The sequence below is a fragment of the Triticum aestivum genome, chromosome 2A (genome assembly GCF_018294505.1).
Source record: "Triticum aestivum cultivar Chinese Spring chromosome 2A, IWGSC CS RefSeq v2.1, whole genome shotgun sequence".
Classification (NCBI taxonomy): Eukaryota; Viridiplantae; Streptophyta; class Magnoliopsida; order Poales; family Poaceae; genus Triticum; species Triticum aestivum.
This window is the reverse complement of record NC_057797.1, coordinates 579414289-579486377: the sequence shown is the minus strand read 5'-3', so window position 1 is coordinate 579486377 and position 72089 is coordinate 579414289.

Genomic DNA, 72089 nt, shown 5'->3' with positions numbered 1-72089 from the left:
GACGTGGTTTGGGTTTGAGTGAAATCCATGACAGATGTGAGATTGTTAATTAATGGTTCAACTTAAGGTGGCAACTTAAATTAACATTTGGGTGGATTGAGGCAGCTGGAGTACCCAGTGTTGTCTATATTTTTGGAAATCCTGGAGTACCCGTGTGATCTTCCTATGGACCGCCACCCACGATCAAAGGGAACTGAGATGATTCATGCTAGAAACTTCCGTGTGCAGCCACAGGCTATTATGGGCTCTAGCATAGTTGAGTAAGTTATGTGAAGCTCTTGAAGAGGCTGATCAGCGGGTAGTGGAATGTAGGTTTGGTATGGTCTGTCCGGAGTAGAGAGTTAATGTTTCTGAAAGAATGTGTATCGGTCATCCGTTTCTCAAACACCTTGTAGTGCGAGAAATCCAACGGAGGTGATCGAGTCTTGTGGGGAAAAGTGCACAAACCTCTGCAGAGTGTATAATCTAATCATGGTTAGCCGTGTCCCCGGTTATGGACAATTCTTGAGTATCTAGTATTTGGGTTATCACATGTATCTCATCATTCTTAATTAATATTGTTGGGATGTTAATTACTTTAATTGGGATTGAGTTGGAGGAACCTTCTCAATGATGTTTCAACTACCATGATAGTTAAATTAAAATCTCCTTTGTTGTAGGGGAAAATTGGCTTTTCGCAAAAAACTATAACCATAGAGCTTTCCACCAGCCAAATATGCATGTAGTGATAGAATTATTCAGTTCTTGCTCTACTGTGTTACTTTGCCAGCATATTCCATGTGCTGACCCGTTTTCGGGCTGCAACGTGTTATGTTGCAGACTTTTCTGACGAGGAGTAAGGTTCGTTAGGTCATTGCCGTGCAGCTCAGCTATGTCGTTGGAGTTGATGGACTCACTTTATCTTCCAAGCCTTCGGCTGTTATCGTATTAGATGACCTTAAGCCATATTATTGTAATAAGTTCTCTTCTGGAGACTTTCGATGTAATAAGTGTGTGATTGCCACTCCGCTTAAATCCTTCGAGTACTGTGTGTGTCAGCATTACCGATCCAGGGATGACACTGAAGCACAGAGACTTGGCCATCTGAGGTCGGGTCGCTACATAATATGAAGAATTTCAAATGCATGATGAAATATGGTGACTGATGAAATTCAGCATGCGTGCATTAACATTAATGAGGAAAAGCATGCAGAAAATCACAGCAAAAGTATCAGACCACCATAGAGTTTAAGTTTACAACTCGATTGGATAACGTCTCAGAAGAATGAGAGTTGTAATTTTGCAAAAAAATGCCCATATAGGTAGACCCGCTTGAAGACTAACTCAAATTTCTCCCCCTTTGTCATTGGATGACCAAAAGGATCGAAAAATGAGGACTAACGCCCCTGAAGAATATCAAGAAGATGGAGGAGCGCCAGCGTTGTTGGGGTCATTTGTTGTTGTAGGGCCTGCCGCAGTGCCGTCCAAGTCTTCATGCTCATCGGTTTCGCGTGATGAAGAATAGGAGCTGGCTACCAAGGAAGGAACTTTGGACTTCTTGAATTTCTTCCCCAGTGGCAGCTAAGACCATTCAAAGTCCTGCTTGAGACCCATTTTATTCAGATCTTCTTCACCATACAGATGTAATAGAACAACCCAGGTGCGATCGAAGACTTCATGGAGGTAGTAGTGGTTTTTCTTCACTGCATTGTGTGTAGCAGCCATGTTCTGAAGAATAGAAGCAAACTGATGGTTAACCCATTTGTGGTTTCGATCCACCTTATGGTGAAGACTAAGAAGCAGCTCACGGTCAGTCATCACTCTTGGAGCAGTGGCTTGAGGAGTTTGCTTTGAAGCATTTGCGGCAGAATCATGAGTGGCAGAGTCATCATTGGTGGAATAAGATGCAGCTTTGCGGAACTGACCATCCAATGGACGAATGCCTTCATCAATAATTGCAGTAGCTTTGCCCTTTTCATCAAATGAGGAATATGTCCGCTTGAGGACTTCAATGGGGGCAAGTAACTGACATGATTCTGAAAATCAGCCTTGTAGTTGAGTGAAGACCTTGTTCTGAGGAATCTCATAATCCAAAGGGCATAAGGCTTCAACTCAAATGGAGAAAGTGCAACATTTGCCAGAGTCCTCATGAAGAAATCATGGTAGTTGGTAGGAATGCCATGTATGATATTGAATAGCAGATTCTTCATGATGCCAACAACTTCTTCATCATTTGAATCGTGGCCTTTGATTGGACTCATTGTCTTCGTCAGAATGCGATAGACAGTGCGAGGCACAAACAAAAATTCCTTCACGGGGAATTTGGTCCTTGGTGCTTGACCGAGCTTCAGAGGTTTCATGAGTACTTGCATGTAATGGGCAGTGAGTTCAGGTTCATGATAGATGCAACGAGCGCCTTCAAGGGGAGGACTGACAGGCAGGGCGTGGGTGCTTTGAAATGAGTGTCTTAAGACATCCAGTCCAATACCCAAGAGTTCACATTGTCAGCATTGCCTGTGATATGCAGAGTTGCATAGAATTGAAGAATGAGCTCTTCATTCCAATCGCAAATATCCGTCCAAAAGTTGAGCAGTCCTCCATCGTGAAGCACACTGAGGACTGGGGTGAAGCAAGGCAGTGATTCCATGTCCACGTGAGGAATATGTGCATGGTCGAAGACTTTGTCTTTGTCAAAGAGCAGTAAAGAATAAAAGTTTGCTTGGCTGGCAGTCCAAAAGTGCTTCCTTCTAAGGCGAGCAGAGTCATAAGGGTTATAGTCTGTGAAGAACACTTGTTCGCTGATGAAGTCATCAGCCTTGAATTTTTGCTTCTTCGAGAAGGGATCCTTTGGCTTGGGGTGAGGAGTATCAGTCAATTGCATTACTACGTCAGGAATCACAATCTCAGGATCCACTTCTCGAGGAATTTCAGCTTCTTCTTCAGTGATAGCCTGGTTCTTCAATTCTTCATTAACATTTTCTTCAGCACTAGTGGATGGAATCTCTTCATGGACAGACGGTGTGGCATGAGGTTCTTCAGATCCAACCTGTACTTCAGTAGTCACATGGGACTGAGGAATTTGTTGTAAGGGTGTGAACAGATGAGAATTGGGTGCTGACTTTCCAAAAAGTCATCGTACAACATTGGAGTTGTGCACCCAATGTCCACATCTTCATCTTCATTCTTTTCTTCAACGCCAGCCTCTTCAGTAGTGAACTGAGGCATGGGCGATGAGATTATAGGGGTTGAAGGGATTGCATCCGCTTCAATTTCTTCATCCAACTGCTCTGAAGCAGCAACAGAAGGAATGCCATCATCAGATCCTCTTCGGATCTCATATTCTTCATCAAAAGGAACAAGCTCCTTGGATGGCATGGATGAGATAGGAACAACATCAATTGGATTGTCAAATGAGCTAGTCAACGGCTTCATCTTCTTCGGAGCTGAAGAATTTGTTGATGCCTTCCTTTTCTTCACAGTTGCACACTCTACAGCCTTGGTCTTCTTCACATCTGATGCAGATGGAAGGATTGGAGTTGGGGTAGGTGCAGAAGGAGCAGAGGAGTTTGGTTCAACAACTTCAGGCACAACTGATGCAGTTGCCCTGACTTCTTTAGTTTCTTCAGGTGCAACACTAGTGGTTGCCCTGGCAATTTCTTCAGCGGCTGGAATGCAGTCATCAGCCCTGGTACTCTGAGTTTCTTTAGCAGCCTGATTATCATCAGCGGTGCTAGCATTTTCTTCAATAGGCTGAGCATATGCTTCAGCCTAAGGACATTCTTGTTGCGTTGGGGCTGCAACATTAGAAGTGAAGCTTTTAGTTATCTTTACAAATCTTACTTTGGCTCCTAGCCAGTTAGCATAGTAGCGATCAAATTCATCACTCAGTTTCTTGATCTCAGATTGAAGAGAAACAAGTTCTTCAGGTGAAAGCGTCAGAACATTTTGCTTCAGAAAGCGCTCTTTTTGTATTGTGCTTTCTTCACCTTCCTCCCCTGTTCATATTTTCATTTTTCTTCATCAATGAAGTGAGTCAGCACATGACTTTGACCAGGAGTGAGGTTCATCTCCGGCAGAGGTGTGTTGGGATCCTTGTGCCATAGGTCAATGAAGTCTAGGATCAACTTAGGATCCAGCATTAGTGGCACATTACTGCCTTTGGCTCTAGCGGCCCTGTGATGTCTATCTCTGATGATTTCAGCAAGTTCTTCATCATCAGCTTCGTCGTCGTCAGACGGTACTTGGAAGGTGACTTGATTATTTTGAGGACTTGGTTTAGTGCCTCGTCCAGCAGTGGCCTTTTTCTTCAGCAAAGAGGGGCTAGTTGAGGAATTGAGTGCAGCTGAAGAACTAGCAGAAGCTCCTGAGGTAATAGAGATGCCCTTTGTCCGTTGGCACGAGGCGAGATGCGCAGGTGCTGAGGATTTTGACGGAGGAGCTGAGGACTTTGGAGGAGCTGGAGCAGCTTGAGGGGTTGGTCGTGAGGGCTTTGAAGAATCTGGCCGTGAGGGCATTGCTGAGGAACTTGGCCATGAGGGCATTTGGGGTGAAGCACTTGGCCTATGAGCAGGCTTCTTGGTCATGACCTTCTTTGGCTTGCTTGCAGAGGCCTCAGACATGGTAGCAGCAGCAGCAGAGTCTTCATTAAATTTTCTCACTGCCTCCTTAGCTATTTTGGATAGCTTGGCCTGGCGTTTGGCCTATTCATCAGGAAAAATCCTCACCATGCTTGAGGCTGGTGAGAACTGCTTCTTGGCCAGGTGCCAATGGAGGTCTTGGGCATGGAGGATTAAGAGCGAATTTCTTCATATACTTGGGAGTAACATATCTGTACTCCCTCCATTCCCATGCCCATCTCCTCTCTATTCTTTGTATGCGCACCTTGCGCTGATTTTTGTCCTCCTTGCCAAACTTGGCCTCATCAGGAGTGCAATAGTCCTCGTATATGTCATCAGGGATTTCGAAAGCAGTATTGACCTTAGGCCTCTTTCCTCCCTTTGTGGCTTCTTACCGTCAGCCACTTTCTTCAGCTGAGGAATTTGAGCAATGGAATTCTCTGAAGAGGTGTGCAACTTTTCTTCAAGGAACGCTGCAAATGATATAAGTTGATGAGAACCTAGTTATTCAGCAGCGGACATGTGTACCTATGAACATAGTATAGTTGCAAGGAATTTGGAGAGGTCATATGCATTCTCAAAAGGTTTTGCAATAAGAACAAGTTCGTGGAATTTGACCAGATGAGTCTTGAGGAATTTCACTAAGCATTCTTTGACTTAGGTTCTAGAGTTGTACAGATTGAAAAATCCACACAATTGAGGAATCTTGAAGAAAAATGTTGCTTAGGGAAAGAGATCAAGAACAAATGTTATGTGAGGTGTTCATAGTGTGAAGATTTGAGGAATAAACACCTTTCGAAGATTTGAAGAAAACATTTGAATCAAAGAGGGCAGTAAAAGTAACTTTTAATTACCCTGGACGAAGAACACGACAAACTGGGAAGTGTAGATGTGAAACTCGTCAGTCTAGATCTTCCACGCCCTAACTTGGCAAAGGAAGACAGCTACGGCGGCAGCGGAGTGAAGAAATCCGCAGCCGGCGCAAGTACGACGGCGACGAGGTCGAGGCAGTGAAGCTCTTCCTCACCGGCGACGATGATGTAGCGGCGGCGCTAGGTTTTGGGAAGCTCGAGCGGGAGTGATATCGAGCGGAGTAAAAATGAAGTGAGGAGGGAGAGGGGTATTTATAGCCGAGGTGAAAAACTGTTCGCCCGAAGAAATTGGACGAACGTGCCCCTGACCCTTCTCATTCGTGTGACATGTGTCACCCACGTACTGAGAGGTGCGCTTTTGTGAGATCATGGGTGAGTGGATAAGTATTATCATGGAATGTGGAACAGTTTGAGTGGCAAAAACCGAAAATTTAGATAGGATAAGTTTAAAGTTCCTTCGCAACTTCTTCAGCTGTCAAGGACACAGTGAAGATTTTGAACGAGTTTCAAATAGAACGCACATGAGGAATTTGTGAATAGACTGGGTTGAGTTTAGCATAGAGGGGGAAGGGTCCGATCACATTCACTTAGCAGAAAAGTCAACATGAAGAATAGCAATAAGTGAATGTTGTAGAGGACATAAATTCATATATATATATATATATATATATATATGTATATATATCCAATGAAGAAAAACGACGGAAATGGTGAAGACATTGCAAATTTGAAGAAATTGAACAACTGAGGAATTTCAAAACTGAGAAAAACTCAAATTCAAGATTTTCAACTTTTGGTGGTGGCGTGACCCACCGTATAAGAATGAAGATTTCAGACACCACGTACAATTATCGTATGGTTCTGAGAATTAAATTCTTCGTTAATTTCTTCACACTTAGAGGGTTAGTCTTCATTGGTTGAAGAAAAATGTTACTTCGTGTGTTGCACATCTAAGTCATCAATTTTGCATAAGTATTAGGATGTGTGTCCTTTTCAAAGGACATTCAAAGATTCTAAGATATTTATCTCACACCGCAACTTGCAAAATCTCTTCTCATCCAAGGGCTTAGCGAAGATATCGGCTAGCTGTTCTTCAGTCTTCACATGCTCAATAGAAATGTCGCCCTTCAACACATGGTCACAAAGAAAATGATGACGAATCTGAATGTGCTTTGTCTTCGAGTGCTGAACTGGGTTGTGAGCAATCTTGATGGGACTCTCATTGTCACAGTAGAGTGGCACATTGTTCATGTTGACGCTATAGTCCTTGAGAGTTTGCTTCAGCCATAGCAGTTGAGCACAACAAGAACCAGCAGCAATGTACTGAACTTCAGTAGTAGACAGTGATACACAATTCTATTTCTTCGAGGACCAACAGACCAAAGATCGTCCGAGGAAATGGCATGTGCCAGATGTTGACTTGCGGTCCACACGATCACCAGCGTAGTTAGAGTCTGAATATCCAATGAGATCAAAAGCCGAGCCCTTAGGGTACCATAATCCAAGTGTTGTAGTGTGATCTAGATATCGAAGAATATGCTTCACAGCCTTATGGTGTGATTCCTTTGGTGTAGCTTGAAATCGGGCACACATGCAAACACTAAGCATAATGTCTGGCCTAGATGCACATAAGTACAATAAAGAACCAATCATGGAGTGGTATACCCTTTGATCGAAGTTAATACCATTTTCATCAGTGCATAGATGGCCATTTGTGGGCATAGGGATTTTGACTCCTTTGCAGTCTTGCATGCCGAATTTCCTTAATACACCCTTGAGGTATTTCTCCTGAGATATGAATATGCCATTGTGTTGTTGACGAATGTGAAGACCTAAGAAGAATTTCAATTCTCCGATCATAGACATTTGGTATTCTTCACTCATCATATAGGTAAATTCATCACTATAATGTTGGTCTGTACAGCCAAAAATGATATCATCAACATAAATTTGGCACACAAACAATTCACCATCATAAGATTTAGTGAAAAGAGTTGGATCAAGTGAACCGGGTTTGAAGACTTTCTTCATGAAGAATTCTTTCGAAGTATCATACCACGCCGAGGGGCCTGCTTGAGGCCATAGAGGGCCTTATTGAGTCTGAAGACTTTGTCAGGATGCTTTGGGTCTTCAAAACCTGGGGGTTGAGCAACATATACTTCTTCCTCAAGCTTACCATTGAGGAATGCACTTTTCACATCCATTTGATATAAGATGGTATCATGATGGTTAGCATAAGCAAGTAATATGCGAATAGCTTCAAGTCTAGCAACAGGTGCAAAAGTTTCATCAAAGTCAATTCCTTCAACCTGTGTGTAGCCTTGAGCTACAAGCTGTGCCTTATTCCTCACCACAAGGCCATTTTCATCTTGCTTGTTGCGGTAGATCCACTTTGTGCCGATGACATTGTGCTTGCGAGGATCTGGACGTTTGACTAGTTCCCAGACGTTGTTGAGCTCGAATTGATGTAATTCCTCTTGCATAGCTTGAATCCACTCAGGCTCCAAAAATGCTTCATCTACCTTGGTGGGCTCTGTGATAGAGACGAAAGCAAAGTGCCCACAAAAGTTAGATAAGTGTGAAGCTCTTGAGCGTGTGAGAGGACCTGGAATGTTGATGTCGCTGGTGATTTTCTCAATCTGCACTTCATTAGCGACACGAGGATGAGCTGGTTGTCCTTGAGGAATTTGATTAGCATTTTCTTCAGCACCATTTTCCTTAGGTGCATCAGCATGACGTTCTTCATGTTCTGGGATGACTTCTTCAGCAAATTCTTCGGTAGGAATGACATCCTCAGTAGCCTTGGACTTAATAGATTCCTCAGGAGGTATTTCGTCTGTCACAGGAGGTAGGTGCTTTCTTTGTGAGCCATTAGTCTCATCGAACCGCACATCTACAGTTTCAACAACCTTGTGGTGATAGGTGTTGAAGACTCTGTAGGTGTGCGAGTCCTTACCATAACCGAGCAAAAAACCTTCATGTGCTTTCAGTGCAAATTTAGAACTGTGATGAGGATCTCTAATCCAACATTTAGCACCAAAGACTGAAATAACTCATATTGGGTTTCTTGTCTGTGAGGAGTTCATATGTAGTCTTCTTGAAGAATTTGTGAAGATATACCCTGTTGATGATGTGGCACGCAGTATCAATTGCCTCAGGCCAGAAGTGAGTAGGCGTCTTGTACTCATCAAGCATAGTGTGAGCCATCTCAACAAGAGTCTTTTTCTTGCGCTCCACGACGCCATTTTGCTGAGGAGTATAAGGAGCAGATAACTCATGAGTAATACCAAGTTCATCAAGATAGTCATCGAGACCAGAATTCTTGAACTCAGTTCCATTGTCACTTCTGATGTGCTTGATCTTCACGCCAAAGTTGGTTGAAGCCCTCGAGGAAAATCGTTTGAAGACTTCCCGCACTTCAGTTTTGTAAGTGATGATATGCACCCATGTATATCGAGAATAATCATCAACAATGACAAAGCCATATAAAGATGCAGCATTAGTAAATGTGGCATAGTGAGTAGGGCCAAAGAGATCCATGTGAAGAAATTCAAATGGACGAGTGGTAGTCATGATGGTCTTTGAGGGATGCTTGGCCTTGGTCATCTTTCCAGCTTCAGAATCTCCGCACAAATGGTCCTTGAGGAATTTGACACCCTCGATGCCAATGACATGCTTCTTCTTCACGAGCGTGTGCAAGTTCCTCATCCCAGCATGACCAAGTCGTCGATGCCATAGCCAGCCTTTTGAGGCTTTTGCAAGTAGACATGTATCATGTTGTGGTCCTGTGGAGAAATCAACAATATACAAATCTCCTCTCCTAAAGCCTTCAAAGACTTTGGAATTGCCAGCTTCCATGATCACAACACAACAATACTTGCCAAAGACAACAGCCATATCAAGATCACAAAGCATTGAGACAGACATGAGGTTGAACACTAAGGACTCGACAAGCATGACTTTGTCCATGTGTCGATCCTTTGAGATTGCAACCTTACCTAGACCCAGTACCTTGCTTTTTCCTTCGTCAGTGTAGGTGATATGCTTTAGAGGTGATGGAGATAAAGCAGTGTTCATCAATAATCTCCTTTCACCAGTCACGTGATTTGTACATCCACTATCGAGGACCCACTCAGTCGATTTGGGTTGATCATCCTGCAGATGAATTAGTGCAGCTTACGAACTCATATAGTTCATTAGTGAAGATTATGATATCAATTTTATCAGATCAATTTCATCAGGCAATAGAACAGATAAAGCAGTATGAGGATGTGAGAAATGAAAATGCATTTCTTCATTATTAGCTTGCGTCCTTTCAAGCATATTCAGGTCTCCAGCAAATTCTTCAGACGTTTAAGTTCGTCTGGAGAGCTGACCCTGCATAAGAGATTAGTTCTTTTTCTTCACCACCCACATCTGAAGGGGTGGTAAAGAGTTCATCATTCTTCGAGCTCCATAAGAGAGAGGTGGCATGATGCCAATCCACTTCATTTCTCATAAGAGGGATTAGGGTAAGCATAGGAGTAAGCAGAGAAATTCTTAGAGGATTTATGAACATAATGATTTGAAGAATAATGCACATATACATAATCCTTTGTCACACCCTAGCTAGTTCAAGCATTAGAGTGTGCATCATGTTTAATTTCCTTTTAAGTTTGAAATGGGGAAGGCAGAAACCCCCAACACACCCCCCTAGAAACAACTAGGGTTTACTAAAATTATTTTCAATGAACCTGAAATGCCCTTCTAAAAAGTTCACCCTCTTTGTCTTGGGTTAGAACCTCTGGCAAAATTGGTGCACAATTTTCTAGGTCAATAGAAGGTCATTGAATTAAATCATAAGTATTTGATTTTGGGCATTTAAATGCTATAAAATAATTTAGATGCTCAAATAATTCCGGAAATAAATGTTTGCTGTTGGAAATATTCTAAACAGAGCCCACATTTATTTTCAGGATTTTTGGAAATGTTTTAGTATTTTTAATAAAGCCCAACAGTTGCAGTTAAATAGAAAAACAGAAACAAAACAAAAAAAGAGAGAGGGAAGCCACCTGGGCCTTACCTGTGCTGGCCCAGCCCGCCTGGCTCGGCCAGCCAACTGGCCTTGCCAGTCGTCATCCTCCTCCCGCCAGAAGGACGAGGAGCACGTGGCCGGCGCCCGCGGCCACACGCCGGCCACCTCCTGCTTCTGCCGACGCCCTGGAGACGTCCAGGGATGCCACGCCGACCCCCACGTCCCCCTCTCATCCTCCCTCACTCTCCCCCTCGTCTCCCTCACCCTCTCCCGCGATGGCCGAGCGCGGTCCTTGCCGCTGTTCGCCGTAGACGTCACCAGAGCCACCCCCTCGCCCCTCCGACAAGCCCAATAGCTCCGCCTCATCGCCCTGGACCTCTTCACTGTCCCACGCGAGTCCAAACACCGCCGAACGCCGTCTTCGCCCTTTTCTTCAACCTCGGGCACCCGAGCCATCTCCGGTCGATTCGGCGCCGCCAGGACCTCCCCGAGCTCGCTGACCCCCTCTCCGACCCCGCTGTGAGCTCCTCTTCCTCTTCCCCTAGCTCTCGTGCTCGTTTGGCCTCTGTAGTCGCCACTTCCACCGCACCCGAAAGCTCCCTGCCGCCAGACATGGCGCCGTCGTGGCTAGAGCCACAGTGGCTCGAAGCCAAGCTCACCCTTGTGCTCAGCGCAGCACCAGGAGCCCGTAGCACCATTCCACGCGCCTCGCCGTGCCCCGCAGCCTCGGGTTCGACACCTCGCCCGAACTCCGGCGGCCACCAAGGTCGTCACCGGCGACGTTTCTGACCACCCTAGCTCCACCCACTGCCACCACTCGATGCGGCTCGCTCCCAGCTATGCGTAGAAGCTCTCCGCCGTTGTTTTGGTTGCCGGATCCCGAAACCCGCAGCCCTCCGCCGCGTCTGGCCTGCCGACAGCTAAACGCCGGCAGGCTTTGACCCGTTGACCGGTGGGTTTGACCGCTGACGTGGACTGGGTGGGCCCAGGTTGATCCCCTGATTCAATGACAAGTGGCCCCCCCTCTGCTAACTAAATCAAATTAGTTTTAACTAAAAATAATTAGTTTAATTAACTACTAACACGCGGGACCCACCAGTCAGGTTTGACCTGGACACCCCCGTTGACCACTGACGTCACCCTGACGTAATACTGACGCAGTAATTAAATTACTGGAATTATTCTTATACAGGAAATTCCAGAAAATAGTCAAAACTTCTAAAAATCATAGAAAATCAACCATAGCTCCAAATGTAAAGATTTATATATGAAAAATGATCAGAAAAATTCAATCTATCCATCTGTAATGGTTTCATGCATGAAAAAACAAGTTAACCTTGCTGTTTAAGCAGAATAAGGTAATGCACTGATGTGGCTATGTTAAATGAACTAACATTTGAACCTTTGGTTCAAATAAGCACATTCCTTTCTGTTATAGCTTGCATTAGGCCAAGACACATTCATATTGCCATGTCATAGCATGCATCATATTGTTGCATATCGTCATGTGTTGATTGTGTTCCGATGTGTTCTTCGTGGTAGGTTCTGCCTCCGAGGATATTCACGAGTATCCAACTGAAGGGCAGTATCCCACTACCACTCCATCAAGCAAGCAACCCATTGATCATTCCGATACAAACCCATGTTCTCGCTTCTGCTCTTGTTTACTGCATTAAGACAACGCGATCCAAACTGCTGTGTGCTACGGTAGCTGAACCCTTATCCTCTGCATGACCTGTCATTGCCACAGCAACTAGATGAAACCCACTAGCATGTGTAGGAGTTGATTGAGCCATGTATGTGATTCCTACCTTGCTATGCCTGCTATGCTTAGAGTTGTGTCAGATCTGGTTCATCTGGGTGATGGGCTAGAGTGAAATGCTTATGCCGGTAATGTGAGGGATGTGTTGAACATGTTTTGGTAAAGGTATCGATGAGAGGCCATGTAGGAGTACATGGTGGGTTGTTTCATTGAGGCCATCCATAAGAACTGAGATCTGTATGTGTGATTTAAGATGCAGTTACTATCGTACATTGGGCCGAAACCAATGGACCCTCTCGACTTCTTAATCACCCTAGTACTCTGTCCAGGAGTTGCAAATAGTTTCTGGTGTTTGTAGGTTATGTGTTGGCGACTGTGCGTAGCGCTGACCCTAGGGGTGGGCTATGTTGCGGTAGATACACAGTGGCACGATGTACCGAGTCACCCGTTTGGTGTCTCGGGAACCCTGTTCACATCGTTCGGGGCCGTAAGTGGAAACCTCGGTCGGACTCCCTGCGGATGGAACATGGATAGGCGATAAACCTGGACTAGAGACTTAAGTGTTTAGGTAGGCCGTGGCCGACACCCTCGCTGGGCTTCCGCTTGAAGGTTGCCAAGTACATGTCGTGTAAACGGTGGTAAGTGGTGAAAGCGTGTATGAAGAAGTACACCCCTGCAGGGTATAAAACTATTCGAATAGACGCGTCTGCGGTAAAGGACTACTTGGTTGCCTATGCAGTTCATAGACAAGTTAATGGATACTACTAAAAGACTCAAGATAAGTGTGAGTACTGAGGATGGCCCTCTCGTAGGATGACGAGGGAGGATCCCCGGTGGAGTATTGTGTTGGTGAGTAGTGGACTCGTGTGCGAAAACTATTTTACTGGTGGAGTTCCGTAGGATAGCTTAGCCAAGAGTCAAAGCTGGCTTGCTGCAATAACCCCACCACCTTCTTGAGAATAAGCATGTATACTAGGTTCTGATGTAGGACTTGCTGAGTACCCTTGTACTCATGTTTGCTTAATTACTGTTTTTAGACAACAACACCGCCCCCTCTGATGGGTTCTATGTAGACCTTGACGTCGACGAGTGACTAGCCACCCAGGTGGTGATCCTGGCCATGGAGGGCCTATGTAGATAGATAGGCTTCGAGAAGCCTTCTTTCTTTCTAGAGTCTGTACTCAGACTAGTTGCTTCCGCATGTGCTTGTATGATTGTATGACTTGAGTGTCGGGTCATGTGACCCCTATCTGTATGAACTTGTTATGTATGGCTCCCTGGAGCCTTTAAATAAAGTACTTGAGTTGTAGAGTTTTGTTGTGATGCCATGTTGTATGTACTCATATCGGGCATATTGTGTGTATGATTGAAATGGTTGGTATGAGTGGGATCCGACAATCTAGTTGTTTATCCTTGGCAGCCTTTCTTATGGGGAAATGTAGTCTAGTGTTCCTCGAGCCATAGTAGTCCGCTACAGCCCGGTTCACCGGAGTCCTGCTAGCCCAGCACTACTGTTCAGGACACTTGACTGGCCGGCATGTGTTTCACTTCGTTCCTATGTCTATCCCTTCGGGGAAATGTCATGCGGTGATATCCGGAGTCCTTCCTAGCCTGATATAGCACGGGTTCCCCGGAGTCCTGTTAGCCCAGTGCTACAACCCGGAATCACTCGCTGATGACCGACATGCTCGATGTGATTCATGTATGTCTGTCTCCATAGGTCTGTGCCGCTTTGGGTTCACGACTAGCCATGTCAGCCCGGGTTCTCTGTCATATGGATGCTAGCGACACTATCATATACGTGAGCCAAAAGGCGCAAACGGTCCCGGGCCATGGTAAGGCGACACCCGTGGGATACCGTGCGTGAGGCCGCAAAGTGATATGAGGTGTTACTAGCTAGATCGATGTGACTTGGAATCGGGGTCCTGACAGCGTTGGCATCAGAGCCGGACTGCCTGTAGGTTCGTTGAGCCAAACTGGTCGATGTCGAGTCTAGAAATGCTTTAGTTATATGTAGGGGAATTGATTGTGGGAGGGAACGTAAGGGTCTTTTACTCCTTTACCCTATGCCTCTGATCTGAGTCATTCTCTTCCCATTCAACGTGGGTTAAGGACTGGGCTCTCTTCTTCTATCAGGTTCATGTGTTACTAATTCGTAGTAGCTTATAGGATTGTTGTTACAAGCCCCAGTTAAGTTTCTACTATTTTAGTATGTTGCTAATTGGATCAGAACCTTGATATGATGTTGTTGAGTGGTATTGCGAACTGTTGTGGATGTCTCAAATCTTTTTCTGAGCATTTACAGCTGTTATGCTGTCTAATTTTCCCTAGAAATTCTGATGTCTTTGCATTGTGGTTGTGCTTTCAGATGGCCAACCGTGTTCAAAACCAAGTGGTTCGCCTGACCCGGTGCCTCGACGTGCCCGGTCATACTGCTATGTTAGTCCGGTTAATGATCGAGACGGGTTACCGTTGGTATCCCGAATACACCGTTGAAGAGCAATTCCGAGACTTTAATCAAAGCCAATATTTCTGCACCGTCAGGATATTTCCTTCTTATCCTGGATCTACTGAGCCCCTTCACTGTTCCTATGGACTCGGGGTTACTGTTGAGATGGCTGTGCAGGATGCTGCCTATTCCATGATGACCATCATGCGAGTCCGGACTGGCCTGCTTCGGAACACCAACATCCGCTACATGCTAGCTTCACTTCCGGGAGCGCAAGGGTATCTTCAAGCTATCTATGCTGACTCCACTCAGGGGGACTCATTAACGCGTACCACTGCCGAGATGCTCGAAGATAAGGACCGAGAGAATCGGGCCTTGAGGCTGGAGCTTTTCAATACCCTGCTGATCATTGGGCCACATTGACTCGGTTTGCACCTGCGGTGCAAGCTAGATGTATGGATACAAGGGATCTATATCCTGTGAGATCAGCTCTGCCAGACATGGTGGATTGGCGTGATGTGCGAGGCATCACCCCACCCCGTGGTCCCCGCAGGCCACAGTTTGTTGGTGCAAGACCTCATCCTAGCCCCTATGGTCCACAGGCTCCTCAGGACCGTCTGTTCCCGGATGATCACGTTGAACTTCCAGGCTATGGGGGTGACTTCTATGAGGACTACTACGGAGCTGTCTGAGTTAGTAGTAGTACCACTAGTATTGTAATCGTTGTATCTTCACTGTCCTGCGTGACTTGTGGACTACGACATGGTGTGTAATCAATTCCGGAGGTGTAGTCAAATAATGTATAGGAGCTTAGAATGCCTCCGATGAGATGTAACGTCTTCCATCATAGTTGTACTGTAGCTTGGGCTTGTACTAAACTATGTATGATGTGTATGACTGTTGGTATATATATGGCAGTCTTATATTACCATGACATACGGATGAACATCTCTGCATTCCGTGTTATCCATTACATTCCGCACTTCCTTGCTAAGCTTGAGCCATCCTTATCTAAACCGTTGTCTTGTTTTCTCCTAGGATGGTCAACACCCGCAGCAACCCTACTGCCTCGGAGCAGGGGGAAGCCAGTGCAGCTAGGGGTGAAAATCTGCCTCACCCGCCTTCTCTGGCCGAAGTAATGCTGGAGGCGGAAAGAAACAAGCGTGAGACTAACCGCGTGCTAGAGCGGATTGAGCAGAACACTGCATACCATCCGCGAAATGACTTGGTGTCAATCAATGACTTTATCAAGCTGTACCCACCAAAGTTTAACCATTCCATCAAGCCCCTCAACGCGGATGACTGGCTTCACAGCATCACTCTCAAGCTACGTTCTGCCAACGTAGCCGAAGCTGACAAGGTTACTTACGCTTCCTACCATCTTGAAGGCCCTGCTAGCCTATGGTGGGAAAATTTTGAAGCTATGCGCCCGATCGGCCAAATCACTACTTGGGCTGAATTCAGTGAGGCTTTCCGTGAGCATCACATTCCGGAAGGTCTCATGGATCGCAAGAGGGAGGAGTTCTGCAACTTCACCCAAGGAAGACTGACTGTGGATGCTTATAGTCGTGAATTTGGGAATCTGGCATGTTATGCCCCTGAAGAGGTATCTACTGATGCTAAGAAGCAGGCAAGGTTCCGCAAGGGACTTAGCCCTGAGTTTCGCCGCGATCTTCGTCTGCACGAGTGCACCTCCTTTCAGAAGTTGGTCAATAAAGCCATCAGTGCTGAGACATGCCAGACTGATTATGACGCTTCACGCAAGCACTCCCTTGGTTTTGGCTCTTCATCCGGCTCTGGAGATCAGAAGCGCCGGGTGTGGCTTCCAAGCACGACACTGCCACCCAGGTTCATCCCGAGGCCATCCTTTGAGGCACCTCATCCCAACCAGCAATTTGCACCGCCCAAGCCCTATGGTGGCCCCGCTGCTAATGCTGCTCCACGCCCCAATGTGGTGACATGCTTTAAGTGTGGAGAGTTGGGTCACTATAGCCGAGAGTGTCCCCAGAACAACAACCCCATTCAAACTGGAAAGTCCGTTGGCCGTGGTAAGCCTGCGGGAAAGACATTATACGCCAAGCCGGTCACCACTGCCCGTGGCCATGTCGACAATGTTTCAGCCGAGGAGGCTCATCAGGATCCCAACGTCGTCCTTGGTACGCTCCTTGTTAACTGCCATCCGGCATCTGTTCTTTTCGATACTGGAGCATCTCATTCATTCATATCCGAGAACTATGCTTGATTGCATAACACGACATTCTGTGACATGCCCACTTCCATGGTAATTCAAACTCCGGGTTCCAAATGGCAGACTTCTAGAGTAAGCCATGGGAACGAAATTCTTGTCGATAGACTTGTCTTCCTTGCATCCTTAATAGCTCTCAAGTCCACGGACATAAACATCATCTTGGGTATGGACTGGATGTCAGCTCATTATGCTAAGATTGATTGTGCCACTAGAACCGTTCAACTTACTCACCCATCGGGCAAGACAGTCAATGTCTTAACTCAAGTGGCCAAGCGCCAACTTTACTCCCTAAATGCCAACCCCCTTCCAGACCTTGAGGATGTTCCGGTAGTCCGAGACTTTCCGGATGTCTTTCCAGAAGAATTGCCAGGTGTTCCACCTGACAGGGATGTCGAGTTTGTGATAGACCTTGTTCCAGGAACCGTACCAATTTCTAGAAGACCCTACAAGATGGCACCCTTAGAACTAGCCGAGCTTAAAAACCAACTCGATGAGTCCTTGAAAAAGGGTTTCATCCGTCCTAGTTCCTCTCCTTGGGCTTGCCCCATCCTCTTCATCAAGAAGAAGGATGGAACGGATCGAATGGTTGTAGATTATCGACCTGTCAATTTGCTCACCATCAAGAACAAATATCCGCTTCCCAGGATCAACGATCTGTATGATCAGCTCGCTGGATCCTTAGTCTTCTCCAAGATGGATTTGAGGTTGGGCTACCATCAAATCAAAATCAGAAACGGGGAAATTCCCAAAACGGCCTTTGTTACTCGTTATGGCCAATACGAGTACACCGTTATGTCCTTCGGTTTAACCAATGCCCCAGCTACCTTCTCCCGGTTAATGAACTCGGTTTTCATGAAGTACTTGGATAAATTCGTCGTAGTATACCTCGATGACATACTCATCTACTCCAAGAATGAAGAGGAACATGCCGAACATCTAAGGCTGGTATTGATGAAACTTCGAGAGCATCGCCTTTATGCCAAATTCTCCAAGTGTGAATTTTGGTTGCCAGAAGTGACCTATCTAGGCCACGTAATCTCTGGCAAGGGTGTTGCTGTCAATCCCGAGCGAGTTCAAGCCGTCCTTGATTGGACTCCACCTAAGACGGTCAAGCAAGTTCAGAGTTTCCTTGGCTTAGCGAGCTATTGCCGCCGCTTCGTTGAGAATTTCTCGAAGGTTGCTAAACCTCTAACTGAACTCCTCAAGAAAGATAAAAGGTTCGAGTGGACTCCACAGTGCGAGTTCAGCTTTCAGGAACTGAAAAGACGCCTGACATCTGCTCCCGTACTGGTACCACCAGATTTCTCCAAGGACTTTATTATCTATTGCGACGCCTTGCGACAAGGACTAGGTTTCATACTCATGCAAGATCGTCAGGTAATTGCCTATGCTTCACGGCAATTACACCCACATGAGGAAAATTATCCCACACATGACCTAGAGCTTGCAGCTGTAGTCCATGCACTTAAAACTTGGCGACATTACCTCCTCGGTAATTGTTGCGAGATCTTCACCGATCACCAAAGTTTGAAATATATCTTCACCCAACCAGATTTGAATCTCAGGCAAAGACGTTGGGTCGAGTTGATCTCGGATTACGACTTAGGAATAACTTACACCCCGGGCAAAGCCAATGTCATGGCTGATGCGCTAAGCCGTAAGTCCTATTGTAACAACCTGATGTTACAACAAAGTCAACCACTTCTCCATGAGGAATTTCGTAAGCTAAATCTTCACATTGTTCCTCGAGGATTCCTATCCACCCTGGTGGCGAAACCTACCCTTATGGATCAGATCATCAAGGCATAGAAGGTAGATCCGGGAATCTTCCGTATTAAGAGAAACATTAAGAAAGGAGTCACGAATTGTTTCTCCATTGATGATCAAGGTGTCGTATACTTTGGAAATCGCCTAGTGGTTCCAAAGGCACGAAACCTGAGGTGGCTGTTCCTTAAGGAAGCTCATGAATCCCCTCTCACCATTCATCCCAGTAGTACCAAAATGTATCAAGACCTACGCCAGAGGTTTTGGTGGACTAGGATGAAGAGAGAAATCGCTCAATACATTGCTAATTACGACGTTTGTCGTCGTGTTAAAGCAGAGCATCAACGGCCTGCTGGCACCCTTCAACCTTTGGCTATTCCTGAATGGAAATGGGATAAAATCAATATGGATTTCATCACTGGGTTTCCCAGGACCAAGAGAGGGAATAATGCCATCTTCGTCGTGATCGACCGACTTTCCAAAGTAGCCCACTTTCTACCTATTCGTGAGAGTATCACCGCTAGCCAGCTAGCCGATTTATACATCTCCCGAATAGTGTCTCTTCATGGTGTCCCATTGGAAATTAACTCAGACCGTGGGAGTCTCTTCACCTCTCGATTTTGGGAAAGTTTCCAAAATGCTATGGGAACTCGTCTCTCTTTTAGTACCGCCTTCCATCCTCAATCAAGTGGTCAAGTAGAGCGAGTCAATCAAATTCTGGAAGATATGCTCCGAGCTTCTGTTATCTCATTCGGAATGAGTTGGGAGAAATGCCTTCCATTCGTGGAGTTTGCTTATAACAATAGTTATCAAGCCAGCTTGGACAAGGCTCCTTTCGAAGTTCTCTATGGACGAAAATGTCGAACGCCTCTTAACTGGTCAGAAACCGGGGAAAGACAACTCTTTGGCCCGGATATGATTCAGGAAGCAGAGGAGCAGGTTCGCGTTATTCGTGAGAAATTGAAAACAGCCCAATCTCGTGAAAAGAGTCAATATGATCGTAAACATAAGCTTATGACTTATGAAGTCGACGAGAAGGTTTACCTTTGGGTTACCCTGTTAAAGGGAACCCATCATTTTGGTATCAAAGGCAAATTGGCTCCTCGTTACATTGGACCCTTTCGCATTCTGGCCAAACGAGGAGAAGTTGCCTACCAATTGGAACTACCTTTGCATCTTTCTAGAGTTCACGATGTCTTCCACGTTTCACAACTCAGGCGTTGCTTCGCGGATCCTATCTGTGGAGTGGACCACGAAACACTTGATCTACAAGATAACCTCTCCTATTGAGAATATCCCGTTCGAATCCTTGATCAAGCCGAGCGTACCACTCGACGTCATAATATCAAGTTTCTCAAGGTTCAATGGTCACACCATTCTGAGAAAGAAGCCACTTGGGAAAGGGAGGATCGTCTTCGACTCGAGTACCCCACCTTCTTTCTAGAGGATCCTAAATCTCGGGACGAGATTCTTTTGAGTGGGGGTGAGTTGTCACACCCTAGCTAGTTCAAGCATTAGAGTGTGCATTATGTTTAATTTCCTTTTAAGTTTGAAATGGGGAAGGCAGAAACCCCCAACACACCCCCCTAGAAACATCTAGAGTTTACTAAAATTATTTTCAATGAACCTAAAATGCCCTTCTAAAAAGTTCACCCTCTTTGTCTTGGGTTAGAACCTCTGGCAAAATTGGTGCACAATTTTCTAGGTCAATAGAAGGTCATTGAATTAAATCATAAGTATTTGATTTTGGGCATTTAAATGCTATAAAATAATTTAAATGCTCAAATAATTCTGGAAATAAATATTTGCTGTTGGAAATATTCTAAACAGAGCCCACATTTATTTTCAGGATTTTTGAAACGTTTTAGTATTTTTAATAAAGCCCAACAGTTGCAGTTAAATAGAAAAACAGAAACAAAACAAAAAAAAGAGAGAGGGAAGCCACCTGGGCCTTACCTATGCTGGCCCAGCCCGCCTGGCTCGGCCAGCCGACTGGCCTTGCCAGTCGTTGTCCTCCTCCCGCCAGAAGGATGAGGAGCGCGTGGCCGGCGCCCGCGGCCACACGCCGGCCACCTCCTGCTTCTGCCGATGCCCTGGAGACGTCCAGGGATGCCACGCCGACCCCCACGTCCCCCTCTCATCCTCCCTCACTCTCCCCCTCGTCTCCCTCACCCTCTCCCGCGATGGCCGAGTGCGGTCCTCGCCGCCGTTCGCCGTAGACGTCACCAGAGCCACCCCCTTGCCCCTCCGACAAGCCCAATAGCTCTGCCTCGTCGCCCTGGAACTCTCCACTGATGTCGGGTGGTAGGTGCGACATAAGCCAACGGGTGGCTTATCATTGTGGGAGCTAGTAAGACATCGCCGGTGCCTGGAAACGGAATAAGGCGAAGACACGCACGCTGGCAGATCTTACCCAGCTTCGGGGCTCTCCGTGGAGATAACACCCCTACTGCTGCTCTGCGGGGTCTCCGCATGTTCACTAGATGAATCAAGTAGCTACACAACGCTCCTTGAGCTGTTTGGGGGAAGGAGGAAGAAAGGCACGGCTAGCCTGCTTCTTCTTCTTGTGTGGTGTCTAGAAGTAGCAAGGGGTCCAACCCTTTGCATGGGTGCTCCGGGGGGTTTATATAGGCCTACCCCCCGGGGGTACAATGGTAATCCGGCTGGGCGCGGGGCCCAACCGTCTGTGACTGCGCTCGCCGGCTTCTGCGCCGGCTGCTGGGGCCCGCCGGCTGGTGGGTCCCGCCGGCTGCCAACTCCTTGGCAACAGGCAGGCCCCACTGCCAAGGGTCTTGTCGATGGCTAGTTACTGTTGCCTCATCCTGATGACGAGGGCTTCGTCGAGGTAAGCGTGGCTACAGTGCTGCCGTCCTGCGGGCGATTACCGTAGCCTTACCGCGTCTTGTCTCCTTAATGTGGCGTCTTCTTCGAGGGGGGAAGCGAGCCGGCTGCCGGGAGCCGGCCCCGTCTCGGGCCGACTGGGGGAGGCCAGGCCGCCTTCGGGTGTCTCTCTGCCCGAAGGGGCCCACCGCCCGTGGGCCGTACTGGTAGCCCGTCGTAGATGACATCAGGGTCAACATGGCAACAGTGCCACGCCGGACGGGTCATGGCCACTCCGTACGGCGCACTGTGCCAGGCGTGCTCCGGGATTCGGGGGTGGCAGGCTTTACTGTAGCCACACCCCGTCTCATCGCCGCTAGGTGGATACAATTTTGAGGGTACGGTCTCGACCGCTTTATGGGAGCCGGCCTCCTGGAGTCGGCCTTCTCATGGCCGGCTTCATGGAGTCTGCCTTCTCATGAGGGCTAAAGTCGGACCGCCTTCCGAAAGCCGGCCTGGGTTGCAGCCAGCTAGGGGAAGGCGGCCCCATGTCTTGGATTCTTGAGAGCCGGGCGGGCTCGTAACTTTATCAGAAGGGCCAGGGGAAGCCGGCTAGGCTACCCATGGCTATTTACTCCGACAATAGTCCCCGAAGCTGATCGAGCTCCGAGGTGAGCAGGGGGACGAGAAGCTTGGTCAGCTTCCCATCCTAAAGAGCCGGCTTAGCGGGTGTACGCCGACTTCAGAGAGCCCCGCGTCTTGTAGGCGAGAGGAGGGGGGCAACCCATGTGCCGACTAAGAGCCCTCCCGCGGCAACGTGGCGGCGAGATCCTGCGCGCGCACGCGCGCGAAGGGACGCCGCCGCAGGCCCGGGCCCGCCACTCGCGAGCCTTGGTCCGGGCGCGGATCTTCCGTGGCCCACAGGGGCCGCTCGCCTTCTCGAGGCTGTTTTGTTTCGCCGTTAAGGCTCGATAATTGCGGGACGTGGGGAGTGGGCACGATCGATCCCCACACTTCCCCACGCCGCGCCTCCTCGGCTCCGCCACGTGAGCCTATAAGTAGGGGGAGGAGGGAGAGCGACAGAGGTTCACACGCTCCCTCCCGCTCCGCCCCTCCTAACCCTCGTCTTCTTCCTCTCGCTGCCATCGCAGCTTCCTGTCTCAGCGCCGTCGCGCCTCTACACCGCCTCACTCCCATGGCATTGTCAAGCTCGTGGGATGGCTCCAACGTCCATGAAGACCATGTGGAGTTCCTTCGCCAGACCCGGCGCCTGCCCGGCACCGACCGCGTACAGGCCCGCATGGCGCCCGCGAAGGAGATCTCGCCGGCGCCGGAGGAGGGCGAGCGGGTCGTCTTCCGCTCGCACTGCCTGCGCGGCTTCGGCCTCCCGGCGAGCGGGTTTCTGCGCTCTTTCCTGGAGTTCTACAACCTCCAGCCGCATCACCTCATTATGCGGTGATGCTGCTGTTGGCCTTCGTCTCCTTCTGCGAAGGCTTCTTGGGGCTGCTCCCCACGCTGGAGCTCTGGGAGAGTTTTTCCAGAGCAAGCTCGGCACGGTCGTCGCCGGCGTGCCCGCCCCCTGTGGAGCCTTCATCGCCATGAGGAGGCCGAGCGAGAACAACCCGTTCCCGCCCATCCCCCTGATCCAGTCGGTGAAGGTTGGGCAAAGATCTTATTTCTATGTGAAGAACGTCGCCGAGCAAGGAGACTACATCAACCTGCCGGATTACGTAGCCGGCCCGCCGGCTGGGAGGCAGCCCTCGTGGAGCTTCCGGTCCCGGTCATTGTCTCCGGCCGGGAACGCCGCCATCTCCCGGCTTTGGGTGTTGATTCAGTCGGAGGGCTTGCGCGGGGCCGACTTGGTGGCCGCCTTCGTGGAGCGCCGGATCCTTCCTCTCCAAAGCCGGCCCCATATGATGTGTCAGATGAGCGGCCGCTTCGACCCATGCCAGCTGAGCACATGGGAAATGCCCCACGCGGTGGTGGCGCTCATGGTTAACTACATCGCCAACTGTAAGCTCGCCGGGAACTGGCAATACGGCAAGGTGCCGTATTCCCGCGCCAATCCTCCGCCCGTGGTAAGCTTCTCTCTCTATCTTCTTTTTGTCGTCGGCCGGCTTCATGACGGCTGGCTTCTGACCAGTCGGTTCTTTTGAGCAGAACCCTCTTCTTGCGCTGCCGGCCGGGGTGGTGGGGATCGAACGCCAGTATGCCCCCGACCGTACGGTGGACGACGTCGACGACCCGGACTTGGGGGCGGCCGCCATGGAAGACGCCGTCGTGGGGGACAGTGCCGAGCCCGGAGGCTCAAGGTTCACCGCGAGCTTCGAGGACTGGCCGGACGAATTCGAAGCCGAAGGCGGCCCGCTTCCGCAAGGCGGTGAAGCAGCCCCAGGCGGTCTCGGCGTAAGTCTTCAATTGCCTTGCCGCATGCTCGTCATCATTCTCTTTCTCTTTGAATATTCTTCTTAACTTTTCCTTGCTTGCCGGACAGGGTGCCGCTTTCCCTTGAGCGGGGCCCGGGCGGCTCCGTCGTGGGGCCGGCTGGAGGGTCTTCGAGCTCCCGCCGCGTGGACCCCCGTGCCGATCTCAGGGAGGCCACAGAGCGGAACGCCCGCGAAGCGCGGGAGGAACGCGAGGCGGCAGAGAAGGCGGCCGCCCAGGCGGCGAGGGAGCAGGCCGAGGCGGCAGCCAAGGCCCAGACGGAGGTGGCTACCACGGAGACGGAGGCGGAAAGCGCGCGCTGCCAGCCTCCACTGCTCGCCATTCCTCTCCGAGCCGTAGCCCCCGACACCCCCTTGCCCTTGGCGGAGGAGATCGTCCAAGACCCGCCGCTGTTGGAGAGGGGGGAGGACCCCGTGGCCTTGGCGGGGAGAGCGCCGCCAGCAGCGCCAACCGGAGCGGGCCAAGGCGGTAAATCATCAGCGGCGCCAGAGGGGCCGGCCGGAGGTGAGCCGGAGAACGGAGCCGGCCTCGAGGTGCAGCCGGCGACGAGCCGACGCGCAGGGGGAGGCGTCGCTCCGCCGGAGTTGCGACAAGCTGCGGGCGCAGGCCAGTCGGCGGAAGATCTGGAGGCGGCCAGTACTGCCACGTCCGAGTGGACTCCCGGCGGGGGAACTGGCGAGCTGAATATGGCGGCTCAAGGGGTCCGGAGCCGGCTGCAAGCTCAGGCCGCCCTGCTGCAACAGTTCACCCAGGAGTTCTTGTCAACGCGAGCCACTATCCGGGTGAGTCCTTCGTTCTTGGCTGCTTTGCTTTCTTAATTTCTTCCGTGGGGGCGCGTCAGCGCATCCACTGGGTGTAGTCCCCGAGATTCGGGCCGACTGCTGTGCAGTCGGGTCGGATCTTTCTCGACGGCTATCTTACTTTGCTTTTTTCTGAACTTTCAGGAATACCACAACCTTCGTGCTACCGCCTTCAACTCCCAGGCTCAGGAGTTGAGCCGGCGGACCGACGACCTGGCCGACAGCCGAAGTAAGTACTTGGTTTTGTCTGTCTCCTGTGGGGGCGCGTCAGCGCACCCACTGGGTGTAGTCCCCGAGATTCGGGCCGACTGCTGCGCAGTCGGGTCAGATCTTTCTTGGCGACTCTTTTCTTATTGGTTTTTCTTTTTCTTTGTCTTCAGGGGCCAACGCCGACTTGAGGAAGGAGCTCGGCGAAGCGAAGGCCGCCCTTCATACCAAGGAGGCCGAGTGTGCCGCCTTGGTCCAGGAACGGGATCGCCTAGCCAAGAAGCTGGCCGACCAAGAGGAGAGCCACAAAGCGGCCCTGCAGGCGGCGCAGGAAAGCGAACCCGCCTTGATGGCAGAGTATGACATGGCGGCGGCGACCTGGTCTGAGACCCGGCGAGGCCTGGATGAAGGCTTCGGCCGGATCGAGGACTTGATCGACGGTAAGCTGCCTTCCTCGGCCCTCCCCTGCCTCTTGCCGCTTGGGTTTTTTGACTTATCTTGAGCTGTTGCTTGTTGTTTCTTGCAGATTACTTCCTGGGCTAGTCCGCCTTCGCCGCCCAAAGTATTGAGGCCCATTGTGAGGCGCGCCGTCAAGCGGGGGCCGACATTGCGCCGGATGCAAACTGGACCCTTGAGGAGCAGCTCCTGGCTGTCCAGGCACGGTTGCAGCTGGCTCATCGGATGCTTCGCCGGCTCCAATGTGCCGGGGCGCAAGTGTTGGCCGCCCTCTGGCCCGGCGAGACGATCCCCCGCACCCCAAGCCGAACTGCCGACTGGCTGGAAGTCGCAGTTGGTCGCTTCGAGGCTTGGAAAGCGTCAGCGGCCCGCCTCGGAGCCGGGAGGGCGTTGGAATTCGTTCGGGCTTGGTACCCAGGGCTGAGCCTGGACCAGCTGCGCACTTGGCGGATGGAGGCCGACGCGGAGCTGGAGGAGGTGAGGCCGGCTATCGCCCAGCGAGCTTCGACGATCGCCGAGTGCACCGACATCAGTGGTTTCGCACCCGAAATCGATGATGACGGTGTTGCTCAGCCGGAGGAGTGGTTCGGGCTGAACCCGGCGGTGGGCGAGGACTCGGCGGAGGAGATTGCCTCCAGCGACGAGGGCGAAGAAGACGAAGACGAGGACGGCGAAGACGTCGAGCCGGCTGGTGGAACAACCAGCCAACCTCAGGCCGACCGTGCCTCCAGCAACGAGGCGCGTGGAAGCGCGCCCTCTGCGAGAGGCGGCGACCAGGCCGAAGTTCGTCAGCCGGCCGCTCCTTCAGCCGGCACGACCGTCTCCGCCAACCAGTCTAGCTCGTCAGCCGCTCCGCCAGCTTGACCTGCCGTCTTTATCTCTCCTGCTTTGTTGTCTTTGAACAATCTTTGTTAAGTTTTCGCAGTTCCACCCACTAGGGGTGTATCCAAACTATGTTGAATGCTGGCCTCTTGGAGGTCTTTTCATGTAAATATTATCATGTGCATGTTTGGTTTCCATTCGCGTATGCTTTTTTATCCTTAGGCTTTTTCCTTTGCCGCCTTCCCTCTTTGGGGAGGTAAGTACTTGAGCTTTCTTGGATTAAAGTGAAGTGAATGGAAACCGGCCGGCTGGCTACTCTGGTAGCCAGTCGGCGGTGTGAGAAAAACCGGCTTTTGTTATGTTAGCCCGTTAGTCCCTAGCTGTTTTTCGTGTGGGCACCCGTTCCTACCTTTAACTCTTGCCAGCCGGACAGCCAGTTCTTCGAACTGCGACTTTTGGCAAGAGAAGGCTTGAGAGCCGGCACACTACTTGTCTGACTGCGGGTAGGACTTCTAACATAACTCCAGTCGGCCAGTCCCCGAGCCGACTAGTCGAACTCGGTGCCGGACGGAATAAGGAAATGATATGACAAGGTCATAAACATGATACTTTTCATTCATAAATAAGGGATGGCAGTCCCCGAGCCCTCCTCGGGGAGCCTATTGTCTTGTACTTAATACAAAAGTTAGCGTGGTACATACTGCATTTCAACTGTAAAATCTTCGGAGGAGGTTGGCGTTCCATGGTCGTTCCGACTCCTTGCCAGAGTCGTCTCTCTTGCGCGCCTTCGGCTTCTGTGCGTCGATCAGATAGTAGGAGTCATTGCCTAGAGCTCTGCTGATGACGAAGGGGCCTTCCCAAGGGGCTGAGAGCTTGTGCTGGCCGGCTGTTTGCTGGATCAGTCGGAGCACAAGATCGCCCTCTTGGAAGGATCTTGGCCTGACTTTCCGGCTGTGGTAGCGGCGCAGACCCTGCTGGTAGATGGCAGACCGGCTGAGGGCTAACAGCCGGCTTTCTTCCAGCAGGTCGACGCCGTCTTCTCGTGCTTCCTTGGCCTCCGCTTCCGTGTACATGGTTACTCGAGGCGAGTCGAATTCGATGTCAGTTGGGATGACCGCCTCGGCACCATACACAAGGAAGAAAGGGGTGAAGCCGGTTGACTTGTTTGGTGTAGTGCGCAGACTCCAGAGGACAGCCGGCAGCTCATCGAGCCAACAGCCGGCTGAGTGCTCCAGAGGTACGACCAGTCGAGGCTTGATACCGGAGAGGATGAGGCCGTTGGCTCGCTCGACCTGGCCGTTGGACTGCGGGTGGGCGACGGATGCTAAGTCCAGCCGGATACCTTGGGCTGCGCAGAAACGTGCCAAGGCTCCTTTGGCAAAATTCGTGCCATTGTCGGTGATGATGCTGTGCGGCACGCCGTACCGAGTTGTTATGTCTGCGATGAACGTCACGGCAGTCGGCCCATTCAACTTCTTGATCGGCTTTACCTCAATCCACTTAGTGAATTTGTCCACGGCGATGAGCAAATGCGTCATGCCGCCGCGCGCCGTCTTGAATGGGCCCACCATGTCCAGTCCCCAAACGGCAAAGGGCCAAGTGAGGGGAATGGTCTTGAGTGCCGAGGCCGGCATGTGTTGCTTGGAGCTGAAGAGTTGGCACCCCTTGCAATGTTTAACCAATTCTTTGGCATCATCCAAAGCAGTCGGCCAGAAGAAACCATGGCGGAAGGCTTTGGCGACAAGTGATCTTGAGGCCGCATGGTGGCCGCATTCTCCTTGGTGAATGTCTCTGAGGATTGCAATGCCCTTCTCTTGCTCGACGCACCGTTGGAGGATTCCAGTGACACTGTGCTTGAGTAGTTCTCTGTTGACGATCGTGTACGCTCCGGCTCAACGCTGGACTTGTCTTGCTTCTGTTTCGTCAGGCGGCAGGTCTTGGTTTACCAGGAAGTTGAGGATGGACTGAGCCCATAATGGAGCCGCGACTTCTCCTACTGCCAATGTGGCTACTGCTACCAGGGTGGGCGGGCTGGGTGGTGAGGTGCTGGAGTCGGCCGCCGGCTGTAGTGCTGGTGCAGTCCCCGGGCCGGCTACCGCAGTCCCCGAGCCGGCCGCTGAAGTCCCCGAGCCGGCTGCCGAAGTCCTCAAGCCGGCTGCCAAAGTCGCCGGGCCGGCTACGGGGGTCTTGGGGTCGGCTACTTGGTTCTTCGAGTCGGACCCGACCGCATCGGGGTCGGGCGACACGAAGATGGAATCGGATTCCGGAGACGGCTTGATAGACGGCTTGAGGAGGCATTGTAGAGCGACGCCGGCTGGAATTGCTTGCCGAGTGGAGCCTATTCGAGCCAGGGCATCGGCTGGCTCGTTGTCGGCTCGCGGTACGTGGAGGAACTCGCATCCTTCAAAGTATCCGCTGAGTTGTTGGACCAGGAAGCGGTAGCTTGCCATATTCGCATCCTTGGCATCCCAGTCGCCGGATGATTGCTGGACTACCAGGTCCGAGTCGCCATAACATAGGATCCGGCGAATGCCAAGTTCTTTGGCAAGCCGGAGCCCATGTATGAGCGCCTCGTACTCGGCCACATTGTTGGAGGCGGCAAAGTGGATCTGTAGCGTGTATCTGAGCTTGTCGCCTTTCGGAGAGGTAAGGACGACGCCGGCTCCCAAGCCGGTGCGCATCTTGGACCCATCGAAGTGCATGCGCCAATGGGTGGAGTCGGGAGCCGGTGGCAGGTACTGGGTCTCGGCCCAGTCGACGAGAAAGTCGGCCAGTGCTTGGGACTTGATGGCAGTGCGCGGCTGGTAGAAGATCGTGTAAGGGGCCAGCTCGATGGCCCATTTCGCCACCCGGCCGGATGCGTCCCGGCTGCCTATGATTTCGGCTAGCGGGGCGGTGCATACGACCGTGACGGGATGCTCTTGAAAGTAGGGTTTCAGCTTCTTGGAGGTGATGTACACGCCGTAACACATCTTTTGGTAGTGCGGGTAGTTCTGCTTTGAGGCGGACAGCACCTCGCTCAAATAATACACCGGCCTCTGGACCGGCTGGGCTCGGCCTTCTTCTGGGCGCTGGACTACGATGACGGTGCTGACCACCCGGCTGGTTGCGGCGATGTAGAGGAGCATGGGCTCTTTCCCAGTCGGCGCCGCGAGGACAGGCGGCGTGGCCAGCATCTTCTTTAGCTCGTGAAAAGCTTGGTCGGCCTGGTCGTTCCACTCGAAGTGAGTGCTCTTCTTCATGAGGCGGTAGAGAGGGAGAGCTTTCTCTCCGAGCCGGCTGATGAAGCGGTTCAAGGAGGCTAAGCACCCGGTGAACTTCTGAATGTCTCGAAGCTTGGTGGGGATCGCCATTCTCTCGATGGCCTTGATCTTCACCGGGTTGCATTCGGTGCCGCGTTCGGAGACCAGGAAGCCTAGGAGCTGGCCGGCTGGCACTCCGAACACGCATTTCTCGGGGTTGAGCTTGATTTGGAACCGGCGTAAGTTCTCAAACGTTTCCTTGAGGTCTCCCAGGAAGGTGCCGCGCTTCTCCGTATTCACCACGATGTCGTCCACGTATACGTGAGCGTTTCTGCCGAGTTGCTTGAGGAGGCACTTCTGCATGCAACGCTGAAAAGTGGCACCGGCATTTCTCAAGCCGAATGTCATAGTCAGGTAGCAGAAGGCTCCGAATGGCGTGATGAAGGCGGTCTTCAGGCGGTCGTCCGGATCCAACTTTATCTGGTGATATCCAGAGTAAGCATCCAAGAAACTCAACAGCTCGCATCCGGCTATGGAGTCTATCACTTGGTCAATCCTTGGTAGGGCAAAAGGATCTTTGGGGTAGGCCTTGTTGAGGCTCGTGTAGTCTATACACATGTGCCACTTGTTGTTCTTCTTTAGCACAAGGACCGGGTTGGCGAGCCACTCTAGAAAGAAAACTTCCATGATGAAGCCGACCGCCAAGAGCCGGCTATCTCCTCCCCTATAATCCTGCGTTTCTCCTCCGACAGTCGGCGAAGGGGTTGTCTGACTGGCTTTGCGTCCTCTCGAACGTGTAGTTTGTGCTCGGCGAATTACCTCGGAACACCCGACATGTCCTTGGGGGACCATGCAAAGATGTCCCGATTCTCACGGAGGAAATCGGCAAGCTCGCCTTCCTATTTGCTGTTCAGGTTTACCCCGATGACGGCAAACCTCTCTGGATGCTCGGGGTCAAGAGGCATCTTCTTCGTCTCCTTGGTCGGCTGGAAAGATCCTTGAGCGTCATGCTCCTTGGGGTCGGGGGACACGGCCGACTGTTTGCCGGCTATGGCCACGACTCGGTCCAACATCTTCTTCTCTTCGGCTATTACAAGGGACTCGGCTAGCCGGCAGCTGGCTGCTGCGCAAGGACTTCTTGTAATCGCCGGCTATGGTGATGACGCCTTTGGTGCTTGGTATCTTCATCTTGAGGTATGCATAGTGGGGAACTGCCATGAATTTGGCCAAGGCAGGTCAGCCCAGCAATGCATGGTAAGGGCTCTCCAGGTCCACCACTTCAAACCAGATCGCTTCCCGGCGGAAATGCTCCTTGTCCCCAAAAAGTACATCAATCTTGATTTTGCCAATGGGGGCGCAGGACAGGCCGGGTACGATGCCATGGAACACTGTCCGCGTAGGTACGAGCTGCTTCGTCTTGACATTTAGTTTCTCCAGGGTGTCACGGTACAAGATGTTGATGCTGCTCCCGCCGTCTATCAACACACGGGAGAAGCGGGTGGCGCGTCTGTCCGTTGCAAGGGTGGCTTCCAAGACCAAAGCATAAGAGCCGGGAGACGGCATCACCTCCGGATGGTTGGCCCGGCTCCAGCTGATGGGCTTTTCTGACCAATGCATGTGTCCGGCGGGGTTGGCAGCGACCACGCTGACTTCCTAGTGCTCTCGGTGTTTGCTGCGCTGGTCTTTGGGCTGGCTGGTAAAGACGATGTAGGTGGCTTGCTCGTCAGGGAACTCGTCATGCACGGCTCCGACTGCGAGCCGAGCGGCCGGAGGCGGCAGGCCGGAAGGCGGAGGCGGCAAGAGACCCTCGCCCTTAGAGATTCGGGTGAGCCAATGGCACTTCCGGGTCGTGTGGTTGGATGGCTTCGCGCCGCTGTGGAACTTGCAAGGGGCGTCGAGAGTTTGCTCGTAGGAGAAGGCGGGCTGCCAAGCCGGCCTGCTGCCCTTGGGCTTCTTGGGTGCCGGTCGTTCTTCAGGCGGCGTATCTTCGACCGTGGCCACCTGCCGGCTGGCGGGAGGCGGCGTGGGGCCCTTGCGCTTGTGGTCGTTCGAGTTGGGGTGTCGGCCGGAATCCCCAGCCGGCGTCTTGGGCGCCGGGTTGAGTACCTTTCCGGACGCGTCTACCCGAAGCTCGGTCTTCATCGAGGAGTCGGCGGTGGCGTACTTGTCCGCTATGTCCAGGAGCTCGTCGAGGGTAGCCGGCTCGTCGCAGAGGAGCTTGTGCTTGAGGAGGGTGCCTTCTCGGCATCCGACTGTGAAGTATTCTATGGCCTGCACCTCGTGCACCCCTTCACAGGAGTTGCGGAGCTCGGCCCAACGCGTGAGGTAATCGCGAGTGGACTCGGCGGGGCCTTGTACACACAAGGAGAGCAGTCTGGGCTTGGGAGCCCGCTTGTAGGTGTTGGTGAAGTTGCGGATGAAGGCTTCTGTGAAATCTAGCCAGCTGTTGATGCTGCGCGGCTTGAGGCTGTTGAGCCAGGTCCGCGCCGTGCCTTGCAGCATGAGGGGCACGTACTTCACGGCAACGTGCTGGTTGCCGTTGGCTATGCTAACCGCCATGGAGTAGTCGATCAACCAATCTTCCGGCTTCACGAAGCCGTTGTACTTGGGAGTGTCTCTTGGGAGCGAGAACTCTTTGGGAAAGGGCTCGTCGCGGATGCGGGGGCCGAAACAAGGCGGGCCGACATCGTCTTCTTCTTCCAATGCCAGGGATCGTGCCAGGCGGTCGATCCGATGGCGGGCGTCGTTCTCGCCGATTCCTTCGCGGCGGCCTAGCCGGCCGCTGAGAGTCGGGTGCGCCACTGGCGGCGAGGCGGGATATCTCTCTCCACGGGGCGGAGGCGGAGGCGGGTCGCCCCGCCATTCCATGGCTCGGGGATGACCGTCCGCGTCTCGCTCGATGGAGATCCGGGTCCGGCTGCGGCTGGCAGCCGGCTCCTCCTCGCGTCGCGCGCGAATATTGCTCATAGTCGGTGTCCGGGACGTCGCGCCGTGTTCTCGGCGTGGGGGAGGGCTTCCCACACGGGCGTCTGCTTCGTGCCGCTGCGCGGCTGCGTCGATCAGTTGCTGGATGCGCCGGGTCATGTGGGGGAGGTCTTCGGCCTCGAAGCCGTCCAACTCGTCTACGGCCGCCTGGGCGACACGCAAGTTCTCGAGCGGCATGGCATAGACCGGGTGGTCGACTCCCAGCGTGTCGGCGATGACGGCGCCGCGTTGGTTGACAAGGCCGGCCCGACTCGGCCCGCCTGGGGCCGGCGTGCCGAAGGCGGCGCGGCCAGCTTCGCGCTGGTAGGCCTTAGTGAGGCGTCTTAGGGAAGCTAGCCTCCGGCCCTCTGCGAGGAGGGCGAGGCGGCGTGCCTCCAGTGCTTCATCGTCGGCATTAGCCGGGAGGGGAGCGGACAAGTCGTGGGCCGCCGCCGGAAGGCGTCGTGGGCGCTCTCATCGGCCAAGCCGCCGTGGCCGACAACCATCACTTCGGCGGTGACAGCATCGCAACCGTCGGCTCGAGGAAGCGGGTCATTGTAGATCGCGACGTTGGTGGGGAAGGTGTCGTAGGAGGCCGTGTCGGAGTCGACAGGCATCGGGTCGGTGGAGCCAACCGACTCCAGGTCCACAGCGGGCTCGCTGGAGACATGGAGCTGGCCGACAAGGTTGGCGAGGTGGTCGGTGCCCGCATCGGAGGCGAGCTCGTCGGAGATGAGAGTTTTGTCGAGGAGATCGGCGAGGCCGCTTGCCGCGCAGATGCTGGTGACTCCTTGCAGCGCGTCGTGGCAAGCGCCATCGGGCGTGCCGGGCTGGGGACGCTCGCGGGGGAGGAATAAGGTTCCCGTCCAGAACAGGTCACCGGACGATAGTGCACCTGGCCCCACGGTGGGCGCTAAATGTCGGGTGGTAGGTGCGATATATGCCAACGGGTGGCTTATCATTGTGGGAGCCAGTAAGACATCGCCGGTGCCTAGAAACGAAATAAGGCGAAGACACGCATGCCGGCGGATCTTACCTAGCTTCGGGGCTCTCCGTGGAGATAACACCCCTACTGCTGCTCTGCGGGGTCTCCGCATGTTCACTAGATGAATCAAGTAGCTACACAACGCTCCTTGAGCTGTTTGGGGGAAGGAGGAAGAAAGGCACGGCTAGCCTGCTTCTTCTTCTTGTGTGGTGTCTAGAACTAGCAAGGGGTCCAACCCTTTGCATGGGTGCTCCGGGGGGGTTTATATAGGCCTACCCCCCGGGGGTACAATGGTAATCCGGCTGGGCGCAGGGCCCAGCCGTCTGTGACTGCGCTCGCCGGCTTCTGTACCGGCTGCTGGGGCCCGTCGGCTGGTGGGTCCCGTCGGCTGCCAACTCCTTGGCAACAGGCAGGCCCCACTGCCAAGGGTCTTGTCGATGGCTGGTTACTGTTGCCACATCCTGATGACGAGGGCTTCATCGAGCTAAGCGTGGCTACAGTGCTGCCGTCCTGCGGGCGATTACCGTAGCCTTACCGCGTCTTGTCTCCTTAATGGGGCGTCTTCTTCGAGGGGGGAAGCGAGCCTGCTGCGGGGAGCCGGCCCCGTCTCGGGCCGACTGGGGGAGGCCAGGCCGCCTTCGGGTGTCTCTCTGCCCGAAGGGGCCCACCGCCCGTGGGCCGTACTGGTAGCCCGTCGTAGATGACATCAGGGTCAACATGGCAACAGTGCCGCGCCGGACAGGTCATGGCCACTCCGTACGGCGCACTGTGCCAGGCGTGCTTCGGGATTCGGGGGTGGCAGGCTTTACTGTAGCCACGCCCCGTCTCATCGCCGCTAGGTGGATGCAAACTTTGAGGGTACGGTCTCGACCACTTTATGGGAGCCGGACTCCTGGAGTCGGCCTTCTCATGGCCGGCTTCATGGAGTCGGCCTTCTCATGAGGGCTAAAGTCGGACCGCCTTCTGAAAGCCGGCCTGGGTTGCAGCCAGCTAGGGGAAGGCGACCCCATGTCTTGGATTCTTGAGAGCCGGGCGGGCTCGTAACTTTATAAGAAGGGTCAGGGGAAGCCGGCTAGGCTACCCATGGCTACTTACTCCGACAGCTGACCCACGCGACTCCAAACGCTGCCGAACGCCGTCTTCACCCTCGTCTTCAACCTCGGGCACCCGAGCCGTCTCCGGTCGATTCGGCGCCGCCAGGACCTCCCCGAGCTCGCTGACCCCCTCTCTGACCCTGCTGTGAGCTCCTCTTCCTCTTCCCCTAGTTCTCGTGCTCGTTTGGCCTCTGTAGTCGCCACTTCCACCGCACCCGAAAGCTCCCCGCCGCCGGACATGGCGCCGTCGTGGCTAGAGCCACAGTGGCTCGAAGCCAAGCTCACCGTTGTGCTCAGCGCAGCACCAGGAGCCTGTAGCACCATTCCACGCGCCTCGCCGTGCCCCGCAGCCTCGGGTTCGACCTCGCCCGAACTCCGGTGGCCGCCAAGGTCGTCGTCGGCGACGTTTCCGACCACCCTAGCTCCACCCACTGCCACCACTCGATGCGGCTCGCTCCCAGCTATGCGTAGAAGCTCTCCGCCGTTGTTTTGGTTGCCGTAGACCGAAACCCGCAGCCCTCCACCGCGTCTGGCCTCGCCGGCGGCTAAACGCTGGCAGGCTTTGACCCGTTGACCGGTGAGTTTGACCACTGACGTGGACTGGGTGGGCCCAGGTTGACTCCCCTGAGTCAATGACAAGTGGGCCCCCCTCTGCTAACTAAATCAAATTAGTTTTAACTAAAAATAATTAGTTTAATTAACTACTGACACGCGGGACCCACCAGTCAGGTTTGACCTGGACGCCCCCGTTGACCACTGACGTCACCCTGACGTAATACTGACGCAGTAATTAAATTACTGGAATTATTCTTATACAGGAAATTCCAGAAAATAGTCAAAACTTCTAAAAATCATAGAAAATCAACCATAGCTCCAAATGTAAAGATTTATATATGAAAAATGATCAGAAAAATTCAATCTATCCATCTGTAATGGTTTCATGCATGAAAAAACAAGTTAACCTTGCTGTTTAAGCAGAATAAGGTAATGCACTAATGTGGCTATGTTAAATGAACTAACATTTGAACCTTTGGTTCAAATAAGCACATTCCTTTCTGTTATAGCTTGCATTAGGCCAAGACACATTCATATTGCCATGTCATAGCATGCATCATATTGTTGCATATCTTCATGTGTTGATTGTGTTCTGATGTGTTCTTCGTGGTAGGTTCTGCCTCCGAGGATATTCACGGGTATCCAACTGAAGGGCAGTATCCCACTACCACTCCATCAGGCAAGCAACCCATTGATCATTCCGATACAAACCCATGTTCTCGCTTCTGCTCTTGTTTACTGCATTAAGACAACGTGATCCAAACTGCTGTGTGCTACGGTAGCTGAACCCTTATCCTCTGCATGACCTGTCATTGCCACAGTAACTAGATGAAACCCACTAGCATGTGTAGGAGTTGATTGAGCCATGTATGTGATTCCTACCTTGCTATGCCTGCTATGCTTAGAGTTGTGTCAGGTCTGGTTCATCTGGGTGATGGGCTAGAGTGAAATGCTTATGCCGGTAATGTGAGGGATGTGTTGAACATGTTTTGGTAAAGGTATCGATGAGAGGCCATGTGGGAGTACATGGTGGGTTGTTTCATTGAGGCCATCCATAAGAACTGAGATCTGTATGTGTGATTTAAGATGCAGTTACTACCGTACATTGGGCCGAAACCAATGGACCCTCTCGGCTTCTTAATCACCCTAGTACTCTGTCCAGGAGTTGCAAATAGTTTCTGGTGTTTGTAGGTTATGTGTTGGCGGCCGTGTGTAGCGCTGACCCTAGGGGTGGGCTATGTTGCGGTAGATACATCATGGCACGGTGTACCGAGTCACCCGTTTGGTGTCTCGGGAACCCTGTTCACATCGTTCGGGGCCGTAAGTGGAAACCTCGGCTGGACTCCCTGCGGATGGAACCTGGATAGGCGATAAACCTGGACTAGAGACTTAAGTGTTTAGGTAGGCCGTGGCCGACACCCTCGCTGGGCTTCCGCTTGAAGGTTGCCGAGTACATGTCATGTAAACGGCGGTAAGTGGTGAAAGCGTGTATGAAGAAGTACACCCCTGCAGGGTATAAAACTATTCGAATAGCCGCGTCCGCGGTAAAGGACTACTTGGTTGTCTATGCAGTTCATAGACAAGTTAATGGATACTACTAGAAGACTCAAGATAAGTGTGAGTACTGAGGATGGCCCTCTCGTAGGATGACGAGGGAGGATCCCCGGTGGAGTATTGTGTTGGTGAGTAGTGGACTCGTGTGCGAAAACTATTTTACTGGTGGAGTTCCGTAGGATAGCTTAGCCGAGAGTCAAAGCTGGCTTGCTGCAATAACCCCACCACCTTCTTGAGAATAAGCATGCATAGTAGGTTCTAATGTAAGACTCGCTGAGTACCCTTGTACTCATGTTTGCTTAAGTACTATTTTCAGACGACAACACCGCCCCCTCCGATGGGTTCTACGTAGACCTTGACGTCGACGAGTGACTAGCCACCCAGGTGGTGATCCTGGCCATGGAGGGCCTATGTAGATAGACAGGCTTCGAGAAGCCTTCTTTCTTTCTAGAGTCTGTACTCAGACTAGTTGCTTCCGCATGTGCTTGTATGATTGTATGACTTGAGTGTCGGGTCATGTGACCCCTATCTGTATGAACTTGTTATGTATGGCTCCCTGGAGCCTTTAAATAAAGTACTTGAGTTGTAGAGTTTTGTTGTGATGCCATGTTGTATGTACTCATATCGGGCATATTGTGTGTATGATTGAAATGCTTGGTATGAGTGGGATCCGACAATCTAGTTGTTTATCCTTGGTAGCCTTTCTTATGGGGAAATGTAGTCTAGTGTTCCTCGAGCCATAGTAGTCCGCTACAGCCCGGTTCACCGGAGTCCTGCTAGCCCAGCACTACTGTTCAGGACACTTGACTGGCCGGCATGTGTTTCACTTCGTTCCTATGTCTGTCCCTTCGGGGAAATGTCACGCGGTGATATCCGGAGTCCTGCCTAGCCTGCTACAGCCCGGGTTCCTCGGAGTCCTGTTAGCCCAATGCTACAGCCCGGAATCACTCGTTGATGACCGACATGCTCGATGTGATTCATGTATGCCTGTCTCCATAGGTCTGTGCCGCTTTGGGTTTATGACTAGCCATGTCGGCCCGGGTTCTCTGTCATATGGATGCTAGCGACACTATCATATACGTGAGCCAAAAGGCGCAAACGGTCCCGGGCCATGGTAAGGCGACACCCGTGGGATACCGTGCGTGAGGCCGCAAAGTGATATGAGGTGTTACTGGCTAGATCGATGTGACTTGGAATCGGGGTCCTGACATCCTTAGATCTTCCCTGCAAAATAGAGGTGTTAGCACGATGATGTTCATATGAGGACTTTGATCCTTGTGAGGAATTTGGTCCATATGAGGACTTCGATCCATATGAAGAATTTGGTCCATATGAAGAATTTCATCTGGGGTTCCTATTCTTCACAGGTGGTGTCATGAGGACATTCACCTGAAGATTTTCAAGGCACCTTTCGGGAACCCAGATTTTCTTCATGGGAGGACCCTTCCTGTAGTTAGTGCCAACATATCTAGCAAACACTTCACCATTCTGATTTTTGAACAGTTTATAATTGGAGTCAAATGACTCATCAGAAGAATATGAAGATTCACATGTAAAGCCAGATAAAGTAGATGGATCTACTGGAGGTCTCTTTGCAGCAACCAATGAGGTTTTGGGATACTTCTCAGGCTTCCAGTAAGTCCCATCAGCATTGAGTTTCCTCTCAAAGGCAATACCCTCTTTCCTAGGGTTCCTGTTGAGGATCTGCTTTTTTAAGCACATCACAAAGAGCCTGATGCCCTTTGAGGCTTTTGTACATTCCTGTCACATACAATTCCTTTAGCCTTGCATGGTCAGTGATACTAGCAGCATCCTCATATGAGGAATTAGTGATAGCAGAGGCAGTTGAAGAGTTTGCAGCAATGGGAGCATTTGAACATTCAGGTGAAGAATTAGCAGATTCACGTTCAATGCATTTCAAACATGGAGGAATGAATTCTTCCTGAGTAGCGTTGATTTGTTGAGCAAGTAATGAATCACGCTCCTTCTGAAGATCTTCATAACTCACTTTTAACTGCTCAAGATCTTGCTTTCTTTGAAGAAATTCATACGAACGCTTCACATGATTAGATAAGAGAGTGTTATGATGACTCTGAAGGTTATCAAGCTTGGACTGGAGTCCCTGAAGACTTTCAGCCAAAGCTTTGGAACGATCCATTTCTTCATGCAACATACCATCGCTCTCATCTAGCATGTTTTGAACTTTTTCCAAAGCTCTTTGTTGTTTAGTGGCAAGGGAAGCAAGTTTGACATAATTGAGTCCAAATTCATCTCTAGATTCATCATCTCTAGATTCATCATCACTAGACTCAGATAAGTAGTATTCAATTACCTTGGCACCTTTTGCCATAAGGCATGGTGCAGAGCATGATGATTTCGGAATGAAAGTCATAGCCTTGTGCGATTCCATGAAGTCGTCAAACCAGGGTTCATGGTGAGATCGATGTCCTTCATAGACCTCAGAGAGTCGGTCCTAGATGAGCTTTGCATGGGAGAGATGTGTAACGCCCCTGAACTGATTTTGTGATAGGCCGGAGTAGATGATGTCCTTCGCCGTGAGGTTGAGTAGCGTGTACTTGCGAATATCATCAACCTCCACCATCTTGCATAGGTTAGTAAGACCAATCTCGGTGACGGTCCAGAGTTTGCTATTCATCACTATGAGGCGCTTCTTCATCATGGCCTTCCACTTGGGATAATCATGACCGTCAAAGATGGGGCATGCCATAGTCTTCATTCTTACGGTTGATATAACTAAAACTCCAGGCGGTTAAACCAAAATTACACAGAACAAGGGAGTACCTTGCTCTGATACCAATTGAAAGTGCGTTAAGTCGACTAGAGGGGGGGTGAATAGGCGATTTTTATGAATTCTTCACTGCGGAATTTCAGGGCGAGGAAATTCCTAAGTGAAGAACTACTTGCAGCGGAATAAGTACTCAGATGCATATATGACATAACATAAACATAGATAGCATGATGAAATGAAAACAAACACAGAGTACAGAAAGCGTAAGCACATGATAAAATAGGAAGAAGACAAACAGACTGAAGAAATTGAACTAAGAAAATTGAGAAAGTCTTCAGTCAAAGTCTTCAAACAAATATGAACAAGCACACAACAAAGAAATGAGGAAATGAACGGGTTGAGGAAATAGAACCGGTTAGCTTGGTGAAGACAATGATTTGGTAGACTAGTTCCAACTGCTGTGAAAGTTGTACATTTGGTTAGGGCGGCTAGGTATTCAAACTTGAGGAAACACAGTCCCGGACACCCAGTCCTGAACACGTAGCTCAGGACACACAGTCCTCACCGTATTCCCCTTGAGCTAAGGTCACACAGACCTCGCCCAATTACTCGTGGTAAGTCTTCAGGTGGCTTCCAAACCTTCACAAACTTGGTCACTCGGCGACCCACAATTCCCTATTGGATGCTCTAGACCATGACACCTAACCGTCTGGAAGATGCACAGTCTTCAAAGGTAACAAGCGTCGGATCCACGCAGGATCAATCTCTTCAGTGATGCTCAATCACTTTGGGTTTGTAGGTGTTTGGGTTTGGGTTTTCCTCACTTGATGATTTTCGCTCAAAGTCCACGGAGGATGGGATGCTCACAAATGACAAGTGTCAGTTTCTCTCGGAGCAGCCAACCAGCTAGTGGTTGTAGGGGGCGGCTATTTATAGCCTAGGGAGCAGCCCGACATGATAAGACATAAATGCCCTTAAATGATATGACCGTTAGGTGGGTAGATATTTCGGTACAGCTGGCTCGTAGCACAACAATGGTCGGAAATTTGACTATCAAATTCCCGAGGGCTATCATGTTCCTCACTGTGTAGGCCATCCGCACTGGTGAATTCCTAACTCCTCAGTCAGAACAAATTCCTTAGAGACCACAAGAACTTCATCTCTGTTACTGAAGAAATTGACTGAGCTGTATGAGATTTCCAATGGCTTCACTCGAAGGGATTGGTAGGTGTAGGATTTGAGTTGAGCATCACTTGGAAATTCTTCCTTAGTATTTCCTTGCCCCCCTTTAACAGTACGGTGTTTCCTAAGACTCAAGAAAGAGAAAATGAAACTACAAAACAAAAGTCTTCACGCTTCATGTTACTCAGATGAATGCCTAGTCTTCAAGGTCACACCAATTTCTTCACTTTCAAAGTCTTCGGAAAGTCTACAGAAATCCAAAGTTTTCAGTCGAAGACATTCATTTTTAGGGGTCGACTTCCTCTGTAAATATAAAACTCCTCGACTTATAGACCTGTGTACAGTCATAAACACATTAGCCCCTTAACCTATAAGTCTTCAATACACCAAAATCACTAAGGGGCACTAGATGCACTTACAGGCATTAATTTCATAAGAATCTGTAGTAGTAGTGGAAGCAATCAGAGTACTAACAAAATCATTATTATTCGTATTGTAAAAGTCACACAACTTGGTGTTTTCTTGAGACATTGTGACAAAGCAAGCGATCTAATGCACAAGTAAACAAAAAGGCAAACGAAAAGACAAACCAAAGAAGGGTGAATAAAAAGGCAAATCTTTTTGTATTTTTCTGAAAACGTTTTAGAAGTGGGGGAGAGGAAAATGAGAGGCAAATGGCAAATAATGTAATGCAAGACATGAGAGTTTATGGTGGGTACTTGGTAGGCTTGATGTAGAACCTCCCTGGCTACAGAGCCAGTAATTCTTCATGCGGTTAGCTAGATTTCTTTTCTCCTTTCTCCTTTTTCAATGCATCCCATTGCATTTTAAGAATCTCCCAAGATTTCAACCCGAGAAGATGGAAAAGAACGAGGCGATATTCGAGCGCCTGCGCGAGATGGCTGTGAGGAAGGGTTGCATGTTGTCCTAGATCGCGCTGGCTTGGGTTCACCACCAGGGAAGCTATGTGTGCCCCATACTCGGCACAACGAAAGTTGAGAATCTCAACCAGAACGTGAGAGCGCTTTCTGTGGAGCTCACAGCTGAGGGGATGGTTGAGCTCGAGTCCTACGCCGCCATGGATGAGGTTCAAGGTGATATGTTGATGCTTCGTATCACTGGTTTGAAATAGTTGCAAATCAAATAATTCCATGAGCACTCCATGCATGGATGAAATCATGGAACCACCAATTGTTTGCTAAAGTAGTATAATTCCTCCCCATGATTACGTTCATGGAACTAGAAAATGTCTTTGTATAATTGGATATGATGTATATCCCCTATGTGTTTGCTACTTCTTGACCTTGCGTTGATTTTTCCCTTGAAGAGGAAAGGGTGATGCAACAACGTAGAGCTAAGTATTTCCCTCAGTTAAGAACCAAGGTATCAATCCAGTAAGAGACACAATAAAGTCTCCAATCTATGCATCTACATAATAACAAACACTTGCACTCAACGCGGAAAAGGGGTTGTCAATCCCTTCATGGTCTCGAACAAGAGTGATATCTAATAGAGATAGGTATACAAGTTAAATAAAAAGGCAAACTAAAATAAATCTAAATAAATTGCAGCAAGATATTTTTTGGTTTTTTGGTTTATAGATCTGAAAATATATGATGGAAAATAGACCCAGGGGCCATAGGTTCACTGGAGGCTTCTCTCTGGAAAGAAAACATACAGTGGGTAAACAAATTACTGTCGAGCAATTGAATGAAAAGAGCAAAGTTATGACGATGTCCAAGGCAATGGTTATAAATATAGGCATCATGTCCGTGTCAAGTAGACCGACTCCTGCCTGCATCTACTACTATTACTCCATACATCGACCACTATCCAGCATGCATCTAGAGTATTAAGTTCATAAGAACGGAGTCACACGTTAAGTAAGATGGCATGATGTAGAGGGATAAACTCAAGCAATATGATGAAAACCCCATCTTTTACCCTTGATGGCAACAATACAATACACGCCTCGCTACCCCAACTTTGTCACTGGGTGAGGACACCTCAAGATTGAACCCAAAACTAGGTACCTCTCCCATTGCAAGAAGAACCACTCTAGTTGGCCAAACCAAACCGATAATTCGAAGAGAAATACAAAGATATTTAATCATGCACAAAAAGAGTTCAGAAAAGACTCAAATAATATTCATAGATAATCTGATCATAAATCCACAATTCATGGATCTCGACAAACACACCACAAAGGAATGTTACATTGGATAGAACTCCAAGAACATCGAGGAGAACATGGTATTGAAGATCATAGAGAGAGAAGAAGCCATCTAGCTACTAGCTATGGACCCGTAGGTCTGTGGTAAACTACTCACGCTTCATCAGAAGGCCATAAAGTTGATGTAGATGCCCTCCGTGATTGAATCCCCCCAGCAGGGTGCCAGAAAAGGCCCCAAGATGGGATTTCACGAGAACAGAGGGTTGCGGCGGCGGAAAAGTATTTTGGTGGACCCTTCTATTGGTTTGGGAATATTTGGGAATTTATAGCGCAAGAATTAGGGTTGGATGACTCTAGAGGGGCCCACAAGCTAGGGAGGCGTGCCCCTAGTGCAGTGCCTGAGGGCTTGTGGGTCCCTTGGGACTCTTCTGGCCCCCACTCCAAGCTCCATGGATGTCTTCTAGTCCAAGAAAAATCATCGTGAAAGTTTTATTCCGTTTGGACTCCGTTTGATATTCCTTTTATGTAAAACTCAAAAACAAGGAAAAAGCATAAACTGGCACTAGGCTCTAGGTTAGTAGGTTAGTCCCAAAATAATATAAAACAACATATTAATGCATATAAAACATGCAAAATAGATAATATAATAGCATGGAACAATAAAAAATATAGATACACTGGAGATGTATTGTTACGCCCCGAGACCGATGCGCCAGATGTCTTCCAGTTATTCGCCATCGTTGCCATGTCATTTGTTTGTGTGTTGCACTTTGCCATGTCATCATGTGCATTTCATCTGCATGTTTTTCAAACTTGCATCCGTTCGGGTTTTCTAGTTTTCTCCGTTGTCCGTTTCAGGATCCGACACTCTCACATGCACCCGTCGCACCTTCCAGATCTCATTTCATGAGCGGGAGAAAAACATTCTCGGAATGGGCCGAGAGTTGACGAGTGGTCTTGGTACATCACCGTTAGACCGTCTGTCAAATTTCGTTCCATTTGGAGGTCGTTTGATGCCCCAACAGTTAACCGCTTTAACCGAAGCCCCCTTTCTATTTGCAGCCCAGCACCCCTCCATAGCAGCCCACTAGCCCATCTAAACCCCCTTCATGCTCTTCGCCATTGGATCACGATCGTGTGGGCGAAAACTGCACCTCAATAGCCCTATCCTAGCTCCCTCTACCTATAAAAAGGCACCTCCCCCTCCATTTCTGGGCAAAACCCTAGTCTCCTCCTCTCCCTCCGCCGCCGGACGCGTCCACCGACGGTCGGACGTGTCCGCCGCCGCCCCTCGCCCAATCAGGAGCTGCCATGTCATCGCCGCCAAGCCTCCTCCACCGCGCCCCGCCGTGGCCCGTCGGGGCCCAGATTAGGCCCACCTAGTCCCCCGCGCGCCGCCCCGCTCGCCCGCGCCAACGCCCTCACATGTGCGCACTGCCCGCACGCGCGCTGACCACCACCGCCACCTCGCCGGCGACCCACTCCGCCATCGGATCTCCGCCGCCCGCCTCCCGCTTCGCCGTGTGCCGCTCGGCGCCGCCCCTCACCGTCCGCCGCGCCGCCGCCTCGCCCCGCGCCGAAGGAGGGCCCGCCATATTGGATCCGCCCTCTCCGGCAACCTCGACGCCACTCCGTGCCGCCTGCACGCATCGCCAGCCACATCGAGACCTCACCACCACGCCCTCCGTCCGGGCCTTCCTCCCACCGCGTGGGCCGTAGCCCGATCCGGCCTAGCTTCCTCGCTCCGGCCTGCCCCTCTACCGACCTGGGCCGAGCCCAGTGGCGAGCAGCTCTATATCCCGCTCTGTATGTCAGATAGTTATATGGCACTCGATCGTTTTTTCCAACAAACTGCCAAGTCCCTAGATTTCCAGCAGCATGTGTGCATCTTCATCATGGCATAACTTTGTGCATGTTGATCCATTTTGCATGTGTGATATATGAAATTGTTCATCTCTGAATGCTCTACATGGTGGTGTAATTTGCATGCATGTTACTGTCCATCTTGACGCCTTAATCCTCATTGCAAAAGTGCTAAATGTTATAATCTGTTGTAAGTTATCATAACTTGCTGATTTGTATGTCTATCTTTTGAGCATCATGTCAACATGTTTTAGGATCATATTCATGCCATCTTTATAGTGGTACAATCCATGTATTTTTGTGTGCCCTCTGGTGACTAGCACAAGCTTGCAAAATGTGCTACTTGATGTTTGCTGTTTTCTAAGACTTGGTAAAATTTGTTAAGTCTGTAACTGTTGCTATGTTAACTTGATTCTACAAGTGAATCCATGCATAATATGGAGATGCTCAGTAAGGATGTTTTCTAGTCTTGTTATTCTATATCCGTCCATGCCCTTGTTTAGAATTATGGCCTGCTGTAGCTTGTCATTACCATGCTCTAAAGTCGCTAAATTATGTTTTTGTCAGTCTGTTAACAGTAAGTTCATTCTTTCCATGTGAATAGCTAATGATCTATGCATCCTATGACAATGTTCTTTCCATGAGTAGCTGAACAAATATGCCTTCTTGTTGTTGGTTACATTCACATGCCACGATATGCTTTATGTTGAGTTAACCAAGCTTGTAAACATGCCTACTTGTTGCTGTTTCTGCCATGATTAGTTTATTCCACTAAGTCTATGAATCTACTATCATTTGCATTCTTGCCATGATGTTTTGAGCATGTTCTAGTGTTTTCTAGCAGTAGCTCAATGTTCATGTTCTGCAGTGCTTGACATGTACATGCTTGCCATGCTTTTGTATTTCCAAGATTTTGCAGTGTAGCATGTTTTTTTCATGCCTCCAACATGTCAACATGTTAATCCTACTCACATGTATGCCCTGTTTTTCACTAAGTCCTAATTTGTGCTATAAAGTTGCCTTTTGCTTTGATCATGTTGGTTGAATCTTGATGCCTATGAACCTGAACCTTCATGTTATTTAAAGCATGTAATCTGTATTTTGAGTGCATATCAAGTTTGTGTCCATATGTTTCTTGTAGAATGTTGTTTCCTTGATTGCAAAGTGCTTAGTTGCTGTTTTGGGCAGATTGTGTTTGAAACTTGTATTGAGTGTATGTGTCGACCTGTGGCTCCGTTTGGAGCATGCTCTATATGAAACTTGCTTGATTTTGCATGTAGTTTCATCATGCCATGTTGCATACATATTTTGGAGTGTTTGTGATTGTGTTTTGCTTCTGTTTGCATCAATGCCATGTTTAACTTGTTTTGCTCATATCTTCTAGGTCGTAGCTCCGAATTAAATGAACTTTATATGTAACTTGACTAGAAAACCGCGTAGATCATTATGGTGCACTTTAACTTGTTGTTTAAAAACTTCAACATAATGTGTTATTTAGATCTGGACCAATTTCGAAATTTGCATATGGGGAGTTTCTGGAATTGTTATATGTTGTTTCCGGCCTCATTTAAACTTGCTTTGATGTGTTGTTCTTGTATAATCATCTCTTTCCATGAATAGCATCATGTAGCCTTGTCATGCATCATACTTGGTTGAGCATCATGTCATGTTTATGTGTTGTGTGTTTAGCATGTTGTTTGCTTCTTTTCGATTGTGCTCTTTCCCGATAGTTCTTGTTTCGTTGCGATCGTGAGGATTCATTCGACTACGCGTGGTTCGTATACGCCCGTTCATCTTCTTCATGGACTCGTTCTTCTTCCTAGCGGGATTTCAGGCATGATGACCGTCACATTGGATCTTATTACTATCTTTGCTTCGCTAGTTGTCTCGATGCAATCACTACAAAAAAAGACACATCCGTGACAGTTTGGGCCGAATGAATTTTTTTCTATCATACTTATGACACTTCTATGACGATAATTGTGACAAAACCCAGTATGCTCCTACTTCTATGACAAAAAATCATGACAGAAAATGGGCTTTTTGTCCTGGGCGGGCCGGAGACACAGCTACATGACATTCATTGGGCCGTCCATGACGGAGAAAACCATGGTAGAAGCGAGGGCAAGGAAAATATCGGGGGAGTTCCCGGTTACGGTGGGTGGTCGGGGGCCGAGCGATGCATGTTTCTCTTGTACGTATGCGCGTGTGTGCGAGGCATTGCGCTCTAACTGAACCCGAGCGAGGCGTTGGGCTCTAACTGAACCCGAGCGATTGCACGCAGGCTACGCGTTACTGAACCCGAGCGATCGATTTATCCCTTGCTGTTAACTGAACCCGAGTGATTCCTTCGCTACTGCTTCTAACTGAAGCTGATCGAACACTACTGCCTCCTTCCCTTGATGAACAGTGAGCGTTGTTGGGGGGTTTGGATGAATAGTTCCCGGTGGGGGTTGGATGAACAGGACCCCGTGGTAGTAGAGGCCGTTGCCACTGGATGAACAGTACCCCGATCGATTGAGCCAGTGGATGAACAGGACCCCGTGGAGGGCTGGATGAACAGGACCCCGTGGAGGGCTGGTTGAACAGTAGCCGGTGGAGGGCTGGTTGAATAGTAGACGGTGGAGGGCTGGATGAACAGTAGCCCGTGGAGGGGTGGTTGAACAGGACCCCATTGGAGAGGGCTGGTTGAATAGTAGCCGGTGGAGGAGCCCGCGGTGGAGGGTGGATGAACAGGAGCCCGTGGATGAACAGCCGCAGGTGGAGGCTGGAGGAGGTCGACGGTGGATGAACAGTAGCCCATGGAGGCAGTCGATGATGGAGATGAACAGTATCTCGTTTCGACCATAGCGCTCCCGCAGAAGTCCGTTTCGTCCGTTTTGCGGTATGCCAGACCCTCCCAATCAACAGGACCCCATTTTGACCGTAGGAGGTCTGTTTCCTCCGTTTTGCGGCACGCCAGACCCCTCCCGATTTACAGGATCCCGTTTCCATCGTGGCTGGTCGAACACAAGGTCGTTTCCTCCATTCTGCGGTACGCTAGGCCTCGTTTCCATCGCCTATTCCGTCCAAGCCGATTACCTCCAGATGACCAGCACGCGTTCTGTTGCCTCCCCATGAACATGACGCATTCCGTTGCCTCCCCATGAACACGACGATGATGCAGTTTCTCTGTTCCGACCCAGCCACAACCATGTACATGAGCCCTGACCGTACGTATGCGCGAGTAGGCGTTTGAGACCCCACCCATATGTACGTACGTGGACGTATTTACTTTCTTGCATCCTGGCCGTTGTACGTACGTGTACATGCTACGTGCGCGCCTCTACTACCAGATGTGCGCGCCTCTACTACCACACGTGCGCGCCTCTACATCAACCAATATGTATGTACACGTTCGCGACCAGAATGACATCGCTACGTACGCTTCGACCAGGTGGGTCCCGACTGTCACGCACTTCCTTGTGTGCGAAGATGTAGCTGCTGGGTCCCAGAAGTCAGGGGGTAACGTTTTTTTCATGAAATATGGTGGCCCGTCCGGAGGGTCCTTGCTATTAGGTGAAGGAATCATTATTTTTCATGAAATAAGGAGGGACTTCTTTGCTGCAGCTATGGACCCAGCTGTCAGCATCTCCACGTACAATACTCTTCTGATGGAAGTATTTCCTTGACCACGTTGACCACGCCGCGGCAAGAGAACCAGGGAAGTGGACGACGGTGAGGCCTAGGAAGGGGAAGACGCGTCAGTGGATGCCCACGCAGAGAGGAGTACAAGGGTTCACTGGTTTGGCTGCGGTGTGAGGCTGCCATCGCGGCAGGGCCTGGCCAATGGTGGGAGTAGTTGGGGGCGGTGAGGCCTCTGCAGCATCACAGCCGGCCATGAGAAGCAGGAGCACGAGGCATGGCCGGCGCTGGTTTGGGTGGCTGGAGCAACAAGACCAGAGGTTGAAGAAGCACTACCACCATTGGATGGACATTGTACGGTCACTAGAGCTAGAATCATTCATATTGACTAAGTTGACAAATCCCTCCGTCCCCGTCAACTTAGTAGGCCCACAAGTTAGCCTCCCACTATGATGGGTCCTAGCTAGCAGGGGGTATTCATTTTTTTGTGCGTACTAAGGAGGCACTTCCTTGCGTGCGAAGATATAGCTGGTGGGTCCGACCTATCAGCGGGGGAACATTTTTTTCGCGAAATGCAGAGGCCCTTCTGGTGGGTCCCAGCTGTTAGGTGGCGGAATCATTAATTTGTGCATAATAAGGAGGCTTTCCTTGCGTGCGGCCATGGACCCAGCTGCCAGCCTCTCCATGCATAGTTTACTTCTGATGGATGTCGTTCATTGACCATGTTGACTACTCTGCGCCGAGTGCATCCAAGGTGGTGGACGACGGCGAGGCCTCGGACAGCAATCAGGCGGGATGGGAAGACGCAGGAGTAGAGTCGCATACGGAGAGGTGTACGAGGGTTAACTGGTTCTGGTGTGGTGTGGTTCGGCAGTCGGTGGAGAACAACAGCAGGTGTGGAGGGGTGGAGGGATGGCCTGGCCAATGGTGGGGTAGCGCTTCACAGCGAAGCATGCTAAGTAGAGCTACTAGTGGCAAAAGGCGGGAGTAGGTGGTCCAGGCGGCGCTGGAGGAAGAAGACGAGATATTGAAGATGGATGCTGGTCGTTGGATGTAAGTCCAATGGCTAACGATGTCAGAATCATTTATTGACTAAGTTGACAACGACATGCATTGGCTTCGACCTATTGGCCCGCATTTTAGCCTCCAAAAATGTGGCTCGTATTCAACCCATTTTTTTAGAATTTACAGTCAATTTGATCTCTTTTTTTAGAATTACAGTCCATTTGCTGGGCTGGGTGAACAAATAATGTAGCGTCCATGCGGACCTTTTATTTTTCTCCTAAAACATTTACATGCCATTTGCACTTTCTCGATATACACGATTTGCTGGGCTGATTGTAATTATAATGTTGGGTTGGGCGCAGCAATGTTATCAAAAAATAAACAGGGGCTGAGCATTTTGTTATAAATATATTTAAATAATAAGTGATTTATTATTACATTGGTCCTTAAATCTTACCAAGCTTTTGTACACAATCACCAGGATTTTCGTTGCCAAAAAATCCAGTATTTTATTGTTAAGAAATTATTTTTGTAAGTTAATAAGATGTGGGATATTGTTTTCTTACGTATGTAAGTTTCTGTTAAATATATGATGACAATAACAATAATATATAATAACATATAAAATAATATAAATATATATAATATAGTTAGAAGGGAAACAAAAGTTGGACCAGGTGTTCCTATTCTTATATAGAAAAATAGAACAGACCTCTGCGTTTTCTTCAAAAAAATACATAAATTGGGTTGCCGATGTTTCAGGAAAAATAAAACCTCGGATGGGAGGTCCATAGGCCGGTCGATACATGACGGCCCTCAAAAAATACAAACGAGCATGTCGTGGGCTACGCAAGTTAAAAAAGAAAGCCTAGACGGGGCATCCCAAAACCCAGCGGATACTTGCTGCCCCAGTGATAATAAGTGATACTACCCGCCAGCTCCACAACTTCGTTGTGAATTTATCTCCTATGTTGAAACACCTAAAAAATGTAACTATGTTGACAAACTCGTGGGCCTCAACATCAATGTAGCATTAGCAGGAAGTTTTTTTTAGGAGGCACTTGCTTGCGTACGGATATAGACCTGGTCGGTCCCGACTGTCTGCCTCTCCATGTACAATCCTCTCCAGATTCCTCTCGTTTGTGCAGCATGTTCACGACGGCAGACAGCGGCGCCGCGGCGAGCGCACAAAGGCTCATGATCGAGGTGATCGGACCGCCCAAGGCAGTGCCTTATTTGTAACGAAAGTAGTGAACTAGCCCAGTGGCCAAGTGACACTACCGGACAGTTGTTCCGCCCGGGTTCGATTCCACCTAATGCAGGGAAAATATCCCCAATTTTTTTGCCTCTGCCATTATTGACATGTGGGTCCCCATTGTCATCTACGCACACCACGTCCAACACTTGACAAAACTTCATCCCTCGTTTTCTCTGTTTTTCGCACACTCCACATTGTGTGGGCATTTTGAAAATAGCATATCTTTTTGACTGTGCATCATATGAAGCTGTGCTATGCATGAATGTTGATCAACATGATGTTAACTGGCTGGTAGTTCCATTTTCGACCATGAATAAAACTTCCAACATGATGTTAACCCTGTTTGAAAAGGCCGTGTTAATATAAACGCTCTACCTCTAGAAGTTGCAGTTTCTTATCTGAAACTGACCTTGCAGTTTCTTATCTGAAACTGAAACTTGCAGTTTCTTCTCCGAGAATCACATTGTCTGCCCTTCTATACTCCTATGAAACTACATTTTTTAAGTGCTAAACATAGATCTCTAGAATTCATAAAATACTTCATATGCTTAATATTTCAAATTTGAAATTCAAAAGACGTTCATATATGCAAGTACTCTCAAAATACACAACACAAAACACAATTCACAACCTGCAAATACTGACAACCCTAAGCTCCTACTGACAATTCACAACCTGCTCAACTATTGGGCTGGGGGGGGGGGCAGTCCCCTCCTATTCCTCGGCGGCAGACAGCCACCCCGTGAGACGATGTGAACGGCGAGGGAGAGGATGGCGGGGAAGCATCGTCGGGCCAACTGCTTTTCTCCTCTTGCAGCTGGGTTCGGTCAAAGAAGACTCCACTGGCTCGCTCTGGCACGACACCCTCACAAATGGCACCCTGTAGATGCTTGATCCTTCAATCTCGGGTGGATGCTCCATCTGGAATCGATACTCCCACCACCGCTCCCTCACGATCGGATTCGGTGAATCTATTTGCTCCATGGCCCAGAGGAGCAGCTCTATGTACTCCAACGCGAATCCCTTCGGGAGTATCACCGCCTTTTCGCTCTGCTGCAGATATTTGGCCATGTATGTCGCCGTCGCCGCTAGTTGGTCCTTGTTGTCAAACCAAGACTGTATCTCCAACATCCTAGCTAGCTTCACAGGGTCGGCGTCTGCGATCCTTGCATACTGGTTGTACTCCTCCATCGATCTACTTCTCCATAGCACCTTCACTCGCCGGCGGTGGTTTTTGAATGGAAGAGGAGAGGAGCAGTGCTGGTTTTGGATTAGAACGGGACAGGAGCAACGCTACTTTTGATTGGAACAGCAGAGGAGGGGCGGTGGTTTTGAAATGAAAGAGGAGACGAGCGACGCTGGATCTAGATTGGAACAGGAGAGGAGCGGCGGTGGTTTAAGAGGAGAAGAGAGGTGCTGGTCTTGGAAGTATTTTTTTTTTGTTTTGCGTATTTTGGGTCAAAGTTTGAGCACGTACTGTATTTGACAAGCAAAATGTGAATGCATGTCACCAAAAATTGTATCATTTGGTTCGTATCTGAATGAACTTTCAAATTATATTATTTTTGCAACGTATAACTTATATTTTTTTGTGAAAATCATGGTCAATTATGACCTAGAATAAAAGGGAGACTAGTTAATGTGGTGTCACTTTCTTCATTGAAGGGTGAATTGATTTTGATTTTGATCCAATCACAGCGCGCCGGCCCTCTCGTCCAATCCTAAATCGCTGCCGCACGCTCCTCTCCCTCTTCTCCATTCCAAAACCACCTCCTCTCCTCTCCATCATCTCCATTGCAAAACTACCTCCTCTCTCCTCCCATCTTCCAAAAGCTAGTACCGGACCACTCAGAAGGACATCTATGGAGAGGATGCAGCAGCGAATCAGGCAGATCGCCGGTGCCGACCAGGCAAAGTTAGCCAGGTTGAAGGATATCCTTGCTTGGTTTGACAATGAGTGGGAGATTTCGAGGACGGTGAGGGCCATGTGGCAATGTATGCGAAAGAGCCACATGGCGGCGATGAGGGCGGCGATGTACTCCTCGGCGGCAGTCACGCTACAGTCCTTCGAGTTCATCGAGTATCTCCTCTAGGCGATGGAGCAGACAGATTTGCCCGAGGCGAAAGTTAGGCAGAGGTGGTGGGCATACAGGTTAAAGGTTGAGCACCCAGAGGGTAACGAATCGATCGAGTATGGTGTGCCGTTCATGAGGGTGCAGAGCCAGCCGGAGCCACATGAGTATTCGTTCTCCCACTGGAAGAGGAGGCCGGATGGCGCAACGTCCCTTCCCCGCCGTTCTCCATGGTTCCCTCGACGCTCGCCTCGTTTCAACGGCGTTGGTAGGGTTTAAGGTTAGTTCCGCACTAACCTAATCTTCCATCTACTCATGCTTACAATCAGTGTGACAGCTAATAAAAATCATGCTTACACTCAGTCTCCGAGTACTACGCCAATCACCATAAAATAGCTCTGGACCTTTGGGTCAAAGTTGTGACACTGTGTACAAATAAATAAAAATAGATTGGTGCTTCTTTCAGAAAAGAGTACACCCCTAGAAAACTACCAATATAAGCTACTAGTATTTTTCTTGAAGTCTAAGCTACTAGTATTTGGTTAGATGATTTGCTGTCGAGAAAGATCCGTCCACAGTGAGCGCCACACATCCCACTGATGGTGGTGGATGCTAATGCTTAGATGAAGCAGGGTTGGTGTCGGTAATTTTTACTTGGCACCTCGCACTCTGCATATATGTCGGTTCCATCCATACATTTTGTGCAGTTCCACCAAAATGTAGCTGAATAACCCTGTTTGCACAGATAATGAAAAGGAGTGATTACGTTATAGTGGCACTAGTTGATGAAACATACACTAATAAATAGCAGAAAATATTGCGATAGTATCATAGTATGCCATGCTGCGAGGGCGAGATGGGCCCTGCGACGCCTCATACGGCACGCCTCATATTGGAAATCGACCCAAGTCTCCCCGATACACCTTCTTCTAGTGATGAACATCAGTGTACAGCGATAGTACAAGGAGAGGGCTTGAGACATTCCAATCTCTATTTTTGTGCAGATCAACTAAATTAAGCACCCCATTTTGCAGGAACGCTTAAACATTAACAATGGGACTAGTTGATGAAACATATACTAACAAAGAGAAGCACTTTCTTTATCTACATTGGAAATGAAATGATAGACAGGATACTTGCTCTATTTTAACTGTATTATTACTTCATTTTATCAGTGGCACTAGGGTCGAGCAGGTGGCAAACGAGGTATACCGTGCGTCGCAAGGATGTAGGTCGGCGGTGCTTAGACTAGGATGTTGAAGCTAGTTGAGGGAGTCCTGGATTAGGGGGTATCCGGACAGCCGGACTATATCCTTTGGCCGGACTGTTGGACTATGAAGATACAAGATTGAAGACTTTGTCCCGTGTCCGGATGGGACTCTCCTTGGCGTGGAAGGCAAGTTAGGCAGTACGGAGGGTTTAGTCCGTAGGACGACATACAATCATACCATAGGCTAGCTTCTAGGGTTTAGCCTCTACGATCTCGTGGTAGATCAACTCTTGTAATACTCATATCATCAGGAACAATCAAGCAGGACGTAGGGTATTACCTCCATCAAGAGGGCCCGGACCTGGGTACACATCATGTCCCCTGCCTCCTGTTACTATCTGCCTTAGAAGCACAGTTTGGGACCCCCTACCCGAGATCCACCGGTTTTGACACCGACATTGGTGCTTTCATTAAGAGTTCCACTGTGTCGTCACCATAAGGCTTGATGGCTCCTTCGATCATCGGTAGCAATGCAGTCCAGGGTGAGGTTTTCCTCCCCGGACAGATCTTTGTATTCGGCGGCTTCGCAATGCGGGCCAATTCGCTTGGCCATCTGGAGTAGATCGAGAGCTATGCCCCTGGCCATCAGGTCAGATTCGGAAACTTAAACTACACGGCCGACATCCGCGGAGACTTGATCTTCGACGGATTCGAGCCCATGTCAGGTGTGCCGCACAGTCACGACGAGCACGACGTAACTCTTCCATCGGACAGTGTTTGGGAGATCGCATCAGCAACTACTCCTGCCTTCAATCCAGAGCAAATTGCGCCATCCAAGGACGGAGGGGTAGACCCCGCCATGGAGGCCGCACTCTCAGTGGCGATGGAGCCGGATACTGACTTCACCCCTTACGAGAGCCGTGTCGCCAAACAACTGGATTCGTCTCCGGCCATGGACTACGAGCCGCCTACATCCATGCCCATTGAATCTGACTGGGCGCCGATCATGGAGTTCACCTCTGTGGATATCTTTTAGCACTCGCCTTTCGGCGATGTGCTAAATTCATTAAAGTCTCTCTCCTTGTCAGGAGAACCTTGGCCGAACTATGTCTGACTAGAATGGGATACACACGATGAAGAAATTCGCTTCCCGCCCACCACCCACTTAGTAGCCACTGTCGACGACTTAACCGACATGCTCAACTTCGACTCCGAAGACATCGACGGCATGGACGAAGATGCAGGAGACAAACAGGAACCAGCGCCCCACAGGGCGCCGGACAGCCACTTCATCACATGACATATACATGGTGGATACACCCAAAGAAGGCAATTGCGAAGAGATAGCGGAGGATGGCCCCTCCAAGAAGCAACCCAGGCGCCAACGTCAGCGGCGCCGCTCTAAGTCCCGCCATAGCAAAAACAACGATAACAGCGCAAGAGAAAATAACACTCCAGTCGACTCCAGAGGAAACGACGACCACATGGCCCCGGCGGCAGAGCACGATGAAGCTGCAAGCGGGAAACATAGTATGGATCCGACGTCCGAACACAGCAACGCCGAGTATAAAACTCATCAAACCCCCTCTGGGGAGGAAAACAGTCCGGACGAAGATGCACACATCATCCCGGAAATGCACTTGGAGCAAGAGAACCTCCGCAGAAGGCTTATTGCCATAGCGAGGACTCTGAAGAAGCATAAGCAAAGGCTTAAGGCCGCCCAAAATACACTCAATAGCAGGTGGAACAAAGTGCTCGACAACGAAGCAAAGTATGGTGGAAGTTACCACACAAAGAGCTATCCAAAGCGCAAGCTGTTACCTGAATTCCACGACGAGGCCTTAGAGCCCACACAGCCAAAAAATGAAATGGCCAACCGACCGAATCCACCACCTTGTGACCGCGATAGAGCGGATAACAAATACGCACATAAGTCAACACACGATGTACATGAGGACTTGTGCCAAAAATCCGGTACGACCAGATCCATCTATGGATCTAGGAAGCGTGCTCCGGCACAAAATCAAAACCAAATACCACAACCGTTCGAACACCATGGTACATCCAAGTATAGGGGTGCCGCACACCCCCTATGTTTCATCGACGAGGTGCCGGACCACGAATTCCCAGAAGGATTCAAACCAGTGAACATAGAGGCGTACGACGGGACCACAAACCCTAGGGTCTGGATTGAGGACTTTATCCTCCATATCCATATGGCTCGCGGAGACAATCTCCATGCCATTAAATACTTGCCCCTCAAGCTTAAAGGACCAGCTCGGCACTGGCTGAAAAACCTCCCTGAAAACTCAATTGGAAGTTGGGAGGAGCTCGAGGACGCTTTTCGGGCTAATTTTCAAGGGACCTATGTCCAACCTCCGGATGTAGACGATTTAAGTCTTATAATTCAAAAGTTCGGAGAGTCCGCCCGAAAGCTTTGGAACAGGTTTCTCTCCAAGAAGAACCAAATCGTTGACTGTCCGGACGCCGAAGCCTTAGCAGCTTTCAAACACAGCGTCCGAGACAAATGGCTCGCCAGACACCTCGGCCAAGAAAAACCGAGAACAATGGCAGCTCTAACAAGTCTCATGACCCGCCTCTGCGTGGGCGAAGACAGTTGGTTAGCTCGCAGTAGCACCAGCGACCCAAGCACATCCGAAGTCAGGGATGGCAATGGAAAACCACAACACAATAAAAGCAAGTGTCAAAATAAATAAGATAGCCTAGATAATACGGCGGTAAACGCCGGATTCAGGGGCTCTCGACCAGGTCAGCAGAAAAAGCCTTTCAAAGGTAGCAGAGACGGACCGTCTAGCCTAAACAAGATTCTTGACAAACTATGTCAGATTCATGGCACCACCGATAAACCTACAAATCACAGCCACAGAGAATGTTGGGTCTTCAAGCAGGCCGGTAAGCTAAACGCTGAACACAAGGGGGGAGACACCAAGCGAAGACGAGGACGAGCCTCGCTAGCAAAGAATTCGAGGACAGAAAAAATTCCCACCAGAGGTTAAAACAGTCAACATGATCCATGTGACGAAGAGGAGAAGCAAACATGCACTCTGAGACACACGCGCCATAGAGCCCGTCACCCCTAGGTTCAACCCCTGGTTGGCCTGCCCGATCACTTTTGATCGTGGGGATCACGCGATAAACATCCGGCACGAAGGATTGGCTGCCTTGGTGTTAGACCCAATAATAAATGGATACCATCTCACACGAGTCCTCATGGACGGCGGCAGTGGTCTTAATATGATATATCAGGACAGAGTCCGCAAAATGGGGATAGACCGTCAAAAATAAGCCACCATACTACTACCTTCAAGGGAGTAATACCAGGCCTAGATGCCCGCTGCACGGGCTCTCTATTACTAGAGGTTGTATTCGGTTCTTCCGACATCTTCAGAAGTGAAAGGTTAACTTTCTACATCGCTCCATTCTCAAGTGGCTATCAGGCACTACTCAGGAGAGCAGCTTTCGCTCGTTTTAATGCAATACCGCATTACGCTTCTCTCAAGCTTAAGATGCTCGGTCCACATGGAACCATCACAGTTAGCGGAAACACAGAGCGTTCTCTATGCGCGGAAGAATGTGCGGCGGCTTTAGCCGCCGAGCACTAGAGGGCCTCACCAACCAGAAAAAATGATAGGTCGTCAAGACCACGAACACGGTTAGACGAGTCCGGTGCACCACTACATATACATGAGACTGGTTTGATGATCAAACCCTCCTAGACGGTACCAGGGCTTCCCGCGTGTAATCAGGGCTAGTCCGAATCAACTTGACTTATCTTGAATTTTAATGGTTTATTGATAATAACCAATTTTCTAGCACGACAACTTTCACCTAAGTTCTTCTCTTTTTTACAGATGACAATCGTGCTACACCCATCCAGGACACGGCACAACGGAGACATAGGCGCAGACGTGCAGCAGGGACCCGCTCAAAGGTTTCTTTTTAGATTAAGTCCTTGTGTAAACCTTTTTTACTATCTCTTGTTGTTCACATCCTTCGGATACTCAATACAACCGAGAAGGATGCTGACGTATTGGCATGTGGCCACGTCAGGATATTGCATGTACCTGAACACCCGGGGTTTATTATTAAGGGCCTCGTTCAGCCTGGCATATGTTTTAAAGATCGAATACCTTAGGGAGTGTTCGGCGTTGGGAGTTTGGCCTTATATACATCAGCTCCGAATCATGTCTTTGGTCAAATGTTGGGTTTGCCCGGTTCCCACGTTTTGGTACCTTACGTTCCGCTATATCGGCTAAGGTAGCACTGGGAGAACTACTACGATTGTGCACTGGTTCATCCAGATGAGCACCTCAGTAGAGAAAGCCAAAAACTGACTGTCATGATAAAGTGCGAGACTGGTCAGCCACTCGATGACTCAACGGAATCTTCGGGATTCCTCTGCATTAACGAAGGGCCGTTTCTCGGTCATGTACGTACGCGCCCCATATTCGGATGAGCGCAGAAGTACGAGGGCTATATAGTAGCCCCACCGTCAAACTCCTATGGCTAATTGAAAGTGTTAAAGCAATATAGTCTGATTGCCTCGTTCGCTACGCTACCACCTCCTTAATGGACCAAGATGTTGGATCAAGTGTGGATACACATTTTTTGCGAACACCCCCGCATTGTATGTGTGCGGGCGGAAGCCGACGACTGCAAACTTTCAGATTATATACATATCTACATAAACGGCCGCACATGAGGCATCATAATACTTTCAGGCAAAAGTATAAATATAGCCTTGATAGCTCAATAAAACATTGTTTTTACAATGGGAGTACATGTCACTAGAACATAATATTCTTCTAGCACTGAGCCTCTATCGAACGAGTGCCTTCAAGAACTTCTTCAAACGAAGAGGTCCACGTTTGCAAGGCGGGACCTGGCGAACTAGCATGACCTGCATCACTGTGACCAGGTTGACGCCTCTCTCAATAAGCTCGGATGCGACTTTGCAATATCAGCACATCCTTTACTGGACCCCAGTTTAACCCCTCGCTGATCCATGACATCAGTTGTGGGGGGGGGGGGGCGAGCGAAAGGCAAGGGCGGCTACCCACTTGGCACTCCGGGGAGCTGTGATATAAAACCACTCCCACTACCACAAATTGGACACCTCTGGGAAGGAACCCTCTGGCCATGGAGCATCAACGCTTTTGCTTATTACGGCACCTTCGCACTTTGTGTGCCGCCCCTCGATCATCTTCGGCTTCACATTGAATGTCTTGAGCCACAGGCCGAAGTGAGGGGTAATGCAAAGGAAGGCCTCACATACGATGATAAACGACAAGATATGAAGGAGGGAATCCGGGGCCAGATCATGGAAATCCAACCCATAATAGAACATGAGCCCCCTAACAAAGGGGTCCAGAGCAAGGCCTAGTCCTCGGAGGAAGTGAGAGATGAACATAACACTCTCGTTGGGTTCGGGAGTGGGGATGACCTGCCCTCGGGCGGGAAGCCTGTGCGAGATTTCGGCGGTCAGATATATGGCCGCTCTCAGCTCCTTGATGTCCTCCTTTGTGACAAAGGAAGGCATCCACCGACCTTGGAGGTTGGATCCGGACATGGTTGAAGGTCCGAAGCGCTTGACCTGAGCCTGGGGTGTTTGAACTCGAGGTGGCGGGAGGATTCAATTGAGCGCGAGAGGAAAAAGGGACAGGTCTTGGCCTCTTTATAAAAAGGGTGAATGTCGAGCGTCCTACTCGTGGCCATTTTGGACTCACCTAAAATCGAGGAGTCATACCAACGGGCATGAGTGGGTTACCCATGTCCGTATTGATGAGAATCCCGTAATAAGGGGGACACGTTCTCTGCTTTGACAAGACATGTCAAGAAAACCGCCTCGCGATATGTGCGGTGCTGGTTGAGAAAAACGGTTCGAATAATGACCGGGCCATGATGTAATGTCGTGCTATCAAAACGCGTCAGCAGATTAGATTTGTGGAAATATTATTCTCTCTACGGTGGTAGGTGGAAATTATTTTACAGGGCCGGACACTATCCTTTGGTTCAAAATCTTCCATGGAGTATTCGGAGGGGGAACCCGCCTTGCAATGCCGAAGACAATACTGCGCGCCGGACTCATCGTCATTGAAGCCTGGTTCAGGGGCTACTGAGGGAGTCCTGGATTAGGGGGTCTCCGGACAGCCGGACTATATCCTTTGGCCGGATTGTTGGGCTATGAAGATACAAGATTGAAGACTTCGTCCCGCGTCCGGATGGGACTCTCCTTGGCGTGGAAGGCAAGCTAGGCAATACGGATATGTAGATCTCCTCCCTTGTAACCGACTCTGTGTAACCCTAGCCCCCTCCGATGTCTATATAAACCGGAGGGTTTAGTCCATAGGATGACATACAATCATACCATAGGCTAGCTTCTAGGGTTTAGCCCCTACAATCGCGTGGTAGATCAACTCTTGTAATACTCATATCATCAAGAACAATCAAGCAGGACATAGGGTATTACCTCCATCAAGAGGGCCCGAACCTAGGTAAATATCGTGTCCCCTGCCTCCTGTTACCATCCGCCTTAGACGCACAGTTCGGGACCCCCTACCTGAGATCCGCTAGTTTTGACACCGACACTGGCTCTTTCAGTCCCTGTCTTCCCCTCTCATGTTTCTGTGGTAGCATTTGGGTTGTAATCCTAACTTGGTCCAGCTGGTGCTGTGTCCCCCTACCTGCCTAGCTTATGTGGCGAACTTGTCTCTAGCTAGTACTCAGTCTGTTCTAGTAGTAGTTGCATAACTACCCGTTTTACACTGAGATGTTCTCAGATAATGGTTCTCTATGGTTGGATTTCTTTAATGAAATCGGAGGAAACCCCACTCTTTCAATATATATAAAAAAAGCAGTGCCACTAGTGGTGCCAAAACATTGCCTCAAATTAATAGTGCCCCTAGATTAAGGTGCAAAATAATAACATCAATGCTTTATCTTGGCAGTGCCAAAACAGTAGCACAAGAGCAGACTCAACATGCAGGATCTTTGGTAAATGGTCAGACCAAAAAGGAACATACCTCGTGATGGGAACCATGTCTGCAGTCAACACCATCGTAGAAGGGATGACACCAGTCACCAACATGGATGATTCAATTCATGGGACCTTTTGGTGCAGTTCACCTAAAATGAAGCAATGTCCCATGAGCTAGCAGCTTCTTCTTCATTTTTTTAAGAAAAGGGCTCCAGTCCCCGTTCCATTTCCATCAGAAAACGAAACTCACAGAGCTTCTTCTTCATTAGTTGCAATAAAATTGAGCAACATCAAGGTTGGTTGTGAAGCTCCTGGAATGTTCAACTATAATTTGGATATAATTTGTCCAGTTCAACTAAGTTCAAGCGTGAAATGTATGTCTCTGTTTGCACAAAAAAGGTGGAAAGGAGGGTGACAAACAAGTGATGAAACATACATCAAATGAAAAGAAGCATGTTCCTTATGTGAATGCCAATCCTACAAGGACAGTAGAAATTTCTAAAGCAACATCATTGCTAGATATTAGTGTGGGCATTAAGATTAACTATGACAACTGTTAAATACGAAATTACTTTAATGGTGCCATTGCTTCATTTTACCAGCAACATTGGTTTAACGTGTCCTTACTTTTAGCAGTGCAGCTGCTATGTTTTACCAGTGGCATTACACAAGAGTGGCTCGGGGCAACAAACATCAGAACATGATATCTGGGTTGGTCCCATTTTTGTTCGGTATAGTCACCTTATACTGTGTGAGGCTAACAAATCTAGTGCTGGACTTACTCTGTTGACTTGTCCCCCAGTCCCCACTTTCTTTCCTTTTCAACCAATAGATCGGGTTTATATTGAGTTTGTACTACGTTTCCTTTTATTTCCAATTAGACCTAGAGACCAGTTGGATAGCCAGTCTCTGCTACTTTTCGCCCTCATTATTTTCTCTTTCGACCAAGTCCTAGGTTCAGGTAACAAATCTTCCCCCACCCCCACCCCCACCCCCACCCCCTTTCTTCCTTGTTTGAACCAAGTCGTACTAGATTCGAGTGCATGAACTAGTTTTACCACTTAACAGTAAAAATTTAGGTGGCTTTCGAACAACCGATCGATCCTATCTACGAGGGGGCCCGGGAAATAGTAAAAGATACAAATGCAGCGACGTTAGGAGCTCGGGAAGTAGAGCAAGTCTGGTTTTGAAGGAAGTTATACCTGAGTGTCGCCGGGATGTCGCTAGGTGGGTGGCAGGAGGCCGGATCTGCCCACACTATGGCAGCGAGGAAGAAGTGGTCGGAGGCCCTCCCTAGCCAGCGGTGCTTGGGAGAGAATGGCAAGGCACACTGATCGGGACGCGCCAGCAGTGGGTAAGAGCCGTCACCGAGGACAACCGCGTGATCATTGCACCTTCTCACCTTCCCCACCGGAGAGGATCCGGCTAGATCTGTGACCAACGGTGGGTAGAGAGAGAGTGTGTGTGTGGCCACCGGAGAGGACGAGATAGTGTGAAGAGAGCAACACTAGCAAGCAAGCGCGGAAGCTCCTGCCTATATAGTGGAGTACTTCTAGTTTTCTTTTGTCTACCGGAGCCGGCGTCACCTCGTCAATGACTGTCTTCATGCACGTGCCCTGGAGGCGCAGTTGTCCTCATTTTGATCTGAAGCACCGGATTATAACATGACAAGAAACCATAACCTCACTGCCCAAAGGAGACAACATGAATCCTGACAAACAAACTAGAAGAGTATCAAAGCTCAAATTAAAGATAAACTCATACAAATGGGGTCCATCGATAGATGCCCTAATTAACATAGCCGGCTTGACATAGATGGCAGACGAGTAGTCTTCGAGCATGCGGCCCCCCATGACTAGCGCCTTGGAGGAACTCAGTTGTTGTTGTTTAACCCTCGCAGTGATCCGAAGCACATGACACCTAATTTTGCGAGATTTCTCACCAGAACTACAGCCCTGTACAACACAGCCTGCACGATATGTAGACGATAGCCAATCCAGGCGTGTCTGCTGGAGTCTGGTCACATGAATGGACGAACTGATCTTCCGTGTCATGCAGGGATCGTTCAGGCACCAACGTATGTACAACACTTCTCTTGTACTATCGCTCGTCTCTCTCTTCTATTAACTCACCCGACTTGTGGGGCCGGGGAGTGTTCCTATGGTCGGTTCTCAGTTATGGTCCCACATGTGTGTGCAAACGCAATATGACATGCGTTCCATTCGGAGAGCGGCGTGCCAGACCGACTGACCGTCTGGGGTGCCATGCGAACGCAACAGGCATGTTGTATACTGTACTCCGTAAATGTGTACCGCCATTTTCTGGAGGCTTTGCTCCATGGCGCAATCCATGGATACACAATTAGTATACTGTACTATTTAAAAGTCGAGGGCGGGGCTTTTCCCATGCGGTAGGCGGGGCCGTTCCGCCTAGTCGGTTCAACAGAGACGCGATAAGATGAGGGAGTAGTGTCGTGGATTTTTCACAGGAGATGTCCTAGTAAAAAGGACTTAGTCGTGAGGCCAACACATCTATGTGGTAGCTTGAGAGGGGTTGAGCGGGATGAGAGATGCGAGGTTTTTACCGAGGTTCGGCCCCTCACGGTGGAGGTAAAAGCCTACATCCTGCTTCATTGATATTGATGATCATGATCACGGTTACAAGGGTGCTCTATCTCAAGAGCTATTGATTTGTCTGTCTAAACCTAACTTATGAAACTTGTGAAAACTTGTCCCTTGGGGAGCCCTGCCCCTCCTTATATATGTTGAAGGGGCGGCTTACATGACTGGTCTTATTAGGATTAGGATTACTATATTACAAGTGGAGTCCTAGTCTTGCTTCCTTTGTAGGAGAATTTTCCTTATGCCTTTCATCTTTGGCCGGCCCACCATAATACGAGCCGGCCTTCTATGAACCGCCTATTGGGCCACCGGGTCTTGTCGCTCCTCTGACCCGCCAGCTGGATCACCAATGAGTCACCTACCTCGGCCGGGTCATCAGTGAGTGGAGAGATCCTGACGGGTCACTTAGTGAGTCACCAAGTCAGGGCGGGTCACCAGTGAGTCACCAAGTCAGGGCAGGTCACTAGTGAGTCGCCAAGTCCGACCGGGTCACCAGTGAGTCGCCAAGTCCGTCCGGGTCATACATCCAATCGGGTCATACCATGGGATATATCCCCGACATTAGCCCCCAGTTTAGCTTGGATTTATCCATGGTAAACTATCCTACAAAACAAACACAAGAACAAATTTGACAGGTTGTGCTCCAGGTTAATAGTTCTTGTAAGCCGGTACCTGATCACCCTTAAGTCCTTGTCATTTCCTCCTTCTAGAAAGTCCGGGTCAATAGACCAGCTTCATAATAAATTTGCGGACATTGGTTTCTCACTGAAATATTGTGAAGAATAATTTATTGATTCAGCTCCCAATGCTTAAAAAATGTTGGTCTTGAAATACTCATCTGATTTTCAGCCGGCTTGAAGATGTAGGACTTGTTGGTTTATCATTGCAAAAAATTGCTGGGCTATAAAAACTGATGATTCTGGGTTATGACCGTTATACAGATTGGTTCATGATTGTTACTAACGCTGGGTCACACAATTAATCTTCCTGATCTGCTCAAAACTAAGATTTTGAAGATGTTCCTCCTTTATATGCATATTACCCGTAGCCCCCAAGTCTTAAGAGGAGAACATAGTGATAGCTTAAGACTTGCTTCAATATAAATGTTGCAACCTTGAAGAAATCCAGATTGTTCATCTCAGTCACTAGTCAAAACTAAATATTCCACATATGTAGCCCCCAAGTGTCGGGTTGTCATGCTTGCAGCAACCTAGTACATGTAATTGCCTTATGCTCATAAAAAATTCAACCAGTGTAGCCCCCAAGGCCCGGGTCATTATGCAATAATGAGCAGGGACTTTGTAGATATGATCATGTAGATTTGAGCAGCAACGTTTAGCCCCCAAGGGCCATCTTAGTAAGATAATACTGAGTTGGGACTTTATACATACTTCATTCAAAATAATATCATATGATGTAACCCTCACCATGGGGCTCGAACCCACGTCCATAAGGTTAAGAGCTTTGTACTCTACCAACTGAGTAGTGGACCTTTAAATATAATGGATTAAGACTTGTGTACCTTGAATTTTTGACATGAACAATTGGTAGCCCCCAAGGGCCGGCTCATTACAATGTGATGAGTCGGGTCTTCAATAAGGTGATCAAAAAAATGACTTTGAATTAGCCCCCAAGTGCCATGGTGCATGTTGGCAGTAACATGGGACTTGCATATTTGATGTAATCTCAACTTGAATAATGTAGCCCCCAAGTGCCGGGTCGTAAGCCTGATGCGACTCGAGACTATTCCTTCCATTGTAGAATAAATTATATCCATTGATTAAATAACAGGCATTGCACTGAAGAGACTTTGAAAACCTCAATCATAATATTGGTTATTGATAACCATAATAAAAATCCAGCCATGTTGGCTATTAAAGATTTGAATAATATAACCTGGTTTGAAAACCGATTCCTGCCATATAAACTGGTATATCCCTGCACATATGATACATGCTATGATGGTGTCATGATGATGCAATGTATGATGCAATATATGATGATGTATGTGTATGATGCAATATATGATGATGCATGTGTATGATGTTGTATGTGTATGATAACAGAATACTTCAATGAAACTAGCCGGAGCCACTGGATTGTTCGTGCGTTCTATGAGACTGACTCACAGTGTGCCCAATCGACATTTGAACCCTAGATAAAGTCTGGTCTTGCTCAAAGACTTATCAGGAGTGCGTGGGGCCAGAGTAACAACATACATCATGGGCCGATTTATCCAAGTTTCAAGGAAGGCGACTTATGAAGCCTGGATTCATCCCGACTATCTGTAAACCGTGCTCTCGCATGACAAGACACCGTTTGAACCTTAATCGAGCTCAGATCTTGGTCGAATATGCCATAAATACTGATCGTTAGGCGTTTGGCGGGTCAATCAGGATGACCTGATGGAGTTGAAGCAGCTGGTTACAGGTAGGATGACCCGGTCAGAGTTTGTTCTCTTTGGTCGAACACGCCTATGTTTGAACAAACTTGGTCAAGAGGGTAGTAACGCTATGTTCTCTTTGGTCGAATACGCCTATGTTTGAACATGAAGCAATCAAGTGACATGCTTACAAGTGTGGCGTTGAGCCGATCAAGAGGGTACCGACAGCTATGATTCGAATACAATCAGGAAGCCCCAAGTGACCATAAGTTTTGGCATTGTGCCGATCAAGAGGGTACCGACAGCTATGATTCGAATACGATCAGGAAGCCCCCAAGTGACCATAAGTTTTGGCATTGCGCCGATCAAGAGGATACCGACAACTATGTTCTCTTTGGTGAATACACCTATGTTTGAACAGGAAGCCCCCAAGTTACCATAATAAGATGAGCCCATAAGGCAGGATACCCATGTTTGAACCGCGCATCATGGCAGCAAGTTCTCTTTGGCAACCTTAATTTTTCTTGAGCCAGATTTTAAACCGGATATTGAGAGCTTAAAAGCTTTATGGTCGAGAGATATCTCTTGAGCTGGATTTTAAACCGGAACCTTGATTTTGAGCCAGAAATTTATTGACAGCCTTTAAATTTTCACCAATATGACGGTAACATCTGGGACCGGGTTATCTTTCCTCCAATGACCCGGGGTCTTGAATCTCACAATATTTGTGAAGTCATGTCATCGTAGCCCCTGAGTCTTAAGACTACGCAAGGAGCTGGCTTGAGACTCTCCATGCTTGACCATGATATGACCAATGCATTGCTGGAATATGTTGAATCTCAGTGGGTTATAATTAACCCTATCCATTGACCCGTCTGGTGTAGGCAAGGGCCATAGCTCATTGGCCTCTTTTGTAATGATGAATGGTTCTGCATAAGAAATTGCACAAACAAGAGTAATTGTTCTCGAAGAAAATAAAAGTGTATCAATAAAAATTGAGTGGACAGCTTTCACCTGATTTGTCTGGATGAGAAATGAGTCGTATATAGCGTCCATAGATCACCTCCAGTAACTTCAACTATGATTTAGCCAATCTCTCATGACTGTAGTGGAGGTGGCAGCTTAAAAGCGCGGCACCGGGCAGCTCAAAAAGGGAACCTCCGGATCATGTTGACCATTTGTGTTTTTTTTACAATCTGCCCTTGACTTTTCTCCCAACCTGCCCCCTCCTATCCTTACCATAAAGCTAGCAGAGGAGTACAAGGCTACGCAGGCGGTGAGGGCGGCGACCTGGCAGAGGAAGAGCAACGCAGCTGGGCTCGACAAGTTAACAGGCACGGGCGTCGGGAGTCACAGGAGCCGGCACCGGGAGGCTGCTCGGAGGTGTTGGCGACATGAGGCGACATCGGTGAGCTGGGGCCACAATCGTGGCGGGTCGCAGCCGCCGCAGAGGTGGCTCAACGGCTCGGGAAATGAGTCCACGACGGCGAGATGGAGGCAACTTGGCGCTCAACACCTCAGCGGAGGCAACGCAAACCCGGTCAAGGCCCACAACAGAGGGCGGCTCAGAGGTGACCACATCGGCCGGAGGTGGGGGTGCAACAGCGACTTGGGCGACTCGCGGGCTGGCCCGGCGAAGGGAAAACACTCAGATGGATGTGTAATACGGCGGGGTGAGTCGTTCAGGATGGTCGGGGAGAAAACTCGCTTGGCACAGCCGGCGCACGGAGACTCAAGCGCAGCTAGGCTCGTGGCGCAGTGGAGCAGGGGCCGGGATGGCTACTGGCGGCTTATGAGTCGTCAATTCTGGGCGGCTCATGGTTGAAGAAACGGCAGAATCTAGCGGGTTAGAGGTGTGTCCGTGATGGCCGCACTGATGGGTGACAAAGACAGCGGCTCTCAACCAGGCGGCTGACTGGAGCAGCGGGTGTTGGTGTCAAAACCGACAGATCTCAGGTAGGGGTCCCGAACTGTGCGTCTAAGGCTAATGGTAACAGGAGGCGGGGGACACAATGTTTACCCAGGTTCGGGCCCTCTCGATGGAGGTAATACCCTACTTCCTGCTTGATTGATCTTTATGATATGAGTATTAAAAGAGTTGATATACCACGAGATCGTAGAGGCTAAACCCTAGAAGCTAGCCTATGATTATGATTGTTGTTGTCCTACGGACTAAACCCTTCGGTTTATATAGACACCGGAGGGGTCTAGGGTTACACAGAGTCGGTTACAAGGGAGGAGATCTACATATCCGAATTTCTAAGCTTGCCTTCCACGCAAAGGAGAGTCACACCCGGACACGGGACGAAGTCTTCAATCTTGTATCTTCATAGTCCAACAGTCCGGCCAAAGTATATAGTCCGGCTGTCCGAGGACCCCTTTATCCAGGACTCCCTCAGTAGCCCCTGAACCAGGCTTCAATGACGATGAGTCTGACGCGCAGATTGTCTTCGGCATTGCAAGGCGGGTTCCTTATCCGAATACTCCATAGAAGATTTTAAACACAAGCATTGTGTCCGGCTCTATAAAACAAATTTCGCATACCATCATAGAGAGTATAATATTCCACCAATCTAATCTGCTGAAAACTTTTCATAATGTGACATCCTACCATGGTCTGGTCATTATGAACTGTTTTTCCCAGCCTGCCACTACACGCATTGCGAGGCAGTTTTATTGGCACGTCTTGTCGAAGCAAAGATCATGTTCCCTTATCATGGGATTGTCATCAATATGGGTGTGGGTAACCCAATCATGCTTGTTAGTATGTCTCCTCGATTTTAGGCAAGTTCCAAGCGACCACGCGGAGGACGCTTGATATTCACCCTCTTTATGAAGGGGCCAAGGCCTGTCCTTTTCTTCTCGCGCTCGATCGTTCCTCTCCCCCACCTCGAGTTCTAACACCCAAGGCTCAGGCTAAGCGCTTCGGACCTTCAACCATGTCCGGATCCAACCTTCAAGGTCAGTGGATGGCCTCCTCTGTCGTAGAGGAGGACATCAAGAAGCTAAGGGAAGCCAGGTATCCGACCGCTGAAATCTCGCACAGGCTGCCTGCTCAAGGGCAGGTCATCCCCACTCCCGAACCCAACGAGAGTGTCGTATTTGTTTCCCACTTCCTCCGAGGGCTAGGCTTTAGTCTTGATCCCTTTGTTAGAGGGCTTATGTTCTATTACGGGCTCGATTTCCACGATCTAGCTCCACATTCCATCCTTCACATCTCGTCATTTATCGTCGTGTGTGAGGCCTTCCTCCGCATCACCCCACACTTTGGCTTATGGCTCAAGACCTTCAATGTGAAGCCAAAGATGATCAATGTGCGACATGAAGAATGCGGAGGTGCCATAATAAGCAAATGCACCGATGCTCTATGGCCAAAGGGTTCCTTCCCGGAGGTGTCCAACTTATGGCAGTGGGAGTGGTTTTACATCACAGCTCCCTGAAGTACGAAGTGGGCAGCTACCCACACCTTCCGCTCGGGCCCCCCGCCGCAACTAGTGTCATGGGTCAACAAGGGGCTGGACCGGGGGCCAGTTAATGACGTGCTAACATTGCTAGTTTGTCGGGTCCTGCCATGCCAACATCGATCTCTCCGTATGTGGGAGTTCAACCCGGAAGGACCACGAACTATTCAGCAATTCTTCGGTGTAACGCTCGAAGAGATGTACGGATTGTTCTTCGGATCACGAATAAAGTGTCCGGACACCACCGAGGAAGGGGGTCTCAACTGCAACCGTCTAGATACCCATGTAAGTAATTCTGCAGCCGAACATGCTATCTTTTTATTTGTCACAACATCATTCTGTAAAAATCGCTCTCGGCCAGGACTGGATAAGAAAGGCGAAGATGATCAGGTGTTCGGCCCCCCTTCCCGAAGGCTCACCGGATCCTGTACTAGCCAGGATGCTTGAGCATGCACATTATCAAGTGCCATCAGGGGAAGATAAAGGGAGGAATAAAGAAGCCGAAAGCGGGCTTCACACATTACTCATCCAAACCGGGGAATTAGTGTCTCCGCGAAGAAGGATAATCGGGGAGAAGAATCTAGAATCCCCTCTCCCCAAGGAAGGAAAAGGACCGACTTTGAAGACTTGGAAACGAAGGTTTCCAAATGAGGGAAGAAACCTTTGCCAGGGGGCCCTGCCCCGAAGGGCGTCCTTACCGCACAGTGCCCGCAAGGGGGCCAGCCCTCCACCGAGCTGTAAGTGAACAAGAGTACTTTTGGTAAATATATCCTGCTTTATCTTCGAGGACAATAACAGGGACATATATCTTACAATCCGGCTCGTAGCCCTTATCGACAGAGCTCGTCTTTGGGGGATCTTCTTCTGAAGATGATGGAGAGCGAAATGCCTCCCCTGTCTCCCCGCCTCCTGGGGCGGATGACCCTGAGGTGTCATCATAGAGGATTTCTATGGATCCACCAAGGTTAGAAGGTTACCCTTCAGCCACCCGAAGTCTGGAGTATTCGGCTCCTAAGGAGAGCAACAGAAAGAGTCTGGGATTGTCCGGTGCACAACCGGACGCACTGATGGATCTTTTGGAGCAAGCGGCTATCTCAAAGGCGCATCATACTTTAATGGGTATGGTGGTTGAGAGGATTTCATCCGCCAAAAGTGGGTTGAATTAGGATTTTACGAGCCAGCTAAGAGGCTTTGAGGTACGCAAAGTAATATATACATTTTTTGATGGTACCGCACATGCTAGGTGTGCTCTATACAGATAGTAGCCCCTGAGACTCTGGTTGCTATCCAGAGGCGGAAAACAGAGGATCATAGTCCCAAGTAATGATCGCGCTGCTTTCATGTGCAGGCGGCTGAGGGTCCGGTGGCTGGCCGGACTGCTGAGTTTGCCGGACTCAGGCGGCAACTTGACGTAGCAGATGCCGACATTGCGCTTGTGAACAAGCAGCTTGACAAGGCACAAGGTATGTATTTTCGGGTAGTCAACAAATATTAAGAGTATCATGATGCTAGTATCTATAATATGATGTGACTACAGATGGAGTTGCCGCCGTGGAGACCCTTCGGGCGGAACTTGCCCGAGCGAAGGAACAAGCCAGAAGAAGTGATGCGACCGCCCTAAAGGCGGCCGAAGACTCAAGGTACTATAATGAACTCATTCTTTATTTATATTGGTGTTAAACCTACTATATTCCAACTTCTCTATGGTTTATAAACTATTTTACTAGCCATAGATTCATCAAAATAAGCAAACAACACACGAAAAACAGAATCTGTCAAAACAGAATAGTCTGTAGTAATCTGGATCAAACATATACTTCTGGAACCCCAAAAAATCTAAAATAAATTGCTGGAGTGAGGAATTTATCTATTAATCATCTTCAAAAATAATTAACTAAATATCACTATCCAAATAAAAATGGCAGCAATTCTCGTGAGCGCTAAAGTTTTTGTTTTTTACAGCAAGATCAAAAAGACTTTCCCCAAGTCTTCCCAACGGTTCTACTTGGCACAAACACTAACTAAAACATAAAAGCTCAATCATAACAGAGGCTAGATAAATTATTTATTACTAAAAAGGAGCAATAAGCAAGGAACAAAAATAAAATTGGGTTGCTCCCAACAAGCGCTATCGTTTAACGCCCCTAGCTAGGCATGATGATTTCAATGATGCTCACATAAAATATAAGAATTGAAAGATAAAGATAGCATCATAAAGTATATGGCTAACTTATGGGAACAGGAATCAACTTGCATAGGAAGGTAAAGCAAGCAAAACTTCAAAATTGTAAGCACATAGAGAGGAAACTTGATAGTATTGCAATTCCTACAAGCATATGTTCCTCCCTCATAATAATTTTCAGTAGCATCATGAATAAATTCAACAATATAACCAGAACCTGAAGCATTCTTTTCATGATCTACAAGCATATAAAATTTACTACTCTCCACATAAGCAAAATTCTTCTCATTCCGAATAGTGGGAGTATCATAAGAGACTTGAATACTATAAATTGTTTCCACATTAAAAGAGTAATGTTCAGAAAAGGGGTAATCATAATCATGACAAGTTTTATAAATATAATCATCACTACTTTTATGGCATATGTATCAACACAATAATTATCATAAGTAGCAACTTTGTTCTCATCATAATCGATTGAAACCTCTTCCAAGATAGTGGAATCATCACCAAATAAAGTCATGACCTCTCCAAATCCACTTTCATAATTATCATAAGTAGGAGTCATGTTATCATCATCATAAATTTTCATATCAAAACTTGAGAGGCTAAAAATATCATCTTCATTATACATAGCATCCCTAAGCTTGGGACAAACATT